General features: G+C 34.9%; 1 pseudogene; it reads left to right on the top strand.

Moving 5' to 3' along the window:
- The first annotated feature begins 29,724 nt into the window (after positions 1-29,724).
- Positions 29,725-57,561, top strand: LOC124887095 (annotated as a pseudogene).
- The last annotated feature ends 14,528 nt before the right edge of the window (positions 57,562-72,089 follow it).

The following is a 72,089-nucleotide window of genomic DNA, read 5'->3' as shown; positions in this document are numbered from 1 at the left end:
TTGGATCTACTATAGTATCAACATAACCTAGAGTAATATGAAAAGTTATCACCGACTCCTCCTCAGTAGGCACGATCCATGGATGCACAACCTATAAAAAAGGGAAAAAATACTGATGCATTTAAATCATATAATATAATAATTTTAACAATTGGACTACGTTTTAAAAAAAAGACCCATCTGTTACATAGTTTGCAATATATGGTTAAAATCCGTTTGAGTCTGGTTTAGAGAAATAGAGCAACACATGGATAATCTGATGCAAAATATCAATCTATTGCCACAGTTGCACAAGATGGGTAATCTGTTATACAACAGATAATTTGTACGTTGCAATAAATGAACAATATGTTATTAGATTAAAAATCTATTGTATAATTTGCAGTAGATGGTTAATCTTCTAGGAGTCGGGTTCAGAGAACTAAAGCAACAGATGGGTAATCTGATGAAAGATATACTCTGTCGCAATAGATATCCCATCTGGTGCATCAGATATAACATTTGTTGCACTAGATATAACATCTGTTCAATATCTTTCTTATCTTTTATCAAAATTATTTTTCTTAAAGAAGATGTACTGCATCATCCAGAGGGTTAAAGAGATCAGCCTCCTTAATATTGGTGTTGCTTTTTGCAGCCAACTACCTAAACATCCTTAGATGAGAAACCTCACTCGGGTAATCCATTAACTGCTTTCAGAGGAGAGGAATGGCTTCAAATGCCCAAGCCCAAAAAAATGTAAACAGGAAGCAAGCAAAAAAAAATCATAATAACTATATTCAATATAAATTAATGGATGAGTAAAATTAGTGATTAATTTTACTATGAAATCCCAAGGAAAGTCGTATAATGTGGTCATCCCTGAGGATAGCTTTGTCAGTAAATATTGGACAGTTAAGTAGAAGCTGTCATATCCCCAGGGATAATTGTTGAATTTATCAAAATACTCAACACGCGCCAATAAATCATCTTCTATGACCTTATTGACGTCTCTTGCCAATATAACCGAATGGGCAAACTAAACTAAGAAAAATTGCTCCCTGTACTACTCTGGTATGGTTTTATCCTCGAGATCTGTCAACAAATCCAATGCTTTATAGCCGCGTTGAGCAATGTCAAACAACTCATTTATTTTTTCTTTGTATTTTCTTGCCTTGGATCTTTTGCGGGGTGGTGGTCCTTCTGGACGATGGCATCTCAAGCCCGTCACTATGGCAAACTCTTGCAAGCTAAAACAAATAGGCATGCCACAGTAGTTGATCCAGATTTCTTCCATCTTCTTTTTTCCCCTTCGTCCGGATCTTTATCATCCCCCACGTACTTGATCCTGCACTTGAGAAGAACATATACCATCATCATAAGGAAACGGATACAGGCAGAGGGGTCCTCAGGCAGCTTGAGAAAGCATCCGAAGCAGCTCTTCTTAAAAGTCCACCTATGTTTTCGTTCTTCATAATTTTCATAAAATGTTCAAAAAAAATTCCCATCTGACATTTAAGTACAATTTGACCAGTTAGTTGTTTTCTTTCTGGGTCATTTATCGGCATCACAAATTGAAACTTGTCAATACTAAAAGTTTGACAGAATCATGTTGGGATGTCGATATTAACTGACGCCCCATCGGTGATCCATTATCATTATATTGATGATCATCCTCTTTCTCTTTCTCACTCTTCAATTCCTCTTATTTCTCACTTTTATTTTCTTCATCACCATCTATGGACCCTTGTCCACCTCCCTCAATATTGTTTTCATATCTCTCCTCAGCTTTACTTTTCCCTGACTGAGATTGTTTAGGAAACTCCTCTGAATCCTTCTGTACTGTAGCCTTTTTTTTAGTGGTTAGACGTTGATCTAATTTCACTTTTTTTCTTTTGGGAGACATGTTTTACCTACAGACAAAGAAAAACAAAAATTACATTACAATTGATGTACACATAGATTTTAAAAAATGCATTACAAATACCACGAATACCAACACACCAATAGCCACCACAACAAACACCACCAACCAATGCAACCAAACAAACAAACACTATAAATACCAACACCACCGACAACCACAACAAACACCACATACCAATGTCATCACCAGTGCCACCACGACGACCACAAACAGCAACACCACCAACACTACAAACACCATCCAATAATACCACGACAGTCAACGGAATACTACGATGGAAACTAGGGAATTCTCGAGTTCTTCCTACGATTTTACCATCAAAACTCAAAATTGTAAACCCATTCTCGAAGATAATACAACTAAAATTTTTATTTTTCATCATTAACTTAACAGATAATACATCGAAACACTCCTAAACTTGTAGCCAAAACTTACTTTAGACCCTAAACTAATCGAGCAATTATTTACCCCCATAACAACTTTCAAGTGAATTTTTTTCCACACTAAAAAAATTATACCACTCTCAATACGGAGAGTGAAGTGCACGCTCCCCACGTAATTGTCAAATCAGTGCCACATCAGTGTCATGTCATTGCCACGTAAGAAATTATAATTTTTTTGAAAAAAATAATCCAATAAACATATTATTTTTATATATTTTTTTAAAAAAATCAAAAAATATATTTGTACTTTATATGTATATATATATATTAATAATTGAGTACTCTACATGACCCGAGACCCCAAGTGACCCTATGAAAACTCACCCCTAGTCCTAGATTAATCAATTTAGGTACTAATAGTCTAACATATGAACTCAATTGAAGTTGTAACAAATAAATGTTCAACATGTTGCATCAGATTTATCATCTGTTTTAAATTATCAATTAGATTAAGTAACAACAGATTACGAAGTTGTTGTAAATTATCAAACAGATTAAGTCATCTGTTGCGACAGATTACCCATCTGTTGTAAATTATCAAATGGATTGTCATATGTAGCAACAGATTATCCATATGTTGTAAATTATCAAATAGGCGCTGCCATCTGTTGTGGCTGACCATATGAGAACTCACCCCTAGTCCTAGATTAATCTAAGTTTACCCTATGAGAACTCACCCCTAGTCCTAGATTATTCAATTAAGGTATTGGTACCCTAGTCCTAGATTAATCAATTAAGGTATTAGTCTAACATATGATGTAGTAAGAATCGGTTTGGCTCAGAGTGATCGATTGATGACTTTGGTCGGGAGGAACGCAGTACCGTTTTATCATGCAATTGCCAAAAGACTCAATTGAAGTTTTAGTTGACCCTATGAGAACTCACCCCTAGTCCTAGAATATTTAATTAAGGTATTAGTACCTTATTCCTAGATTAATCAATTAAGGTAATAGTCTAACATATGAGGTAGTAAGAATCGGTTCAGCTCAGAGTGATCGATCGCCAACTCTGGTCAGGAAGAATGCAGTACGATCTCATTATGCAATTGCCAAAAGACTAAATTGAAGTTGTAGTTGACTCTATGAGAACTCACATTCAATTAAGGTATTAGTCTAACATATGAACTCAATTGAATTATATATAAACAAATATTCAACCTATTGCAACAAATGTCTTTTCTATTGGATCAAATCAAACAGATTATGTAATCTGTTACAATATATTACTCATATGTTGTAAAATATCAAAAATATTACGTCCTTTGTTGTGACAAATCACGAATCTGTTGTAAACTATCAAACAGTTTATGTCTTCTGTTGCGACAGATTACCCATATGTTGTAAATTATCAAATAGGTGTTGTCATCTATTGTAGTTGACATTATGAGAACTCACCCCTAGTCCTAGACTAATCAATTAAGGCATTAGTTGAACATATGAGGTAGTAAGAATCGGTTCGGCTCAGAGTGATTGACCGACGACTCTTGTCGGGAGGAACACAGTTCGTCTCATCATGCATTTTCTAAAAGACTCAATTAAAATTATAGTTGACCCTATGAGAACTCATCCCTAGTCCCAGATTATTCAATTAAGGTATTATTTGAACATATGAGGTAGTAAGAATTGGTTCATCTTAAAGTGATCAATCAATGACTCTTGTCGGGAAGAATGTAGTACCATCTCATCCTGCAATTGCCAAAAAACTCAATTGAAGTTGTAACTGACCCTTTGAGCTTATTCATCCATCCCTATTTCTGCCTATATCAATGTAGTTACTATTATTAATCTTAACATTAAGTTAAATGGAACTCATTTCAACTCAAAGTGATCATCGACAACTCGGGTCGGGATGAACGTAATACTAACACCATGAAAATGCAATGACTCATTTGGATTTGTAGTTGATCCTATGAAATCATTCATTCATCCCTCGTTCCACCTAGATCGATGTAGGTACTATTATTAATCTTAACATTAAGTTAATGAGGAGCTCATTCTTTCATCCCTAGTTCCTCCTAAATCAATTGTAATGAAATCTATTGCAACAAACAACTGAGTTGTTAGAGAATTTCAAGCAGATAACAATATCTGTTGCAATAGATGACATTTTTTATTTAATTATCAAATAGACATTTGCATCTATTATGACGGATGACTGAGCTGTTGGAAATTTTCAAACAGATATTGATATCTGTTATAACAGATGATATTTTTTATTTAGCTATCAAATAGTCATTTCCATCTATTGTCATAGATAACTGAGCTATTGGGATATTTCAAATAGATATTTAAATCCATTGCAACAGACGATATATTATTTGAAAAAAAAATTCTTTTAATTTTAAAGCAAGTACTGTCCGAGTAGATAAAGTAGTAGTACTACTAAAGGCGGTAAAAAATGTATCTTGGATAACTCAAAAATCTCATTGAGTAGTCTTGTCCTGTCTTTTCAATGTCACCCATTTTTTCCCTCGTGCCCCTCAAATTATTAGTGAATATTAATTAATGAATATTAAAACCCCTAATACTTCTTCCGTTTCATATTGACTTGGCACACCCATTAAGAAATTAATTAGGGTTTATTTTACTACCAAATTAGCCTTATTAATTATACTTTGAAAATATAAATTTTAATAAATACACTTTGTTTAGTCATTTAATATTAAGGGTAATACATCTAGAAATTAGAATTATCTCATGTCTCTTCTCCTCTCCTTTAGCCCTAAATCTCTCATCTTTTTTATTTCTATCTTATTTAGGGTTATCACAGCCTTTTTTTCTCCTCTTTCTTATAAATTTTTGTTCATATCTAAACTGATCGATATCCATATCTTAGATTCCTCGATTGAGATAGTTGTTTTGGCCCCCTTTTGACATTAAGGTATGATATGATTCACTATTACTCTTTCATTCTCGTCTTCTTCTTGCAAGTTATTTATATCTTTTTTTATTTAATTACCATTTTCCCATATCATATTTATTTAAAAAAATTTGAAAGAACTTGTAATTGTTAATAAACGAACCAATAATTTTTAATGCAAGATGCAAAAAAAAGTCATCTGTTGGGAGAAGTTTAAAGCCTTGTTGGCAGTATCATTTTTTATGTATTTTATTTGTTTCTTTGTTGTTGATGCTGCTAGTCATGTTGTTGGTGGGGTTGGCATTGTTGAAATTTGTGATGTGGTGTTATTGACAGTGGCGGATCCAGGTTTTTTAGACGGTTGGTGCTTCTTAGCTTAAAAATAGTGTAGTACGAACAATCAACACAAGGAGTAAGGAAGAAAAAAACAAAAGAAAGTTTAAAGTAAATAAGGAGAGAAGAGTTGGTTACCAAAATTAAAAAAATATGTGCTGAGTGGGAATTGAACTCAATACCTAAAGAAATAAATAGCCTTAAGCAACCATAAACAACAACTAGGCTAACCAAACAACTCTTACTATGGGTGCTCACTGATTAGATTATATACGTTTTTACTTAATTTCCATATACATATATAAAGTTCGATATGAGTTCAATCTATGCTCGCGCACCCAGAGGACTCCATGTGGGTCCGTCCCTGGTTATTGATGGTGTTGGAACATAGGATGTATGCTTCTTTGTTGTTGATGATGTTGTTGGAACAAATGTTATTGTTTTTTTTATTGTTGATATTTTTTATTTGTTGTTTGTAATTTATGTTGTTGTTGATGTTGCAACATACGGAGCAACAGTTGGAACAAATCAAACCACTTGCAAGGCTGCTATGTATTCCAACAGACTCTATATCTATTGCATTAGACTCCATATCTGACGCAACAGACTCCACATCTGATACAATAGACTCCTCATCTGATGCAACAAACTCTACATCTGTTGCAACAGAAGGATAATTTTCTTTTTATGAAACAAATTTTTTCCTTCTTCTTTATAGATATAAAAGGAACTAAAAGTCGATCAACTTTTGTCTGACCATCACAAGAGGCTGCAGTAAAGATAGGTTCGGAGAAATAAGTTGCATGCAGATGGAACCACTTCATATGTGGGAGGTATGTATTACTGATAATGTTATCTTGGAAACACACATAGAGTATACTGATTTTGTGAATATTGTTTTTACCGATTAGTCATAGATCATTCAAATAAAATATTTGTAATTTTACAGTTAAGTTTGGTAGGTCTAAACTGATAGGGCTGAGAGATCATGAATATGGTTCTGATACCGTGTTAAGATTTAATGTCGGATATTGCTCATGTTTATTTGTCATGCCTTCTACAGACTTTCGTTGAGGCAAGAATTTCTAGCGACGTGTAGACTTTTACATGACGGATATATTGTCCTCTATATGGTAGAAGAATTATCAATCTTGCCCCTCCTTAATTATCTTGTGCATGCAAATGTGAAGAGTGTAAGGAAAAACATAATGGTGTGATTAATACTGTTAATGCATTAACTGCTGATGTAAAGGAATTGATATCTAACAGTAGTGTTATTCGATCAAAGAGGATTTCAGTTTCATTCACTCTATTAGAGATTAAGGCTAATAGGAGAAAGAAAGCAATTTCCAAGGAATTATCAAGTATTCGAAAAAAAATTGGATCTAACAAAGGTGAGAAGAGAAAAAGAGGAAGGGAATAGGAAGAAAAAATTGAATGCTAGATTTAGTTCATCTTGTTTCGTTATATAGAGATACTCCATCTAATTTTGAGTGATTTTTCTTTTTAGTATGGTGAGAAAGGCAGAACCTCCCCATCATTAGCTAATACCAGAAATAAGACATCTGATGTTATTGAACCACCAGACTGTCTTATAAAGTTTGACAATCCAGAAGATGTCTTTGCTTGAGTTAGTCAATAGATTAAATGATCTCAATCACTTAATTTTTTTGTTGATCAGCCTTCTCCGTAAAAGACAAGATATCAATAGAACTGCTTGACACGGCGAAAGTTGATATTGATAGATTACTGATTATGTTTTCTCAAGACTTATTTCTACCAAAAAACTATTCTGCATTGAGTGTTGCACTATCCATATATGCTACAACACAGGATTTATCAGTCGAGAGAGAGTTTGCCTTGCAAAAACTCAAAATAAACCTTCCATACTTCTCCTTGACCTTCCATAGAGCTAAGAAGAACCAAGAGGAGTATTATAAGAAAGATGCCAAGAAAGAAAGTGAGTGGTCCTTGTTGACAAACTCAGAAAAGATCAAGAGCTCTATACTGAGCTTAACGACCACAATGACAAAATGATTGAATTGAAAGTGGTGGTGACTTGACTTAGTCAAACAAAAAGTCATGACTGTTCATATCCCTTAATTAAATAAAAGTGGTGACTTTTTGAATATGTAAATTAAAAAAATGGATCTAACTACAATATTTTATCTTTTTATTACATTTCGGAAAGATACAGATTAGTAATCTGTTGCAAAATATATTCCACCTGTCAGATAACTTACAACATATGGACAATCTGTTGTAACAAATGGATATATCAGTTTGCTTTTCCATCAGTTGTGGCATCTGCTGCAACTTTCTAGTCATCTATTTATTCAATTTTATCGAGAGCAATAGATTTTTCTAAACACTTCTTGGCCAAACTCAATTTTTGCTCTTGGATTGCTTCTCTTTTTTTCTTTGCATCCTTCAAGCAGTCCTCCAAATTTTATTTTTGCCACCAATCCAATATAAAAAATTTAGTTTGGTTGAAGGATGCAAATAAAAAAAAAGAGAAGCAATCCAAGAGCAAAAATTGAGTTTGGCAAAGAAGTGTTTAGAAAAATCGATTGCACTCGATGAAATTGAATAAACAGATGACTAGCAAGTGCAACAGATGCTACAGCTAATGGAAAAGCAAATTGATATATCCATCTATTGTAATAGATTGTCCATATATTGTAAATTATCTAAAAGGTAGAATATATTTTGCAACAGATTACCAATCTCTCTTTCTGAAATATGAGAAAAAAGATAAAATATTGTATTTAGATCTTTTTTTTTTTAATTTACATATTCAAAAAGGCACCAGTTTTATTTAATTAAGGGATATGAACAGTCGTGGCATTTTGTTTGACTAAGTCCAGTCCCTTCCAATTCAATCATGTTATAAATAGGTCCCTCCAGCCTCCTCTCACTCCTCACTCACTCGTTCATTCTACTATACTTACAAACAATACTAATATGCTGATCTAGATTCATGCATGAAGGTTCATATAGAGTCCTTACAGGAACTTCAAAGGTAGTTTGATGAACTCCAGAGGGATTTGGCCTACTTCGGAGCAATGCTGAGGAGGGCCCAGCTGCTGCCGGATGAAAATTGTCAGTTTGACAATAATAATAGTAATAATAATAATAATAATAATAATTAGGTTATGTTTTTTCTTCCTTTTGGCGTATGTATTTTCCTTTTTTATATCTGATCTACCTATAAGGGATTCAAAAAAATCCATGTATATGTATATGTTTGGTTTGGTTTGGTCGACTTTGAATTTTTAATTCTTATTCAATATTTAATTATCATTCTATTTATTCCCTATTCTCAATATGTCGGCGGTTGGAGGTAGGGATTGAGCACTTATGGCAACAAATGGTGGTGAAAGTCATGATGAGAAATTCTCCTAAAAATGGCTCGTTAATACATAATAAATAACTAAATGATATTATAATCGTAAAAGAAATATTATTTAATTTAAAAAAGTCACAACATTGGATTAATTTAATTAAGATATATGATGATATGATTTTTAAGAAAGAAAGTTAATAAATAGTCGTGACTGTGACTTTTGTCTAAACACATTCAACAACAACAAACCCAGTGTATTCCCACCTAGTGGGGTCTGGGGGGGTAAGATGTACGCAGTCCATACCGCTACCTCTGATGAAGTAGAAAGGCTATTTCCGATAGACCCTCGGCTCAAGACACGAGATACCACACAAACACATAGTAAAGCACAGAAGCAGATTACATAACATAAATACGGCACCCATAAGTAATATAAAATAGAGGAAAGCACACAGATTCGTAATAAAACATGGAACACGGAAGACGGAATCATAACAGGAATAAAACCCCCACCAAGTAATTTCCTACACTAGCGACCCAAACTGGCCCTAATCCTCTGCCGAAATTCGCGCCCTCCAGACCTTCCTATCTAGGGTCATGTCCTCGGTGAGCTGTAACTGTTCCATGTCCCGCCTGATCACCTCGCCCCAGTACTTCTTCGGCCTACCCCTACCCCGCCTAAAACCATCCAACGCTAGCCTCTCACACCTACGGACCGGGGCATCCATGCCCCTCCTCTTCACGTGTCTGAACCATCTCAATCGTGCTTCCCGCATCTTGCACTCCACTGAAGTCACACCAACCTTCTCCCGGATAGTCTCATTACGAACTCTATCCCCTCTAGTCAGTCCACACATCCAGCGCACCATCCACATTTCTGCCACCTTTATTTTTTGGATGTGGGAGTTCTTAACTGGCCAACACTCCGCTCCATACAACAAGGCCGGAGGGACTACCACCCTGTAGAATTTGCGTTTAAGCTTGGGCGGCACCTTCTTATCACACAGCACTCCCGACGCGAGTTTCCACTTCATCCATCCCGCCCCAATACGGTGCGAGACATCCTTGTCAATCTCACCGTTACTCTGGATCACGGACCCAAGATACTTGAACTTATCCCTCTTACATACCTCCTGTGCTTCCAGCTTCACTACCACCTCATTTTCCCGCCTCACGTCATTAAACTTGCATTCCACATACTTTGTCTTGCTTCTACTCACCCTGAACCCTTTAGACTCAAGAGTTTGCCTCCACACCTCTAATTTGTCATTCACACCCCCTCGAGTCTAAACATATTCAACAAACAAAAATAAAAAATACTCCTGATGCATCAGATTCCTCATCTGTTTCGACTGATGAATCAGTTAGAAGAAATCAAAAAAGCTCCTTAAACAGATGGTCGTTTTATTGCAACAGATGGTATATCTGTTGAAATAGATGGGTTATCTAATGCAACAGATATACAATTTGTTGTCATAACTCAATTAATAAAAATGGTTATTAAAGAAACCAACGGTTATTGAAACCAGGTGTATTCGATTTTTAAATTGAGAAAAAGGTTATTTAAATTTAATAAGATGAAAGTCATGACTTGTCACAATAATAAAAAATTCACCACCAACTTGATTTAATTAAATCATTTCTTTTCACAGAAAAGAATAAGGAAATAAATGATAAACATAATTTAAACCGTAAAAAACTCACCAGAAATATTCTTGTTTATAAATCTTCTTTATTAATTTATATAATTAAAAAGTCTGAAAATTTGGATGTCATGAAGATAATTTATTTTTAAAAATATATATATATTATATGTTGCAACAGATATATTATATTATACAATAGTTAACTATTTCTTGCAACGGATGATATATCTGTTGTAACAGATGATTTATCTAATGCAACAGATATATAATTTGTTGTCCAACTCAGTGTAAAAAACCACAGTTGATGAAAAGAACTAATTATTATAATAATTATAAAGCTAAAAAAGTCATGACATAATCAGAATATTTCTTAATTTAATTAAGTCATAACTTTTTACAATAATCAAGAATGTCATTAATAAATGGAGGTGAACAGTTGTGTCTTTAAATCTATTTTATTAATTTATATAATTAAAAAGTTAAAAAATTGAATGTCATGAAGAAAATTTATTTTTAAAAAAAATAAAAAAATATTATACGTTGCAACAGATATATTATCTTATGCAACAGGTTATCTATTTGTTGTAAATGATGATATATCTGTTGTAATAAATATATTATCTGTTGTCCAACTCAGTGTAAAAAAAATAATTCCTAGAAAGAATTAATTATTAATAATAATAAAGCGGAAAAGTCATGACTTATCATAATATTGATTAATTTAATTAACTCATAACTTTTTTATGTATCATCTTTTGTATAGCCTCTAACCTGTGTCAAATATCACAACATTTACTATTTATAACATTTTTATGTATGGTCAAATACTAATTTTTAATTAAAATGAGAAATTATTCAAAAAAAAAAAGAATAATTTTTTTGAGCAAACTGGTCCTTAGTTAAGAAAACAAAATTCAATTGTTTCATCAAACCACTCCACGGCGAGGTACATACCCCCACTTTCCATTTTAACTCACTTTAGGAATTGACGAGCAAAGTTGAAAATTGTTTTTAATTATATGCTGGACATTAAAGTAGTCCTTTTAAAAATGGTAAATTTCACAGATTGTCACTTAACTATAAGTTTTTTCATCAAAGTCATTTAACTATATTTTCTACCACAAAAATCACATATGCCGAAAAATTTAAATTTTGATGCGTTTGTTGGACAATAAAATTTCAAGTCGGGAAAATAAATAATAATTTGAGACAAGAAAATATTACAACAATCAATTTTATTGATTTCAATGCGAGTGTTACAATCTCTATGAATCTTCTAATTCGCCTTTTCAAATATAAATTCAAGGGCTTAAAGCTTGATCTTGAATTTGAACTTGGTTTGTGGACTTGAGGGACTTAATCTTGACTTGTTCTTGAATTCAAGGTCTTTTGAACTTGTTCTTGAATATTGCGGTCTTGATCTTGAATCTTGATGAACTTGATTTGAATGCTTAAGCTTTTTAGAGAAATTGTGGCGTTTGATCCACGAGCTTTCTCTTGCTACTTGTTAGAGATCAGGTGGTCCCCTTTTCTAAATTATGAGACCCCTATTTATAGTTGTAGGAAAGAAAGAGTTATGATGAATATGGACTTCCTTTGACCAATCAAATTTAAGTAATGTGGCGCCTTTTTATGGACTTTTATTTTATGGGTCTGCTGTATCATTTTGACATGTGGCATGGTCCTATTGGCTCCTTCACTTGACTTGGCAGGCCACGTCATTTGACATATGGCACTTATTTGGGCCACTAGACTATGATAATATCTTGTGCTTATTAAAGTGGGTTCATCATTTGTAGCCCAAATCAATAGGCCAGCCCAAAAAAAATGGACTTTAATTAAATCCATATATGTTTGGACTTAAATAATTAATCCAATTATATTAATCCATAATATTTATTTGGGACTAATATATTTTAAATTTAATATAATCTGAATTTTGTACGGATTTAAATCTTCAAAATTGCATCGCCCACAAATGTCCCCCACTTCAAGACTTGTCGAGACATTTAATATTTTGGTGACTAGCCTTAAAGTATGATTATTTAAACATGTTTTCTTCGTGCTTCAACGATTTTCATACATATGAATACCCCATTCAAAAAAAAAATTAAAGTTGAACCATATTGATATTGCCTCTCAAAACTCTCTTATTTTTTTATGAATCTTTATACTTAAGACCCGTTGGTGAGGCATGATATCCAATTTCAAATAGATTTTGGAAGACTTTTTCAATGCCTTACTTAATCGGAATAAAACTCTTCTGATTTGAACTTAGATTGGAGAAATAAAAAACCTCCAATTTGAATTTATATGGGAGAAGGAAACAACCTCTAATTTGTATTTTATATGAGAAAAGAAAATCAACCTCCAATTTGAATTTGAATGGGAGAAGAAAATAACCTCTAATTTGATTTTCTATGGGAGAAGGAAACAATCTCAAATTTGAATTTGTATGGGAGAAGAAAATAACCTCTAATTTGAATTTGTTTGGGAGAAGCAAACAATCTCCAATTTGAATTTGGAGATAGAATTTATTCCAATCTAAACTTATATTGGAGAAGAAAACATCCATCCTACAACTCTATAAAAGGAGATAGTTTCTCCACTTTCTCAATATCAATTTTGGGGTTTTCAAGTCATCAACAATATTGAGGTAATTGCTTTCTCTCCTACTTTTCTCTTATTTTCGTCAATTTTTTTTCAGCACAACATGTTTGTGGTAGAAAATTCATATATAATTGTAAGAATATCAAAATCATGAACCATTTGATATTTCAAAAACTAGGTTTGAGATCTATAATATATCAAAAATTCAGCTTCAAATTCCTTCAATATAATTCTCGATAATTTTTTGAAGTTAGCCCTAAATTGTATCATGCTGAAAATTTCAGATCTGTGCGTCTTTACTAAAACTTGCATATCTTAAAGTAAGAAGGATGAAATCACAAGCCGCTTGATTGTTGTGAAACTAAACACAAAGATATATAATATATCCAACATTCATAATTTAATATAGTAGAGATATTTTCAGGTATTATCCCAAAATCAACATTGAGTTTTGATGCATCAACAATTTTAGATTTACGTGACATCACTAAAAACTATACCTCAATTTTAGGGTATCTAAATTATGACCCGCTTGATCTTATAGATGCCGGAAACACGCATGTATAAAATATCCAAATTTGGATTTCAACACTTTTTGAATTGTTCTAGATGATTTTTTGAAGTCAATCTTATATGCTGGTCGACAGAGGATTCCAGATTTGCATCGCCTCACCAAATAATTCATTTCTTAATGTGGGACCATCACCACCAAAGGCATTTTGATTGCCTCAAACTAGATTTTGAGGGATTTATTCTCATCAAGGAATCTTGTCTCAATCCAAGTTGGTGATATACAATTTTCAAAGTCGCAACGCTCTGACAGGTAACATCCTTTTTATTTGTGTTTTTACTTTCTTTCTTGTTTCCTCCTTTTTTTGTAGGGTTGAAAAAAATGCAACAATCAGCTTAAGGTGCAAGAGTTTAAATTCGCCTCCATACACCTTAAGACCGACCAATTTGTCTTCAAGATGGTGACTATTCAACAATCGGCTTAGGGTGCGAGAGTTTAACTTCACCTCCGTACACTCTAAGACCGACCAATTTGACTTCAAGATGCTAACTTTGCAACAATCGGCTTAGGTTACAAAAGTTTAACTTCGCCTCCGTGCACTCTAAGACCGACCAATTTGACTTCAAGATGCTAACTTTGCAACAATCGGCTTAGGGTGCGAGAGTTTAACTTCGCCTCCGTATACTCTAAGACCGACCAATTTAACTTCAAGATGCTGACTTTGCAACAATCGGCTTAGGGTGCAAGATTTTAAATTTTCCTCCGTACACTCTAAGACCAACGAATTTGACTTCAAGATGCTGACTTTGCAATAATCGACTTAGGGTGCGAGAGTTTAACTTCACCTCCGTACACTCTAAGACCGACCAATTTGACTTCAAGATGCTGACTTTGCAATAATCGACATAGGGTGAGAAAGTTTAACTTTGTCTCCGTACACTCTAAGACCGACCAATTTGACTTCAAGACGGTCCCTTTACATAATAAATCCATCAGAATGCCAGCTTAAGGTGCAAAAGGACAAATCTAGTCCACCTTAAGGCATGGAAATTTTTATATCCTTTTAAGGATAAACACGTAGGAGGCCAGCTTAAGGTGCAAAGGGACAAATTTTGTCCACCTTAAGGCATGAAAATTTTGAGATCCTTTTAAGGATAAACCCGCGAGAGGCCAGCTTAAGGTGCAAAGGGAAAAATCTTGTCCACCTTAAGGCATGAAAATTTTTATATCCTTTTAAGGATAAACACGTAAGAGGCCAACTTAAGGTGCAAAGGGATAAATCTTGTCCACCTTAAGGCATATAAATTTTTAATCCTTTTAAGGATAAACACATAAGAGACCAGCTTAAGGTGCAAAGGGATAAATTTTGTCCACCTTAAGGCATGCAAATTTTGAGATCCTTGTAAGGATAAACCCGCGAGAGGCCAGCTTAAGGTCCAAAGGGACAAATCTTATCCACCTTGAGTCATGGAAATTTTTATTCCTTTTAAGGATAAACACGTAAGAGGCCAGCTTAAGGTGCAAAAGGACAAATCTTGTCTACCTTAAGGCATGAAAATTTTTATATCCTTTTAAGGATAAACATGTAAGAGGCCAGCTTAAGGTGCAAAGAGACAAATCTTGTCCATCTTAAGGCATGGAAATTTTTATATCCTTTTAAGGATAAACACGTAAGAGGCCAGCTTAAGGTAAAAAGGGAAAAATTTTGTCCACTTTAAGGCATGAAACTTTTGAGATCCTTGTAAGGATAAACCCGTGAGAGGCCAGCTTAAGGCGCAAAAGGACAAATTTTATCCACCTTAAGGCATGGAACTTTTGAGATCCTTTTAAGGATAACCCCGCGAGAGGCCCGGTTAAGGAGAAAATGAACAAATCTTGTCCACCTTAAGGCATGTAAATTTTGAGATACTTCTAGTTGTAGGCTTGGAGTACTTTGACATTCCAAATTCCATTGAAGGAACTCTCTTTCTTTTCAACGGGTTGCCCTTATTGAGTCACAAAAATTTAGAGTAAGTTCAAAATTTAATTAGAATAGTTTCATACTTGGTATCCATTGGTAGATACTACAGGAACATATTTTTTTTTACACTCATGCAACTGAACTCAAAATGAAATTTCAAGTGCCTACGTACCTCAGTAAAGAGGATCAAGTCACAACGTAGTTCTGGGTGAATGTTTTTTTTTGTCCTAAATTTTTCCTAGGCCACCTCTTTCAAGGTGTTCAACCTAGTAGAATTTCATTTTTTTAGCCATACACAGTTTATACTCTTGCGGGCCAGGAGTGGACATGCAGTTTATACTCGTGCCTTAAGGAGTGTACATGCAGTTTATACTCGTGCCTTGAAGAGTGTACATGCAGTTTATACTCATGCCTTAAGGAGTGTACATGCAGTTTATACTCGTGCCTTAAGGAGTGTCATCTTTCTTTAAGGATAGTACTTCTTCAAAAACTTGGCATTGATGGGGCCAACCCTCACACCATCTGCATCGACAAGCTTATAAGCACTACATGAATATACCTCTTGTACGACATATGGTCCATCCCACTTCGAGGTGAATTTGCCCCTAGGCTTATGAGAAGTGATAATGGGCTTTCTTACTGCAAGGACTTGATCTCCAACTTGGAAGCACCTCAAGCGAACCCTTTTGTTGAAAGAATGAGATAGCCGGTCTTGATAGCATTCAAGATTTTGTTGAGCCTCCAGCCTCGTCTCATCAAGAGCTTCTAACTCTGCAAGATGAAACTTAGCATTTTCTTTATCAGTGAGCCCTTTTTGAATAGCCAGTCTCAAAGAAGGTATTTAACGCTCAAGTGGCAGGATTGCTTTAACTCCAAAAGCAAGTGAGTATAGGGTTGCTTGCGTCAATGTACGGTAAGTTGTCCTATACACCCACAAAGCTTCTTCCATTTAATTATGCCAATCTCGTTTGGATTTAGAGACAACTTTCTTCAATAAGTTGCACAAAGTTTTATTGAAGGCTTCAGCTAGACTGTTAGAGGCAGCATGGTACATAGAAGACTTGCACTGCTTGAAGCCAAGGAGATCACAGATTTTGTTCATTAGTTTGTTATCAAATGACTTTCCATTGTCAGTTATTATGTACTATGGAATTCCAAAGTGGTTGACGATATTCACTTAGATAAAGTTTGCAATATTTTTTTTCTTTACTTTCTTGAGAGCAATAGCTTCGGCCCACTTTGAGAAGTAATCTATCGTGGACAAGATGTATAAGTATCCACCAGAAAATTTTAGTAGTGGACCAACAACATCCATTCCCCAAGCATTGAATGGCCAAGATACTATAGTTGGGTGTAGTACTTCTGGAGGTTGATGTATGAAGTTTGCATGGAATTGAAAATCTTTGCATCTTCTAGAATAGTCCAAGCAACCTTTCACCATCGTTGGCCAATAATATCCCATCCTTTTAATGTGAAAATGAAGCTTCGGTCTAGACTGATGCGATCCACAAACTCCTGAGTGCATTTCTTATAAAGCTTGAATGGCTTTTTCCTCTCCGAAACACCTAAGAGTACTTCTTTAAATGATCTTTGGTACAGTGTGTCTTTGTAATAAAGAAAGCGAGATGCATGATGATGGATGCCAGTCCTTCTCCTTGGATCTTCTAGAAGTATCCCATAACATGAGTAGTCAATGATAGGTTGTCTGCAATCCTTCTTTACAATTTCGAACACAGCGATGAGGTATTCCACCTTACCTTTTATGTCCCCATCCTTATTTGATGATGGTACTACCCATTCTTGTAGGATACTAACTCGTGTCTGATTTGGAAGAGTTAGAGTTGAAGCCAAAGCAGCTAGAGCATCAACTTGCTTATTTTATTTTCTTGTCAAATGCTGGAGGGTTACTTCTCCAAGCCATCCTATCAACTTCTGTGCATAATCATGATATGGTATTAAATCAGGCTTTCAAACTTCATAGCTCCTAAAAGCTACTTGATCACCAATTAGGAGTCATAAAAAACTTGTAACTGAAGTTGTTTCATGTCGACAGCCATCTCAAATCTAAGTATAAGCGCTTGATATTCAGCAACATTATTGGAGCAACAATTCATCAAGGTAAATGAGTAGGGGATGACCTATTCTTGTAGAGTGACAAACACTATGCCAGCACCAGCTCCATATCGATGTGCGGCCCCATCAAAGTACATTTTTCATGGGGATCTAACATCAACAGACATTGCATCTTCTTCAGAAAGTTCATCGCTCAGTTCCCAATCATCAGGTATTGGGTGATCTGCCAAGAAGTCAACCAATGTTTGTCCTTTTATAGCCTTTTGGGGGATGTACACGATCTCAAACTGCTAAAATTGGCGGTAACACCTTGTAAGTCGGTCACTGAGGACTGGTTTCAACATTACAAACTTAATAGGATTTTCCTTGGACACAAGACAAATAATATGAGATTGAAAGTAGTGTTTCATATTTTTGGATTGAGAAAGCCAATGCCAAACATAACTTTTCGATTGGAGAATACTTCAGCTCATTCGGTGTCATCATTCTGCTCAAATAGTAAAGAAAGTTTTCTATGCCTTTACTATTTTCTTGAACTAGTAGTGCTCTGTAAGAGCCTGCCAAATTCTCTCATAGTCTGAGCCTTAGAGCGTGTTTAGTAAAGTGTTAATTCGGCCCAAAAAGGTTGAGAAGTGTCTTCCCAAGTAAGAGTTAGAGCCATTTTAGTAAGACAGTGTGCCACCTGGCACTTTAGCGTGTCGCGAAGCTAACAAAAATGGCAATCATCAAAATCTAGTGAACCTCTACAATTTTGGCACGTCGTGCCAAGGCTTAATTTCAAAATTGTCAATTTCCAGTGCACTAATGAGATTCCACCACATTGTGGTGCCTTTTTAATTTGCAACTAAGGTGGCAACGCAATTTCTGCCGCGTTCCGCCGTCAAATAGTTTCCCAATTGTCCAATTTCCAGTAAGCTGGCACGATTATGGCGCGTCACGCTAGCATGAAAAATCAGGATTCTTGCAGTTTTGGATTTTAATTCTAAGGGATTTTTGGTCCTTTTCCATTCTTTTTCAGCCCCTATATATACCCGATAAAAGGCTCTCAGCCTCATTTCCTATCTTCAACATCAAAACTAGGGTTTTAAAAAATCAAAACCCTTATTTCTTCTTCTATAAAATCAATAGAGATCAAGAGAAATCAAGAAATCAAGAATCTCTCCAAGGGCTTTCAAGAAAAGAATTTCCCCAAGGTATGTAGATGTTGATTTTTGGATCCCTTTCATCCAAGAAGCTCAAGAACCCTTTTTCTAAAATTCAAAGATCTTGTGTGGGTCTTAATGATTCATGTGAGTTGAAATTGATGTTCCTTATATGATTGAGTTGTGATTCATGTTTTTTACAAGGTTATCAAACTTTGACCTCAGTATGTGATACTCATGTGATGTTCATGATAAATCCTTTTCAAGCTGCTTGTTAGATGATGTGTTCATATTAATTAAGTGTAGAAATAGTTGAATAAGCAAAGAATGCTCCCCATATGTTTGGTAAAATGCTTATGTGAAGAAATTAGGGCCATTATAGCATGTTGATTAGGAAACCCCCAATTGTGTGCAAGTCCATGCATGCCTAGTGTTTGTTGAAAAGTCTTAGTGAACGAGTTGATACATGATAGTATGAAATTCCCCAATTTTGTGCTCTTTGACATATACTAAGCCTCTAATATATGCCAAGTGCTTGACGAGTAAATTGTGACATGATAGTATGAAGTTTTCCCAATAATGTGTTATCCGATACATGCCAAGACTAACCTATGTGCGAAGTACTTAATGCAAGACCTTGTTGAATGGAGTATGATCCAATAGCATGTTCCCCTACGCTATTACATGTTTATGATTCCTAAATGCTTGAAGAAATACTTTAGTGATTGTGATGGTGAATGAATGACCGTGGTTATGACTAGTCAAGAACGGTTATGTTTTACTTTTATGTTATCGAGTCCTGGGGGTATTTATACCTGATAATTTACCCATTATCTAGAACCTATGTCAGTTTTTACGATAATTCCAGTCGGGCCATGATTCTCAGAAATCAATGAATTGTAGAACTCTGTATCCTCAGACAGATACAGGACTTAAGAAATCTTAGTAATCTTCATGATCTCAGTATAGCTAGTAATCTAGCCTCTGTTTTGTACACAGCTCAGATCTAGTAGTAGTCAATTGTTCAGTTCTAATCCCTGTAGTAAATGAGTACTTTGTTAAAACTTTGTATCATCAGTAAGATACCGTGATTCAGTAGTATTCTATAAGATACAGAACCAAGTGAATTTATCTTAACTCAGTCAGATCATTTGAGAAATGTGATCAGTATCAGATTTAGTTCAGTTTGTGTTTCGTTGAGAATTTAGTTCAGAGTCTTTTAGTTGGGTGTAGGAGCTATCACCAAGTGAGGAAAGAGATGGTGGCTTTTGTCAAAGAGAGAGACCAAGTCGTTAGGAGCAATCCCTGAACTCCAGAACTGCGTAGCCAGTGCAGGATGTAGGAGTCACCATCAGTAGAGGTTGTCACCCGTAGAGAGAGATTTGACTATAATATTGCCTTAGGCTGACTTCTGATGAGGGTCAACCACCAGAGAGGCTTGACCAGAGAGGTCTTTACCTGTGGCATGATATTGACACCCTTCCAGCTAGGGTTACAGGTTGGACCCCACCAGTGGGAAGTTGGGGCATGTCGATTAAGTAACTACTTCCCACAATTGCAGTTTTAGTATCAATTTTCAAAAATTAGGACTGTCAGATACAGTCATCTATCTCAGTAAGGAACTTAGATATTCCATTGATTCATGGACTACCCATCAGATAGGCTGGGTTTCATATATAGTTATTCAATATCATATTCAGAGATCACCCGATAGATAGGCTTGATCTCAGTCTTAGATTCGGTTGAGTATTCTTGTGGTCATGTTCGGATATGATCATTTTCTTATCATTAATAATAGATTCCAGAATCATCTGTTAGAGAATTCAGTCATTGATGTGAGTATATTTAGTTAATCAGTTCCAGTATTCTTAGATTTTGAGATCACTCACTAGATAAAACTGATCTCAACTTCAGTACTCAGTTATCAGTATTACATGATTTGGTAATTCAGTATCTCAGCGTTAGTAGTGAGTTCATATAATAGCAAAGCGGTACCCGAGTTTCAGTATTTAGAGTTGTGATGATTGTGATTATGGTTTGTGCATTCACGTATGTGTTCTCGTTGGGTACTCTCATGATTATTCAGTTAAGTAATTATTCATGCATGAACCCTTGCATTTAGCCTTACCTTGTCTGCATACTCGATACATTCCCGTACTGATGCATTTGTGCTATGGTGTTTTATTTGACACCATAGGTTCAGAGGCACGAGATCCAGAGTACCCTTAGCAGTTCAGTCCCTGTCAGCAGCAGTAGATATAGTAGTGAGTCCTTTTTATTCGAGGATGATCCTTTTATCATTTTTGTATTATATTTTGTTTATTTTTAGTAGTCGGAGTTAGTTGGGGACATATCCCATCAAATCACAGCTCAGACAGTTTAGAGGCTTTTTGGACAGATGTATCTGTATTCAGTTTTTAATTTTTAAGTATTTTTAGATGCTTTGAACCTTATGGCCAGTTTTTACATTTATTATCTATATTATGCAGTGTTCAGGTACAAATATCAGTAGAGGGTTGGCTTGTGGTCCTTCGGGATCATGAGTACTATGTGACATTTTAGTTCCAGAAAATCGGGTCGTTATATGTCCAACTGACCACTCTTATACCACGATGTAAAGTATCAATAGTTTCCTAGGTATGGGTGCCACAAGAACTGGTGGCTTCATTAAGTATGATTTGATACTCTCAAAAGAATTACTACAAGCTTGGTCCCATTCGAAGGGAGTATCCTTCTTCATGAGTTGACTAAATGGTTGAAATTTCCCGGTGAGGTTTGAGATGAACCTCTTTAAATATGTTAGCCTTCCTTGAAGGCTTTTTAACTCATGAATATTTCAAGGCTCGAGCATCTTCAAAATCATATCAACCTTGTCTTGGTCAATTTCAATTCCTTAGTGTCACATAATGAAGCCAAGAAACTTTCCAAAAGTAACACCAAAGGCACACTTCAATGGATTCATCCTAAGCTGATATCTTTGAAGTAATTCAAATACCATTCTTAGGTCTTTTAAGTGGTCGTCTCTCTTTCTTGACTTCACCACTAGATCATCCACGTAGTATTTAATATTTTTATGGAGCAGGCCATCAAAGATGTTCTGCATAGCCCTTTGATAAGTGGCACCAGCGTTCTTTAAACCAAAAGGCATCACCTTGTAGCAATAAATACCTTTGGGCATACAAAATGCAATGAGTTCTTCATCCTTTGGCGCCATACGGATTTGGTTATAGCCGGATAAACCATCCATGAAGGACATTGCCTTATAAAAAGTGGTGGCATCAATCATCAACTCTGGTATGGGGATTGGAAAGTCATCCTTAGGGCAGGCTTTGTTGAGATCCCAAAAGTCGAAACAAACTCAAATTTAGCCACTCTTCTTTCGTACTGGAACAATACTTGAAATCCATGTGGGATATTTGACTTCATGAATAAATCCCACTTCAATGAGTTTGTTAACTTTATTTTCAACCAAAGAAACCAACTCCGGCCTAAAGCGTCTTTAGGCTTGCTTAACAAGACGGGAACCATTCTTGACTGCCAACTGATGAACTGCTACTTTTGGATCTAAACTAGGCATTTCCTTATAGCTCCAAGCAAAGACATCCATATATTCTTTGAGTATGTCCATATAAGCGATTTTCTTCTCTATTTCTAGAAACGCGCTCAGGTAAGTTGGTCTTGGTTCTTCATCAGTTCCAAGATTAACTTCCTTTAAAGGATCTATTGTACCCTTTACTCCTTCTTCAAGTTGCGATGGAGCATCTCTAGCATATTCTTCCTCTTGAGGATAATTGTCATTGATGGATATATGATAACACCAAAAGACATCTTCTATCTCTTCATTAACCTTTATTTAAGATGAGACATCTTTCTCATTCTGGGTTGTAATATGATATGAGCAGCCAACACTCTCTTTATCTTCTTTGCATTGCTTGGTATAAACCATAGTATGCACCTTTACTTTTAGCACCTCATTGCATGAAACTACCAGTTTCGTCTGTCACTTCATTCTAGAAAGAATCAAACTTTGGAAATCTTTTTGTCTTTTAAGTGAAGAGTGTATCATCGTACTTTGACAAATCCTCTTACACTTGTTGCTTTTTCTCTTATATAGAATTCCATAGAAGTTCTTGCAGTTGATTCTCCAAGTTGGTCAAAGACAGAAGACCTTTTGTTGGATGCAGTAGATTCTTCTTCTACAGTGATGTAGTTTCTAACTGCTCTTCTTATGGAGATGCAAATTAGAGGTAACTGTGTATATCGTAGTCCTTCATGTGTCTACCTAGTCGTACCTTTCGATGGAAGTTTGCCCAACCTTGATGGCTCATTTAGATTATATCCAGCTTTTACAAATAGCTTGTATACAATTGGATTGAAACCATCCTTAGAACTTTTCGTAGGGAGTGTCATATCTTATGGCAAATTTTGAGCCACAAACTCTTCAAGAAGTCTTGAGGATGGATTTTTTGCATCAATCTTCTTGATAGGTAAAGTTAGCCCCTTTAGCACATTATCTTGGGAATCCAATGAATGATCTTTCTCTTTCCTTCCCTTCGGTGCGTAACAAAGAATGGGAGTTGCCTTTTTTTGTAGAAGTGACACTTTCTTTATTTGAAGTAGAGAGAGGATCCTTAGAGGCAAATTTTTTGACAGTCACCATAACCTTCTTAGATACAAGATCGTCACACTTGGTCTTGGTGACATCTTCAACCCTTTTCTCATCTCTAACATATTTTTAAGTAGAATTTTACATCAGCAAAATGTGACTCAGCTTCAGTGAATGGCTTGTCATTGGCAACTATCTTTTTTTCTACTTTGCCTTTGAGGTACTTTAAGCATTGATAGTAAAAGGACGAGATAATTTTGTTCCCGTGCACCCAAGGTCTACCAAGCAATATATTGTATGAAGTTTTGGCATCGATCACATGCATCAATGGGTTTCATTGAATATCATCCATACGAATCTCCAACTTGATACATTTCATTGACCTTTGGCCCCCTTGATTGAAGCCTTAGATCATTATACGGCTTTTTTCTGGTTTGCTAGTAGCGATGCCAAGTTCCTTCATCATGCGGATAGACAAGATTTTAACTCTAAATCCCTCATCTATCAATATTCTATTGATCTTCTTTCCTATAATTTGACCCACCATGTATAAGGAAGGGTTATGTAGCGCCTCACCAAGCAGAAGATCGTTATTTATGAATGTGATTTTTGTATCACACACATGTGCCTCTTCGCCAAGAGTTTCAGCAAGCTTTTCGGAAGGTAAAAAAACTTCTATGGGTTGATTCTCACCCTTTTCCCCCTCTTTGGCGGTATTAAAATAAGATGCCTTAAAGTTGACTTGGGCAGTTTTTACATGGAACCAACTCGGTCAAAATTCCTCTAAAGTCACCGGACGTCAAGGTTTCTGGGAGTGAAGCTTCATCACCCTCATCTTCTTTAGGAATTCAACCAACTTCTATTTTCTTGGTTTCTTTACCATTTTCCTCCTAGTTGGTTGCTCGACTGGCTCCTTTCATAGACTCATCTTCTTGTGTCTGCGTCTGGTTACTAGAGTCCAACATTCATTATCACCTTTGTCAACTGAAAAACTGTGAGGCTCTAATATTTTCTCATTATGCTCTTAGATACATATTTGGATAGGATGGAGTGAGCCAAATATGATGAAGATTTGATGAGAACTAGCCGTCTCATCATCGAAGAAGATCTTCTTCTCTTTTTCTAGTTGCATGACTTTATCTTTAAAGACAAAGCATTTCTCCAGAGGGTGACTTACGAGCCTATGATATTTGTAATAATTAGGGTCATTGATCCTCCCAGCTTCATTGGGATGCTTCAGCTCTAGGAGTTCAATAAGCTTATACTCAAGGAGTTCATAAAAAATCTCAGCAACATCAGAATCAAGGAAAGGATATTCTTTTTCTTGCATCTCCTTCAAAGTTTTCTGATTTGGACGTGCTCCAGAAGTTTTCTTTACACTTTTCTTCTTGATCACCTTTGTGGTGACCTTCACAGGAGACACATCAATATTCATGACTCCTTGTTGTTATTTTTGGGGATAAACTTTCCCTATCTTTTGGGTTCCCACATATCCTTTCCCCTTTGAGGGTCATAGATAGGCGTTGGTCCTTTTCCAGCAGAAAACATACTCAACTTCATATCATGATAATGGGTAGCTAGCTCTTCAAAGGATTCAGGCTTAATACCTTGCAAGATGTAGAAAAGTTCCCAGTGCATTCCTTCGATACACATCTCTATTACAGAAGTTTTACTGAGCCTATCTTTGCAGTTTAGGCTAGCATTTCTCCATCGATTGATGAAGTCAATAATTGGTTCATCCTTTCTTTTTCGAGTATTCATGAGCTCTACTATGCTCACTGTACGCCTTGTGCTATAAAAGGGATTTAGGAACTTGTGCTCCAATTACTCCCAGCTATCGATGGAATTAGGCTTAAGGTCCATATACCAATAAAAGGTGTTTCCCTTTAGTGAACGAACAAACTATTTGACAATATAGTCATCGTAAGTTTCAGCATTGTTACAGTCTCAACAAAGTGTACGACATGCTGTTTTGGGTTCCCTTTGCCCTCAAATTGTTGAAATTTGGGGGGTTGCTAGCTGGAAGGCATTTTGAGGCTATAAATCCTTGTTGTGTAAGGCTTGGAATAAGCAATGGAAGACTTAGCAACAACATCATACTTGTCTTTGAGGGTTCCTTCAATGAATTCCCTCAATTGCCCAATCAGGATCATTCCCTCAGAAGAAACTTACGCCTCTTTAATTGGTGGTGTTTGTTTTATAGGATTTTTTATCTCATGAACTTCTGGAGATTTTCTAGGTACATGGATAGACTCTCCATCTATCATACCTTTTACCCTATCTACTATCTTATCAATTTGAGCATCTTGATTTTGAACATATTTGGTTAGGCTATCAATTGCCTTTGCCAGATTCGCAAACTGCTCCTCCATAGATGAGGCACCAGTTACTATCACTTGCATAATCACTGGAGATGTTAGAGAGTAGCATGGATTATCACACAAGTTGATTATTAAAGTGCTCAACTTATGCGATGTAGTCGGAGATAATGAGTTGCTTGAACGATCATCACTCTTTGTGCCAGAGTTTTTAGAACCGGAATACTCAAGTAGAGCTAGAGTCTTCTTAAGTGATTCTACCATACTGTTTCCTTCTTCCGAAGCACTTGTATTGGATTTTGTTCCTTTTGGGGTTGAAGATCCAAAAACTAGAGTTGGCGCGGATGACACTGGAAGTGTTTGTTGTCCTAGGAAGCCTACCTTTCTCCTCATGACGGATCCTAGGCTTCCAAAAGTAACACCAAGGATGCTTTCTACTTCAGCAGAGAACTTTGAATCAGCAGCCTTGGAAGTAGTTGATCGATCGTTGACATTTTTGGAACTCATTTTAGTATTGTTGAACTTTGCAGTTGGAAAAGATGAGATGAGAGGTAAAGACTGTCTTATGGGCATGCCAGAATTTGTTGGACAATAAAATTTTGAGCCGGGAAAATAAATAATAATTCAAGACAAGAAAATATGCAACAATCAATTTTGTTGATTTCAATGCGAGTGTTACAATCTCTATGAATCCTCTGATTCGCCTTTTCAAATATAAATTAAAGGGCTTAAAGCTTGATCTTGAATTTGAACTTGGTTTGTGGAATTGAGGGACTTGATCTTGACTTGTGCTTGAATTCAATGGCTTTTGAACTTGTTCTTGAATATTGCGGTCTTGATCTTGAATCTTGATGAACTTGATTTGAATACTTGAGCTTTTTAGAGAAATTGCTGCATTTGATCCACAAGCTTTCTCTTGCTACTTGTGAGAGATCTGGTGGTCTTCTTTTCTAAATTATGAGACCCCTATTTATAGTTGTAGGAAAGGAAGAGTCATGATGAATATGGACTTCCTTTGACCAATCAAATTTAAGTGATGTGGCGCTTTTTATGGGCTTTTATTCCATAGGCCTGCTGTATCATTTTGACATGTGGCATGGTCCTATTGGTTCCTTCACTTGACTTGGCATGCCACATCATTTGACACATGACGCTTATTTGGGCCTCTAGAATATGAAAATATCTTAGGCTTATTAAAGTGGGCTGATCATTTGTAGCCCCAAAAAAAATGGACTTTAATTAAATCCATATATGTTTGGACTTAAATAATTAATCTAATTATATTAATTCGTAATATTTATTTGGGACTAGTATATTTTAAATTTAATATAATCTGAAGTTTGTACGGATTTGAATCTTCAAAATTGCATCACCCAGAGCATTTTTTTTACTAATTTTTACAATTTAATTACCAATCTAAGCTAACTTAATCCAAAACTCAAATTCAGTGGTTTACTTTTTCTTTTTTGGAAACTCCAGGAAAACCCACAGCCTCTACATCCTCTGTCACAGCCTCTGCCCTTCGGGTGAGCACTCTGTGGTGAGAACTTTGTGCGCACCGGGTAAACCCCTCACTATGCAATCGCTCGTAAACTACACAAAAGATGTAAACCGCACTAGGTAAACCCTGTGCGACGAGCTAGATTAAGGAGGCATTAAGGGGGATTGATACCGCCACCTCCACTTTGGAAGTCACCCCTCAAACCGGCTCAACCACACCCAAAGGTATGGTTTACTTTTTATTTTACTTTAGTTGAACAACATATAAACTCAATTGAAAAATAACTTATCAAGTCCGACCTAATCTAAACCCGTACGTAGAATTTAAAATACTAAATACGTAAATGAACTTGAAAACTATTATTACAAAAATATTACTTTCATTACAAGTATAAAAATCCAATTTCTTACTATTCAAATTCAAAGAGTAGGCAGAGAAAAATAGATTTTGGAAGGTTTTGAATGTGGTGGTGAGTAGGGTACCAAACTTCGACAAGCTTTTCATAGGGAGACATTTCAATGAGTGCAGGGGCATCCCTCGAGTGGCTATGATGGTGTTCATAGAGGCGTTGGTTCGGAGATAGGAACGAAGGATGATCCTTTCTTTCGGATTTCATAAGAACCTTTGTATTGATGGTATAAATTCGACGTTTACGAAGAAGGAGAATCACTTGGTTAGCTTTCGTAGTGCAATAGCCTAGACTCAAATAAATGTTTTGATCCGTAGAAAGGGTGATAAATATCTTTTTAGGACTGTAAGGTTATTCTCAGTGAGAAACTTTAAACCCCAACATAAGATCTTGGATATCAAAAAGGATAGGAAGAAAAGGGTGGTAGATAATTGACCACGAATTAAATGAGATAGCTAGACTATGTCTAGTGCACCAAAGAATGGGAAGAAATTCTGGGATATAAGGGCTTGGAAGAGTAATAGAGATGCAGATAGTATGTGAGATATGACTGTCAGTTGCATCAAGTAGATGACTAACTTGTTGTTGGGTGTCTCGATAGGCCGATCTGGCAAGCATCGAGGGGATTAGTGGTTGAATAGAGACATAAAATAGAATGTGGAGTCAAAGAAGATGGCTTATGCAAAATGGTAGAGTGTAAGGATGATAAGGAGAAGTGAAAGAATAGAGCTTGTATAGGATAGATAGAAAACTAAGCTTGCGATTACAATGGCTAAAATAGTAGCTTTTGAAAGCTAATAGGCAAAACTAGAGGATAAAAGTAGGGAGAAAAATTTATACAGGCTAGCCAAGCCTAGAGAGATAAGTTTTATGACGTCACCCAAGATATACCTTTAAAGAAAGCACAACCCAATTATCATCAAATATAGTAACCCAACAGGGGTTGGGGTTGAACCCATAGGGAATAGGCCGAATATATTTCACGAATTTGTTGAAGTAGCCAAAACATCACAGGAAAGTAAAAGGGTGAATTTGGTGAGAACAGTACCAATTAGTAACAAATCTTGGTTGCTTTAGTTGAAATCAATCTGAGATGAATACTAGAACTTTGTTACCCTGGCTTCCTGTCATTTTGAATTTTGCTTTTCTTTTCTTTTCTAAGTTACTAACTTTAGTATATGTGTAGGAAAAATGCCTCCAAAGACTGAATCTTCATCTAAAACTATGGCAAAGAAAGGAAATAACTAAAGCTAGTGGTAAGTGAAGAAACCAGCGTATCCATAAGCAAGACTAAAAGTAGCGGGGAAGAATATACTGGGACCACTTCCAAGAAACTGCACAAAAAAAGCAATAGTTAAAGCTAAGGGAAGAAAATAGTTCCCCAAGATTCTGATACTCCACCACCTAAGGGTCCCAGATGAAAGAACGCAGCTGTCTCCCCACCGTACACACTACATCCTAAGGATGATAAGGATGAGGATGATAATAAGAAAGATGAATTCAGTTCAGCTGAAAAGAGTTCAGATAAGGGTCAAGGTCCCGAGGTGGAGGCTACCCTGATATCCAAATAAGACCCCACACTCGCACTACCCCTGCTCCAGTGCCTATTATAGAATGATAGGGTTACCTCGACATACAGGCAATATTTAACACAGGGTTCTCTCAACTACCGAGTGGAAAGATTAAGAGAGTTTTATAAGAGAAGAGATGGATGACTACTATGGGCATGGATGAACTGCTAGAGTTTGCTGAATGATTTAGAACTTATGGGTTTGAATGGATGACAAAAGCTCTAAGACGATATAGTTAGGTCCTCGTCCATGAGTTCTATGTCTCCAATAAGGGCGAGTTGATGAGGTAATATCCATAAGAAAGGCTGTAGAAGGAAGGTGACCCTATTACTTCTCTGATGATTCGTAGAAGTTTGGGTTGATATATCGAGGTTGTTACTTCCCTGATGATTCATAGAGTTTGGGTTGATATATCACCTCGAACTATTAGAAGAATTTATGTGGCCCGACATATCAGTCCCCATCTAACATAGCAGAAATAGATTATCGAATGGCCGAAATAAGGAAGATCACCAACCAGACATTGGGTACTAATGACAAGATGGTAATGTTCTGGTAGATTGTAGAGCGGATAGTTGCATATGGCTAGCATGCCACTAGGGTTGTAGGTGGTATAAGAGAGTCACATAAAATCAAGAAGAGTACCCTCAACTTTGAGAGTAAGAGATGATAACAGGTTTTACACTCAGGTATGATTTTGATATTGGTGAGTTCTTAGCCTGAGAATTAAGAGACAAGGCTGTTGCAGAGCAGAAGGCGTTGCTAGCATACCCCTGCATGATCATGTAGATATGTTTAACTGCAGGGGTATTGGAGATCCCAGGTGTCAATAATATGTTAGAGGCCCATCAAATATTTGATGTCGAGCTTATTCGTGATGTATCTGATGTGTGAGCAGATGCTAACATATTTGAGGCTTTTAACTGAGAATAATTGCAATGTCTTAAGCAACTTCTGTCATTTTTGATTGTTTTATCTTTGATTTTGCAGTGGAATTCAAGAGGCAAGAGAACCAACAATAATAGAAGTAAAAGAGTTGAAATCTGAAGCACATAGAAGAGAAGTGTGGCTGACGATATTCCTGATAAGTCGTCAGCACTCTAATAGGTTATCATCTCCATTGTCATCCTTAAACAGAGAATGGGATTTAGTTGGAAGAAGTGATGACGACGTGTGATAAGCCGTCAGCCTTGTGATAAGCCGTCAGAGTCGTCGTTAGCCTTAGACAGAACATGGGAGCTGAGATGCAGAAGTGACGACATTGTCTGATATGTCTTCATAGTTTTGATAAGCCTTCAGGATTACCAATCATCTTTAAGCCTAAATTGTCAAAATTGAAGAGGAGCTGACGACATTCGTGATAAGTCGTCATCCTCCTGATAAGGCGTCATGCATGTCGTCATCTAATTCGAGAAGAACACTGAGCTCTGTGATTTTGTTTCCATAATTAGGATAAAGTATTTAAAGCATAGTTTAGGGTTTTCTAAGGAGGATTCTAAAACTATTTTGGAGCGCACGTATTTTGTTATTTTCTCTCTAGTTTCTTGGCTTGAACAAAACAATTAACTTTGAAGAGATTATCATCAATATTTTGGGATTTCTACTTTGATCTATTTTGAGAAACACTCATTGCTATTCATCTTGCTGTAAGTTCATCTTTCAAATTATGAATTCAACTTGTTGTATTGATTATTACATTATGAGTGGCTAAATCCCTTTAACCAAATTATGGGATCTATGGGTTACCTTTTGGTAAGTTATTAAGTTTTCAAGATTCTAAAGGTAATAGGACTCTTTGATAATTCTGAGGTTTTAATTATTGTGTATTAGTTGTGAACGATAGATAGCACCTGCTTTGATTTGATTGAGATAAGAAATCAACTATAGTAGGAAGTGAATTATTGACAGGGACTTGGAAGCTACCTACCTTTCGTTTAATAATTGACGCTGTAACAAGGTTAATTAACCTGAGGTAAAGTCTGTCAGTGAATATAAATTCCCTATGTCCGAGAGGATTAGGTAATTAAATGCTTAAGTAGGTCGAGAAATATTTAGGCATAACTTCGATAAAGACAATCTGTTGTTCCTACCTATCGTGAGAATCTTGAATCACTATTAGCATCTGTTAAGTACCAAAACCTATAGTGAACATAATTCTAGTTTTCCATAAACTCTTGATTACAAACACTGAAACTAAAGTGACCAACAACTATTTGCTAAATTCTCATAACCCCCAATTTATCGGAAACTACTAACTATCAGTTGATTAACTCGCATACAACTCAGATTCACACCATATTCCCTGTGGGATTCGACCCCAGCCTAGTTGGGTTATATATTGAACATGATCACTTACATTCTCACATGAGAGGTATAGTTTGATCGTTATCAAAAATGGTGCCATTACTGAGGAATACGGTTGTAAATTAAAGTTTGTGTGCGCTAATTGACTGTTAGTCAATTTTCCTAGTTTTACATTTATTTGTTGTTTTTGTTTATTGCAGGATCTTTGTAGTTTATGCCAAGAAATAAAAGTTCCAGATAACCATTATTACCATTTAATCCGGAACCACAACGAATTGGAAGAATGGCAGACCAGCAGAAGGCTAACAGGTTAGCAGCCTTAGCTAGAGCTCAGGTGAATGTGCAGAATGTCGATCAGCAAGTACGGTATCTAAATATTGAGGATGAAGATTTAGGAGACGAGGAGTTGCTAAACCCTGGTAACCCAAGGCGTGCAGAGCAAGTAGCTGCACCAGTACAGTGTAATGCTTACAGGAATCGTCCATTCTGAGGAAGGCAAGATTACCAGCCAGTCCAGTATGACCTCAATAATGATGATAATAGAATGGATGGAGCAAGTGAAATGGGTGCAATTATTCCTCCACCATTGGCACCTGGGGCAAAATTCAACATTACAAGTACTATGATTCACCTCCTCAATCTGAAGGGGTTGTTTGGTGGCCTTCCTGGGGATGACTCAAACTTGCATCTGGTGAACTTTGTCACCATTTGTAAATCTTTTGATAACCTAGGATTGGGTTAGAATTCTATCCATTTGAGATTGTTTCCGTTGTATCTGTCTGGGGAGGCAACATTGTGGCTTAACGAGCTAACACCCGATTCTATAACCAATCGGAGGTAGTTGAAAGGAGATTTCCTAGAAAGGTTCTTTCCACTTCCAGGAGGGTACATTTGAGGGATGAGATCAACAACTTTAGACATCTCCCAACTAAGCCTTGCATGAAACCTGGGAGAGATTTTAAAAAAAATTGACGCAGTATCTGAACCACAATATGATGGACATACACTTGATGGAGACTTTATATAAGGCTCTTAACTCTGTGATAAAATTAATTGTAGATAATTCTAATTGTGGTTTGTTTGTTGATCGTACATTCCCAGAGGCTTTAGAAATGCTAGAAACAATGACCAAACAAAGTCGGGCATGGTATACCAGAGACTCTATGTTAGTAAGCCCCACTATTTTTGTGGGTATGACTGTGGAACAATGCAGAAGAGACGAGGAGCGTGATCAAGACATGGCGCACCTAAAAACGAAGATGGACTTGCTAACCAAGAACTTGCTATTAGGTAAAATTGAGAAGGTGAAAGCTATGGGATCTCAAGATAGAGTTGATTCTAATCCAGAAGAAAAGGCGAACTATGTTAATAATCAGGGGGGTTTCTGAGGCAATAACCAAGGGAACCAAGGTCAAAATTATTATGATAAGCCTGGTTATAAAGATAGAAAGCAGGGAAATTAAAGGACCAATAATGATAGGAGCGGGCTATATGTCCCTCCTGGAAATCGTGAGGCTACTACAACAAGTTCTGAAAAGATATCCATGGAGGACATAATGGCTAAATTGTTAAAGGGAGCGGAGGCTACCAACTCAGGACTGACTACCATGAAGACTGATCTATCATCTATTAGTCGGTTGGTAAGCTCGCACTCTGCTTCGATCAAGCAGCTGGAACAGCAAATGAACCAACTCTCCGCAGTGCTAAATTAGAGAAAGAGTGGAACATTACCTTGTGATACAGTCCAGAATCTACGAAATAATGGCTCATGTATCGCAATTACCATTAGAAGTGGTAAGATATTACCTGGACCTTCTGTGGGAAAAAATATAGTTGATGAGGTAGTTGATGATGAACTGGAAGAAGATGTTCTAGTAGAGTCTGAGAACCTGGATGGTTTTGATAATGCTCTAAAAAAAGGAAAGAGAAATAGAAAGAGGTAGTGATAAAAACACTCCCAAGACCTTTACCTCTCTTTCCTCAATGATTGTAGAAAAAAGCTGATGATACAAAGTTTAGCAAATTTATGACGATATTGAAGCAGTTAACAATAAATGTGCCTTTGATGGAGGCACTTGAGCAAATGCCAGGATATGTTAAGTTTATGAAAGACCTTGTCACGAAGAAACAGAAGGTTAACCATGAGCCAAAGGACAATCTCCATCATTATGGTGCTATCTCCACATGGTATTTAGTGCAGAAAAAGGCTGAACCGAGAGCATTTACCATCCCATGCATTATTGGGTCCCAAAATTTTACAAAAGCTCTATGCAATTTAGGAGCCAGTATAAACCTAATGCCACTTGTTGTGTACAAGAAGCTGGGTTTGGGTCATCCTACCCCAACAAACATTCGGTTGGTGATGGTGGATAGGTCTGTAAAGTGGTCAGTGGGCATATTACATGATATATTGGTAAAGGTGGCTGACTTTATACTGCCTACTAATTTTGTAGACCTAGACTATGAGGTGGACTTCGAAGTACCCATTATCCTGGGTAGACCATTCCTTGCAACTGGGAGAGTGATAGTGGACATGGAGCTGAATAAGCTAAAGTTCAGGCTTAATGACAAAGAAGAAAGATTCAAAATACACTCATCCATGACCCATCAAAAGAATATGAGTGTTTGCTCAATCGTGGATATATTCTATGAAGATAGTAAAGAGATATTAGCAGGTTATCTTGAAAAAGTCTGAGTAGTCAAGATAACCAAGTCGTGTTGTGACATTAAATCAGGCGTTATTGGGAGGCAACCCAAAATTTTTATGTTCCAGCAAAGTATTTATTTTTGTAGTTAGGTTCTAGTTCAAAGAAGGTGGAATCGATGTATCCATCTAAGTATTCCTGATGACATATTTGACAAGCTATCATAATTGAGATAAGCCATCAGATTTGTCGTCAGAGAAATCAAACCTGAGGCATGTTCTATTAAGGCTGATGACATTCATGATAGGCTATCACAAGTATGATAAGCCGTCAGCCTTTGTGAGAAATCCTAAAAGAGTAGCTAAAATTTTGGGCCAAATTAAAAAGATCCAACCCGTCCCACAGCTTTGTCTTTTCACCTTCCCGCTTATTTTCTTTCTTTTCTTTAAGTTTTATTTGCTTCCATATTTAGTTTATTTTCTTCCCTTTCTAAAGCATTTCAAAGTAAAACAACAGAAAACTTCCTTCCTTGTGAGGGTGGGTTGAATTCAAAATCAAGAGTTCTTTTTTTCATTTACTTTCTCTTACTCGTGTAACCAAGTTGAAGGCACTTATCAGGTATGCCCAAAAACTAACTCTTATCTTGAGTTGGTAAGTAATAAACTGATGTGAACCAAGGTTCCCAAGAAGATTGAGTCAAGTTTAGCTTGCCAATATGACAAAATCGAGAACTAGGATTTGTTGTACATGCTTGGGACTTAAAGCTCGGCTCAAAAATGTGAATCGATGGGATTTTAAGAATAAATTGGATTAAAAATCAAGTTAACATCAAGTTGGGGTTATGTCCTGAGCTGATAACATGGTTGATAAGTTATCACATTTGTGACTGCTTATCAGACATGTCATCAGAAGTTGATAAAATTTTGTGGGTTCTGTTTAGAGCTGATGACATCCATGATAAGCTATCACAACTATGATGACTTATCTGACATGTCATCACACCTTTGACCTGAAGCATTAATAAACCATTTCAAGGGGTGTGGAACTTCAATGACGGATGTATTTGTGTATATACTCTGGAGTGTCAACTAATGGTTTTCCTCTTACTACAGGCCTTATAATGGCACCCAAATGAAAGAACCCAAAATCTACAAAGAAAGGAACAAAGGGAAGTGTACCTCAGAGACTCTTCAATGAGGGCTCCGATTATGAGGAGGAGGAGGAGCCACTACTCAGAAAGCAAAACAAAATAAAAAGCTAGAAAAAACCTTCACCACCTCCACCAGTTGAGGTAGAGGAAAGTGGAGAGAGTGATAATGAGCCAACAATATCTGAACATATAGCTTCTGAGCAAACAACCTCTGAGCAACAAAATTCTGAACATGCTGAATCTGAAGAGCATAATTCAGATCATCCTGATTCTGAGGAACATTAGTTGACAACATGAATCTGAGGGACCATCATCTGAGTCCCCTTCTGTTGAGCAACAAGATGATAAAGATTCTCCGATTCAGGGAACTATGGTTAAATGCAAAAACCCTAAGGTTCGAGACAGTGCTAGGTGGATGATTTCCAAGGCACAAAAAATCTTCCATGATGGGCTTCGCAGAACAAAATGAAGGCCCATTAAAAGGACAATCTTTGAAGAAAAAAAATTTATCAGTATCGGGTTGAACAGATATCCTGAAGTGGAGCAGAAATTTTGAGACTATGACTTGGGATGGATCGCGAAAGTAGGAAGCTCATTTTGCCCTACACTAGTTAGGGAGTTATATGTGAAATATCAGGTTCAATTGGAAAATATATGTAAAGAAGGAGAAAAATCAGTAGATCAACCCTTGTTAGATAGAGTTCCAGTACGGGGTGTGATGGTGGATCTCTCATAAATGACAATCAATAGATTTCTTCATGGCCCCGGATTCACTCCTCAGTCCACTTCACCTACTTTCTATGCACGGTTTAAGAATCATAAGAATTAACAATTTTGGTTAGCAACCCTCATAGCTGAAAGAAAACCTGAATGGACGACCAACCCTAATGAGAGGATTTTTAAGCTTCCCTGACTCAAGAGGTAAAGTTCTGGTGGGGTGTAGTGCGCACCCATTTGATGCATACTGAGGGAGATAATATCCTTAGAGATGATATATCAACACTAGTTGCAAGTCTTGTGGCTAAACTCAAGTTGAACTTCGGGGAGATCATTAATGAGGAGATAAAAATTTGAGTCTCAAGGCCCGATACGGTATATCCTTTCCCTTGTCTAATTATAAGGTTATGTAAGGAAGCCTATGTACCTGAGGTTATGGGATTAGATGAAGAACTGCTTCCCAAGAAGACCCACAATCCCATCTGATATAATGAAAATCAGTCGAAACTGACACTTGACAGAGGAGCAGGGGTTGAAATAGACCAACCAGTTACAGGTACCATCTCAGCACCTAATGTAGAGGTGTAGGATTTTTAGGCTACAGCACTGACCTCCACAGCAATAGCAGAATCAGTTCCTAGAAATAAAACAAATCCATCAATTGTTGTGTCTACCACAAAATTTGCCTTTAACCCGGTGAATTTCAGAAGAGAGGCTAAATAAGCCAAGTGGTGTGAGTCTCAGCTGCAACTTTTTTCCAAGAAATTTGCCTCTGTGGTGGAAAAGAGGATTAAGGTTGCATTGGAGCCCTTTCGAGCCTTTCCCAATCAAATTAATGAATTAGAAAATCATTTTAATACATGGGTAATAGAAATTTTGGGCTCAAACCTTACACAATTCAGAGCAACCCTAGATAAGGTGAAGGCAGATATTGGAGTATTACAGTAACACCAACTTATGGTGTCGGCAGATCTGGCTGTTGATGAGTCTGAGGTTAAAATACCATTTCTTGATCTCACAGAGAAACAAGTGAAGAAAAAAAAAAGAAGGGTAAGAACAAAGGCAAGGGTAAGAGAGAAAGGCCTGATAGTGATAAAGAAAGAAAAGCAGAGAAGGGGACAAGAAAGAAAGATAAAAAAAAGAGACAAAGAATACAATGATTGAGTACTTTGTGGACAAGGAGAAATGGGAGGCAGCCATCTGAGCGAGAGTTGTAGGTGCCTCAATGAGTAGGCCCTCAACAACTGCTGGGCCAGATACATCAGAAAAGAGGGAGACTCCCTATGGAGAAAAGGCAGCTAAGGATGCAGTAGCAGGTTCAGGGATCCATGATTCCTGTGCTTGATCTACTCCAGTATACCCTAACCCTTACTTCAGTTTTCCTTTGATTTTAAGTTGAGTGTGAGGGTGAGTTTTTGTTGTAACATTTTGTAGTTGACTAGGAGAAATACAAGTACTTGAGGCAGTTAACATAGTTTTGTTATTTTGTGAACACCTCTCAAGTGGTCTAATTCTTTAACTGTGTGATTTACATCTAATTGTGACCATTGTTCATCTTTATATGGTATTAGTTCTAGTAAATTGATAACCATTGCTAAACAATTGCATGAATCGGATAAGTAGTAACTTGTGATATACTTGTGTGCCATGTGTGTGTGAGATTTTACTTAATTCCCTTTGTATGTTAGATTCAGAACTTGCCCGGATAGTCTTACCTAGGTTGAACAATAGGGGTTAGGAAAGGATCATAGGTCGTTTTGATATTAGCCCACTTTAGCCTAAATGACCTTCCCTGTATGCATAATATCCCTTGATCCCTATTTTGAGCCTAAATAACCTATATCTTTTTATGATACCTATCACCGTCCCATTTTTATATCATAATGAATCTGTTTTGGCCCTTGTCCTCCTTGGACACTGTGCACCTTGACTTAGGCAAATAGCCTAAGTTGAGGGTGGCTATCATAGGGGTACGTGATGCAAAATGAGTATGAATAAAGGTAGAGTAAAGAAAAAGAATAAAAAGTTGGGTGCGGTGGAAAAGAGCAAGAAAAGAAAAGTTATGAAAAAAAAGAAGTGATTGTAGAAAAGAACCGCACCCATCCTGAATAAGTGTGACCAAAAAAAGAGAAGAGTAGAAAAAGGTAAATGAGTGAGACCCTTAAAGCTAGTGTAGTGTCAAGAAGGCTTAGTCACTTTAAATATCATCGAGTATCATAAAAGCCCCTAGCCTACATTACAAGCAAAAGAGAAGACCTATAGTGATCCTAGTTGACCTGTCTGAAGATCTTGGTAATGAAAATAAGGGCAAGCCTATGCTATTTGGCATACATTGATTGGAACTTCATTCTGAGAGTGAGTGTCTTGTGATTGTCCCTATGGTTACATATGTAATGTTTGATGAGTGCAATGGGACTTCTTTGTAGTGAGGGCACACTGGTTATGTTGCTAGTTGCTAACTTGCTTGGATAGTGTAAGATTGATACATACATGGTTGTTGTTGCTGATTTGATATCATATCTTGATTCCTATGTGTCATATTGTTGCTCTTCAATAACATACACAGTTGTTTGTAAATTGATTGACCTCAGAGATGGTGAGGATGTTTTGAGACAATATGGATGATTGACTGCTGAATGTACTTTGTATTCGCTTGGTTGTGTTTTAGTTGCTTGAGGACAAGCAATTGTTTTAAGTTGAGGGTGTTGATGTGTGAGCAGATGCTAACACATTTGTGGCTTTTAACTGAGAATAATTGCAAAGTCTTAAGGAACTTTTGTCATTTTTGATTGTTTTATCTTTGATTTTGTAGTGGAAGTCAAGAGGCAAGAGAACCAACAATGATGGAAGTAAAAGAGTTAAAATCTGAAGCAAATAGAAGAGAAGTGTGGCTGACGACATTCATGATAAGTTATCAGCACTCTGATAAGTTATCAGCTTCATCGTCAGCCTAAAATAGAGAATGGAATTTAGTTGGAAGAAGTGACGACGACATGTGATAAGCCGTCAGCCTTGTGATAAGCCGTCAGAGCCGCCGTCAGCCTTAGACAGAACATGGGAGCTGAGGTAAAGAAGTGATTACATTGTCTGATATCTCATCACAATTTTGATAAGCCGTCAGGATTTACCGTCAGCATTAAGCATAAATTGTCAAAATTAAAGAGGAGCTGACGACATCCGTGATAAGTCGTCAGCCTCTCGATAAGGCGTCACGCATGTCGTCACCTAATCTAAGAAGAACGCTGAACTCTGTGATTTTGTTTCCATAATTAAGCTAAAGTATTTAAAGCATAGTTTAGGGTTTTCTAAGGAGGATTCTGAACCTATTTTGGAGCGGACATATTTTGTTATTTTCTTTCTAGTTTATTGGCTTGAACAAAACAATTAACTTTGAAGAGATTATCATCAATATTTTAGGATTTCTACTTTGATCTAATCTGAGAAACACTCTTTGCTATTCATCTTGTTGTAAGTTCATCTTTCAAATTATGAATTCAACTTGTTGTATCGATTATTACATTATGAGTGGATAAATCCTTTTAACCTGAATTATGGGATCTATGGGTTAGGTCTTGGTAAGTTGCTAAGTGTTCAAGATTCTAAAGGTAATAGGACTCCTTGATAATTTCGAGGTTTTAATTATTGTCTGTTGGTTGCAAACAATAGATAGCACCTACTTTGATTTGCTTGAGATAAGAAATCAACTATAGTAGGAAGTGAATTATTGACAGGGACTTGGAAGCTACCAACCTTCTGTTTAATAATTGATGTTGTAATAAGGTTAATTAACCTGAGGTGAAGTCTGGTCAGTGAATATAAATTCCCTAAGTATGAGAGACTTAGGTAATTAAATGCTTAAGTAGGTTGAGAGACATTTAGGCATAACTTTGATAAAGACAATCTGTTGTTCCAACCTATCATGAGAATCTTGAATCACTATTAGCATCTGTCAAGTACCAAACCCCGTAGTGAACATAATTCTAGTTTTCCACAAACTCTTGATTACAAACACTGAAACTAAAGTGACCAACAATTATTTGCTAAATTCTTATAACCCCCAATTTATCGTAAACTACTAACTATCAATTGATTAACTCGCATACAACTCAGATTCACACCATATTCCCTGTGGGATTCGACCCCAACCTAGTTGGGTTATACATTGACAACGATCGCTTACATTCTCACATGAGAGGTGTAGTTTGAGTATTATCAGTATCCAACCTACAGGCCAGACCTATGAGGCAGGCAACAGATGCTATGGTTGGAGCCTTTCCGCAAGATAATCCTACAGATATTGCTGCTACTACTGAGGTTGCTAAGGTATGTGCAGGGACTGAGACAGCACCCTCAGATGTAGTGGATACGTCTAGTGCCCCACCGTCAATCTAGTCTATGCCACCTAGGCCACGAGGGATGCCTCACGGTGTGATGATGATTTCTCAGGATGTGTGGACAAATATAGTAACCCAGTTGGCTACACTCACTGCAAAAGTTAACAACATGGAGGAAGGAGTACAAAGTTTGATGAAACAACATCTGGATGTCCAGGATAGGCACGTACAAAAGTGCCTTGATACATTTAAGTCAAGCATCACTCGATAGCTAGGTAGTGGGTAGGTACGCGATGTTGTTGATATCCGAGCTAAGATTGCTGAAATAAAGGTAATGGTTGTCGAGTTGTCCAAGAGGCCAGTGGTTCCATAGCCTATTATAGATACTATGATCCCCATAGTTGAGGTACCAAATATTTGGGCAGTCTTGGTAGATAAGCAAGCTGAGCAAACCGAGGAAGACAGGAGAGAAAATAAGATAAAGAAGAAAGAAGATAAAGAAAAAAAAGGCAAGAGCTGCTAAGAAGTCCAGACCTAATGGTAACTATGATGGTCAGTACCACGATATGACTAGCGGATCTAGCGGATCGAGAGATATAGTTGCTGATGAAGAGGGGGTCGATGTTGTTCCCCCACCTGTTAATGATCCAGTCCCGGTTGGGATAATTGCTGAGGAAAGTGGGACCCTATCTGAGGGCCCACATATTGATGTTAATGCTCCGACGCCTTAAGCGCCAAGGTATGATTTTCATCCCTACTCTTTTTATGATTTTTTTTGCACTGAGGACAACACAATGTTCTTAAGTTGGGGGTGGGGTACTGAAAATTTAGGAGCAGTTTGAAAATTTTCAGATGTAGTTAAAACTGAAAGTCTGTTATGACTTACAGGTTTGATGCAGGCAGTTGAGATAGGGAGTACATCAGCGCACCTATGGCAGGAGATGTTTTTTATTTTAACTATGATTATCATGAATTCTGAAAATTTGGGATGTACTTAAGATTTTGATTTTGATTTCTTTTTGTGATTGATGAAACACTGCTGATTATTGTGGATTTTTGTACTGATCTTGTGAAAAGTAGTGTTAACTATGCTAAAGAGTTACAAATATTATGCCCCCTCAAAAATTTTTGTTTTAGAAATTGCATGAGTTTTATATATAGTTGATACTGTTAAGTATCTGATAATGGCATATGGATTAGGGATAGTATAGTAGGGACAAAACAAGTGCAAATTCGGATAACTAGCACTTAGTAATGTAGCCCTATGCAAGTGTGTGTAAGGATTACTGAGTTCTTGGTTGTGTTGGAATCTAAAACTTACCCGATTACTTTTACCGAGGTTTAGGATGGTTAGGTAGGATGTGATCATAGGCTTTTTTTGTATGAGTTCACTTGAGCCTAAAATGCCTATACCAAATGAGTAAATCCCTTTGATCTAAATATTTGAGCGTTAATATAAAAAAATTTCTTGATACACCTATCACCTTCCCGTTTAGCTTACAATGAACCTAGTCCTTCAGTGGATACTGTGCACCTCAACTCAGGTAAATAGCCTAAGTTGAGGGTGGCTATTATAGGGGTACGTGAGAGAAAAACATGTATGAAGAAAGTGGATATAAAAAAATAGTTGAATCATGTGCAGGTTTGATGAAGAGAAAGTTAAGAAAAGTGTAAAGTAGAGAAAAAGGAAAACAATGAGAAAAATAAGCACTATAAAACCCAAGCTTGGCCCAAATTAGCATATGCTTAAAAAAAAGATACAAGGGAGGAAATAAATAAAAAAGTGGAAAATTTATGAACCCCATGAAGATCGTAGTGTCCGGGAGGATTAGACACTAAAACAATCACAAAAGATATCCTACCAGCCCCTAACATACATTAATAGCCAAATAAAGTCCTAGAGAGATCTTACCACGACTATCAGATAACTTAGGAAAAGAGCATAAGGGTAAACCTATGGTATTCCATGCACACCGATGATACTTTTTTGTGTGAGAGAGAGTTGTTCGTCACATCCCAAAAATAGATGAGTCTATATATCTGTAGAGTGAATGGGATTTCTTTGACTGTGAGTTCACATGGGTTATATTGCTAAGTTGCTAGATTATTTAAAGAATTTAAAATAGGTTTATTCCCGAGTATCTATTGCTAATGTATTGCCATCATTGGATCCCATCGTGTTTTTACATGTGTTGAATTGTTATACGCAAGTTTGAGTTGAAAATTTTAAAATTAAGAGGGGAACAACAAAATAAAATTTTAATTCAAAATCACTGCCATGGGTTATTTGAGATCTTCCAATTTTAAACATCGCCTCGAGGTTAGAAATGGTATGTGGTTTTGTCTGCCTGGGGACATGCAAAAGTCTAAATTAAAGGTGTTGATGTGGCATAGAAACACCACACTTTCGATGCTTAAAACCATGAATTTATGCATGAACTTAGGGTGTTTTGCTAGATATGATGCACTTTGGTGTGAATTGCAGGTAAAATAGGCTTATAACATTATTTAAACGAAAAGAGGAGAAAATCCTAAAAAGGACCAACTCTGATCAGTATACGAGTCTTGCTCTTGAATCGTAACCATTTGTTATGATGCGTATGCTGAATCGTACGAGGAACATAATCAAAAGTCAAATCAAGAAACCAAGTATGAAGAAGATACGACTCAAGTAGCCCAGTTTTAAGCTAGGGTACAATCGTATACTGAAACCATGAGCATAATAGAATCCAAGCCACTATTCAGGAATTGAAGTATCAGAAGCATACAAATCAAAAGTTTGAGTACGATTCATATAGAGAAGTCGTATTAAAAACCAGTGATCAATACCTATAAAGACTGAAGTCCTAGGTAGATACAAATCAAGGACACGAGTCGTACATATAGTTATGACTCATAAGCCAAAGTTGTAAGTTGAACAGAGAATTGAATCCATAGGAAGATTAGATACTGGAATGGTTACAAAAAGGCAGGGTACGAATCGTAAGTTGAGGATCAAGTGACGATTGAGTCGTACCGACTGCCGACTTAACTTTACCTTTCCCATTTTTAATAGTATTTTTATGTTATTTTGAGATACTATAAATACCCTAGGGTTTATATTTTATTAGCTTACACGTTGTGACATTATTTTGCACGTAATTACTCTCTGCTACATTATTTATTGAGATTTTAAGGGCTTATTCAATCAAAGACTTTGGAGTTTATTCATGTTATTCTTGTGAAATTGATTTTATGTGTTCTTCATTGATAATCATGGTTTATTACATAAACATGAGCGTCTAATCTCCTCAGCTAGGGTTGTGGGAACCCTGGCGGATTAGCTACGTAGAGGAAGTGTGAGATTAAATTGTTCTAGGGTTTCTACATGTATCTTCTTAATTCTCCTTTGTATTAATTAGCCTTAAGTAGATGTAGACACCTGAGATACTCTATATTTGCATCCATTCAATAACCAAGAAGCTTGTGATTGGGTAGCAAGGATTAAGATAGTTGTACAACAACCAAATATGATTAGGGCTATAATAAAGGATAACAAGGCGATACTCTAAGATGATAACCAAGTCAACAGGTGAAATTTATCTTCTATATAATACCTAACTTGTAGGCTTTTTATGTAGAACAATAGAATAATTAGGTTGAACACGAGAAATTTACATAGTTGAGAAGCCAGGGGAACACATTCCTAGCGTTCGTCTTATATTGATTTCAACTTAACAATACTCAAGTGTTGGTTACCATTTGCTGTTGATAACAAAATCCCCCCATTTACTTTCATGTACTACTTGTGGATTAAATTAAGGCTAGCAAATATTCGCGTTTTCCCTGTGGGATCGACCCCAAACTTGTTGGGTTACTATATTTGTAATCGATCATATTATACTTCTAGTAGAGGTGTAGTTTTGGGAGACTTCAGTAACCATCAAAGGATGTGGTCTAGTGGATGACGTTCCTTCTCCCTTAATCACAGACTTCTATTTTAAGACCCGAGTATAAAATATCCTTGAGAGTGTTGGGTGGCAATACAGGTACCGAACAAGAGATGAAATTAAAAAAAAAAAGGCTGAGACAAATATTTCTCTTTAAGATAAAAGTTTATTGAAAATGTTGGTATCTTTATCAAATTGAGAAGTCTACTATTCACGGGTTTAGGATTAGTTCATCAACTTCCTAAATGCATTACTTTGAAAAAAGAATTAGAAATTCCATTTCCTTTAAAAAAAAAAGATTCCATTGCCGGTTGTTGGGAAACATGATTGTATACGATTTTGAGAACTAATTCAGGGTTTCTCTTGTAGATCTTGGAAATATCACCCGAATATTTATGCTAACATTTGAAGTGGTTCAGAAAAAACATTCTTTAAATTACAATTTAGACGGCCTATATAGCCTTCTAGAAAGAATGGAATTATTGGCAAGCGGCCATCAATGAACTGGAGATGAAAGTAAAGGTACTTCCTAAACTCCTTATGGAAATACATTGACAACTTTGTACATGTCTTAGTGATTATCGATGTATTCTCAAAATAAATGCATGTTTGATATTCTCAAAAATTCAAATTATGAAATAGGAGCACTCCCAGCTCTCTCGTGAGGTGCATAAATATGCAGATTCAATGCCTGATCTGAATAAAATGGTCTTCGTAGTTTAGTCATTAGGTTAGTTTGGATTATTCTCAAATCATATATCTTGACACTGATCATGAACTGAATAAATTTTTCTTTATAATCTACACTTGAGAAATATGAAGATCTTAAGATGAAGTATAATGAAGAGCAAGCAAAGAGAACAATGTTCTTCAATGAAGTTCAGGAGGCAAAAGGTGCAACATTTTTTCCATTAGACAATTCATTAAATTGTCGATGGAAGTAAATAGAATGATCTCTTTTTTGTTGACTTATTCATGGTAAGCCATCTTTTTCTAGGGAATATCAGAGTATTTTGATACTGCCATCCACTAATAAAAGATGAAGTCTCAGATAGATGCTCAATAATCATAGACTTTGATGATGCCAAGGATGGAGAACTTGGAATCTTAAATGGAAGCTCTACCAAAAAGATATTTAAATTTGAAATGATGGTTATTTCAGGTTTATACGGTTACAATATGTGTAAATTTTCTTATGGACAAATGGGAACAGGCAAAACATTCACCATGGAGGGTACAAAAAGGAACGGGGGAGTCAACTACAGGACTCTCAAAGAATTATTTAAAATCACACAAGGAGAGGAGTGAAACTTTTACCTAGAAAATATTTGACAGTGTTCTTGAAGTCTACAATGAGCAGATCAGGAACCTATTAGCTCCACCGACAACATCAAAAAGGTAAAGTTCTTCTCTTATATTGGAGCATGTAGCTTTTGTGTTACGAGTGAAATGTTGTTATGATTTGACGCAATAAGATTTCTTCTCTCTAATTTATTGAAGTTTTAAATTTTTTGTATCATTTTAGGTTGGATATAAACCGAGCTTTGGAACGGCTTCAACACGTTCCAAGACTTGTGCCAATCATGTGTTGCCTCATTTTAATTTCTAAAAGTCCTCTACCTCCTTTGCTTCCCTTTTGTTACATTACATTCACATACTAAAATGTATTACTTAAGTACTCACTTAAGGATTTACAGAGCATTTTTCTTTTATTTATTTTATTTATTTATTTTTTACTTTTCACATTTCGCTTGTCGAGGGTTAAACTGTATGAATTTTAACCTACATTTTAAGATGTTTTTTAAATATATTAATATGAAAAAATTTGAAACTTATAACATTTATCAGAAAAAAGGTGCGAAGAATACCTATACTTTGGCGAAATTTGTAGTTACGCATCCTAAACTTTGTGGGGGTCCTATGACCCCTTTGAACTATTTTTCATCGTATTTAACCAGCATATATTTGGCACTTGAACCACTACGTGTATTTCATGCACATTGAGCATGTACAAAAAAAATTTTGATAAGGGGCAAATATATTCGAGTTAAATACGGTAAAAGATAGTCTAGGGGGTCATAGGACCCCCGCAAAGTTCAGGGTGCCACAACTGTAAATTTCACCTAATTACAGGTATTTTTTTCATATTTTTCTCATAATTTTCTTATAATTAAATTTGTATTATCAAAATTTTTGCATTGCCTTTATTTTATTTTTCAGTATTCAAGAATTTTTTAAAAAATTTTATTTTCGTTAAAGAGGGATAATTTCCAAATAATATGTAGTACATAAATTAAATAAATTAAAGATATGAATATGAAAGAGCAAAAATCAATAACCCACATAGTTGCTCCCAAGTAGTTGTATCTTCTTCTCCTCTACAGAATATACCTATGAAAGATGCATATATGAATTTGAACTATTCTTCTACCAAGGTTTGTAATGAATTGTCTCTCTTCTCAATCATTTTTATCTTCAATTGATTTTAATTCATATTAATATCTGAATAACCTGCATCTAATTAATTCTTCAGCCTTTTTATGTTCTTTTTATGTACTATATATAGATAAAGAACTCAATCTTTTTCATGTTATTGCTTGCTTAGTCCATTTTGATTTTAATATTTTAGTATGATGTATTCTCTTCTTTTAGAGTTGATTACTGATAGATATGATTTGATGATAAGGGTTAGGATTTATAAAATATGAGATGCCATTAATTCAAAGAAAAATGGGGAATTGATCAATTTGGGTATGATATTTGTCGATGAAAAGGTACCTCATCAACACAATTCTTACTCTTTCTTATACACACTTTTAAAAACTCTTGATTATAAATTCATATGTTTGATATATCAGGCCAATTTTGTACATGCTAAGGTTAGCAAAAACCACGTCAGCAGGTTCAAGCACAAGTTAATTGAGGGTTCATTATTTATCATCAAGAACTTTAAAGTGGTTGAAAGTAGTAATTTATATAGACCAGTTGAAAACTCTTTGAAAATAATTTTCTTTCCCTCAACTACGATCAAGATTTTATCTGGAGATATTGTTGATATTCCTATAAACGGCTTTCACTTAATTAAGCCAGAATTGATTCAGTCAAGAGTGAACAACAACACGATCTTATCGGGTATATATATACTTATAATTTCCAAATTTTTAAAAATTATTTAACTATCAACGTTCTCAGTAAATACTTTTTCTTCTTCAGTTGTAGATGTGGTTGGTTGTTTATTTAGGGTTGGTGATATGGAGAATGCTGGAACGAAGTGGAGAAAAAGGGACATTCAAACTATTACTGATTAGTAAGCCACCCATCTCATATTAAGCAATTTTATTTTTTGTCTTCGTAAAAGAGCATTATTTTGAAACCATACATTGGTCCTTTTTTGGATTAGATTTAAATGAACTATCATATTATTATTTTTCTTTTCCTAGGCTGTTCGACAAAGTTAAAAGTAACCTTATGGGAAGATTTGGGAGAGAAGTTTGCTTCTTATTTTCACAAGAAAGATTTTGGGCCATATATAGTGATTGTGACTTCCACAACGCTTAAAGATTTTCATGGTATTATTTCAGATTTAATTATCGAATGTTATATATTTATGTGCTAACATTATGAAGAGATCTTTATCACAATTTTTATTACATTCATTGTTAATAACTGAAGTTAGCTTCTCCACCATATATGCTAGCAAAGTATATGTAAACCTTAATATAGATTACATAAGATCTTTGAGGCAAAAAATTTCCACCATGTCCACGTAAGTACAAGTTATTGAAATCTCTAATATTAATAGCATTCTAATAGAGGAAGAGATGTTTACGAACAGGATGACCATTAAGAATTTGTTGGAGTCTAATCGGGGTGCTAACATACAAGTTATCTTTTGCTTCTTACATTCTGATTTGCCATTTCAACACTTTAACAAGATAGATAATTGAAAATTTTCTTTTGAGAATTGTAGGAATGCATTGTTACTATGAGGAGCAAAATTACAGAGATAGTAAACTATTTTAGATGGTACTATATTTCATGCGATGTATGCTCAAAGAAGATTACACCTGCAAATGGAGTTTATTCATGCCTGAACGGCAACAAAGATTGCAAGTTTCCTTTGGAGAAGTACGGATACTGGAAGGACTATGAATTTGTTTTCTATTATGGATTAATGTCAACTTATTTTTACGAATATAGGTACAAGATACACATACAAGTAAAAGACAACACCGGGAAAACTACTTTTGTCTTATTCAATGATGTGGCTAAGCAACTCCATGATACATCAGCTTATAAGTTGTTCAACAAGCTATCATCGCCAGATAACAACGATGTTTCTTCCCACATTCAAAGTTTCAATGGTAAAGATTTTATTTTTAAGCTTAAATTAAATAGTACAATTTGAAAGAGAGGCTTGAAAATTTTACTGTATCAAAGTTGTGGATTCTAAATGAAAATTTGGAATTAGGGCATAAGTTAAAAAAAGAGAAAAAGGTATTGCAATACAGTATATTGAAATTTGTAATATACAATTTCATATAATTTGTACATCATCTTTTTTGTTGTTGGTTTTATATGTGAAGAATTTGATAGAGGATGAAAGTGAGCCAAAAAATCGTGTTCCCAAAAGAACTGTCCACAGAAAAGGTATTCAGATTTACTATTTTAGTTATGCATCTTCTATTTTTTCTTAAGATTAACATATTTAATGCACATGTTCATAAATGTACTTTTACAAAATAAACAGGTATCTCTTGACGTCTTATTAGATAGATTGAAAGATCAGGAGGAAGAACTGTATGTAATTGATGGGGATAACAGTAGGAAAAGAAGAAATCTAATCATAGATGAAGATGAATTAATTGATGAATACAAAAATAAGTGCAAGAAGTAGACAGTATGTTGTTTGTTCTAACTTTTACACTTTTTAAGCTTAGACCAAATAGTTTGGTCCTTTTATTTTTTTTTATTGGTGTCACCAGTAGATGTGTTTTGACGAAAAATTTTCTTTCTCAAAGTTATTTAACTTTTGTATCAAGTATGAAATCCATACTTGTATGGTTTATCCCGATACTAATTTTCTTCATCATTTAGCTACATAACAGTTTCGTAGTTTGCATCTGTGTTATAGTGTTTCTTTTTATGGTTACTACTATTATTGGCCTATTCTTTTCTGCATACAATGTGGATTCGAGTACAAAAATGGATGATATAGTAATATTGGTTATCCTTCCCTTGCATTTCTATCTTCTCATTGTTGCCATAAGAGGATCATCAGGTATTTGTACAACTAGCCAACTGTAGCTGTTAGAAACTCTAAGCTAGAAATGGATGAGTTAATTCTGATAGATCCTACTGTGGGTGGATATGATACAGATTTACTATTCTCTAAAGCTATTTGGATTTGAATGAATCCATTTCTTAGTAAAGGATACCAATCCACTTTAAAGTTAAATGAAGTCAGCAATGAGCAAAATAGTGATCAAGATGGAAATGCTAATAAATAGGTTCCTAATGATCAAAATTTATGAGCTAATAAATAAAATGTTGATCAAGATAGAGGCGGTTATGAACAGATTTCTTGTGAACAAGATTTAGGTGCTAATGAGAAAAATGCTAATCAGGATGGAGAAGCTAATGAACAGGTTCCTAATGAATAAGAAAGAGGCACTAAGGAACAAGATAGAGGTGCTAATGAACAAGATTAAGGCGTTAATGAACAAGATCCTAATCAAGATGTAGATACCACTGAGGTATTAGGAAATACTCATCTAAATTAGAATATTTGAACCATCTATTGATAAAAATACAGACATGGATAGCCTACTGATGCTGCAAAACCAGCTCATGATGATTTACGAAGAATACACTTCCATTGAGTACAGTCACTAGAGTTCATGCATACAAGTATAGTTCATAATTGTATGATATTTTTTTAGTTTTGGGGATTATAGTACATATTATTACTTTATTTTTTAGAAAAGCAATTGACAATGAACTTTTACATGTTTGAGCTTTGGCACTTCTGTTCTCTATATACTAACATTGATCTGATGTTTCTGAAAAGATGTTGTAATACTTTATTTCCTTGCAATAGTGCAATTTTTTGTTATGTATGTCGGTCCAACTCTAATGCAAAGTTTTGTTACTTTTTCTTCTAGGATAGAACAAAACCTTGAGCCTGATTCAAATTATGTGATCTTTTCATTACTACGTCCTTATTTTTAATATAGTCTATGCAATGTAAATTTACAAATTGAAAATAGTGGTGATTAACTATTTTATTTTTTCTTATGACAAGGGAATCCGCGGCGGAAGTACCACCCTCTAAAAGTAATTTCTGTTTCTGCGTAATAGTTGCCAAAGCATAAGACAGGCATAGTTAACTATATTGGGCGACATACTATGCATAAATCAATTTCTTTTAGAATGATATACAATCAAAGAAGACGTGAACAAAATTGATCTTGGGATGATACAAATATTGGAGAAAACTTAAGATCTAAAAGCACAAGTGGAGACATACTACAAATCCTTAAAATTCACTCCCTCTCGTGAGTTCCCCACTGTTGGTGGATTGAGCTTTCTTGATTCGCTCCTTAGGAAATTTGAAATAGGTTTAAATTTAATGATGAAGCCTCATATTGGCATTTTAGAGAAAGACATTTCATCTTTAACATTTGTTTTCGGAGATATTGCAAAGGTGCAATGCGAACATAAAATTCTTGAAGATCTATGAAAGTGTGTTATCAATTTGGTATATGAATTTAAAGTTGCTATTGACTCTACTCTTTCTCTATATAATACTCTTTGGCATGCTTTTTTCTCACTTTCTGCAATCATAAAAGATATTAATCATATTAATGTGAAGGTGACAGAGATGTGGTTCATGAACCTTGCTTGAAAGGCATGCTCTATTGTTAAATCTCTGCCTTGGTGGGAGTATACTAGGCATGTTATTGTTGTTGTTGTTGTTGTATAACCAGAGAGAGATATTACTAGAGATTTTCAATCAAGTTACCAATTTCAATAACAAAGAAGATAAGGATGGTGTCCTTGCTGACATTTTGAAGAAAAATCTAACCAAAAAAAGATTTTTCATCATCCTAGATGATATGTGGGATAGAGTGGAATGGGATGACTTATCCCATTATTTCCCTGATGTTGTAAATAGAATTAGAATTGTAGTAACAACTCCACTTCAGAAAGTGGGTGAACATGTCAAGCGCTATATTGATCTTTATTTCTTTCCATTTCTCACACTAGATGAGAGTTGCAAATTATTCCAGAAAAAGTGTTTCAAAAGAAATATTGCCCTTCTAAACTAAAAGATGTATGTCTAGTGGTCACAAAATTAAGTAATGCTGATAGTGCGGACATGCTATTATGGAGTTTCCTAATCTTCGAGAACTTGACATCCATACTGATAGTGTGGATATTGATATTGTAGGATTTTCCCCGCAATAGAGCATTTTAACCAACTTCAAATACTTTGCCTTTCCATTGAATCATCCATAATTGTATCCAAGTTATATTTGCCTTCAAGTTTAAGTTGGAACTACAGAGAAATGATAATTTAACAGGGATTAATAGTTTTGAAAAAATGGTTTCTGCCATTGAGGAGAGCTCAATATTTGTCATTGTAGGACTACCAAGCCTGGAGTATCTCAAATTAGTTGATTTAGTTTATAAGTCGAAAAAGTGGTGCCACAAAGAGATCACGTTCCATAAACTTAAGTTCTTGAATAGTTAACTATATTGGTTGGTTTCTTAAATGCTCATCCCATGACACTTCAAGTTTATTTAAGGATAAGTTATGTTATCGTGTTTCTTTTCATGGTTACCGCTATTACTGATATATTCTTTTCTTCATACAATGTGAATTTGAGTATGAAAATGGATGATGCAGTAATATTGGTTAGCCTTCCCTTCTAAGTGCTCAAGAATTATGTCTACTCATGAAATAGGTACCCTTGTACTACAATATCAATTTCACCTTATTTTAATAACTTTCCTAATCTTTTTATCACCACATCCTCATTTTTTATATATTCTATGCAATGTAAACATACAAATTGAAAATAGTGGCAATTAATTATTTTATATTTTCTTATGATGAGAATCCGCTGCTGCACCCCCAGCCTAGGGTAAATCCCATTCCAACTTAATAATTCACAAACCACAAGACAATTATAGTTAACGGTATTTGTTGGTTTCTTGAATGCAGAAAAGAATACAAATGCAGGCAGGTGATGCTTTGGGTCAGAAGGCTGAAAAGGATTCTCTCACTGATGTTACCAAACAAGATATACAAAGCTCCTCACCCCCTAAAATAGTGATATCTACTGTCAAATCTCAAGCACTCAATACAACTTTAGCAACACATAGTAATGTTATTGATGCCCATGAGTTCATTCTTGACAAAGACAATAAGCATCCTAATCCACCTGTTATGTTATTCGACACTTCTATACGGTCCAACTAGAAATAGGCATCCTATAACCATAGATTTTTCTATCGAAGCAACAGGAGAATAAGGTATTTTTCTATCATGGAAAAGATATTTGTCAGTCAAGTAATAGGAGTGTCATCAAGCATAAGCGTAGTAGCTACAACCAAAGTCCAAATATGACACCTAAGAATATAAATGAAAAGTCAGTCTCTAGTAGTGCTACTGAGGTATCTAAGGGTCTTAATGATGTAATTGTTAATAATGTTCCATCAACTGAGGCTCATAAAGCTGGCTTAAATGCTAAATCAGACATGGTCAATAATTTTAAGTTTGCGGTTAAGTCTTCCTCGCAGCCGAGAATGTAATAGGACCAACAAGAACAAGCCGAAGCTTGATCCTGTCATGGTTGATTTATTAACCACTGGAAACCTATACCATGATATGGATGGTCCTCTAGAAACAAACTTTTTATCTCAGTAGGGTAAGGTCTACTTACACTCCACCCTCATTTCACGGGGTATGTTGTTCTTTTTATTGTTGTTATTATTATTGTTATTAGTAGTTGCTAAATTTTTTCATGGCGTGTTTCCTTTTCATATCTAATTTGCTTTTTTGGTACTCAAATCGAGGATTAAAACCTCTCTACCTTTAAAGGTAGGGGTAATGTTTGCGTATATTTCACTTGTGGGATTTTATTCTTATTGTTTTTATTATTGTTGTTTGATTCATTGATTTGGGTTTTCTTTAGAGATTCATTCTTGATGTTTATTTACTGATTTTTCTATTGTCAGGCAATTTTTCAAGTCCATATGGGACAACCAATAGGGCAGAATCTAGGCTTGAAAACTCTGGGTGTTCCACACTTACTAGATCTGCAACTGAGAGTTTTCTCATAAGTCCAGGGATGGTTACAAAAAAACAAAATAAAAAGAATCAAGTAGAAGTGAATGACGTGTGTAGTCAAAGGATTTCAATCGAATTAACATAGTATACTGCCATTACTGGGCCCTTTCAAATGATGTTGCTTTAGTTGGGGATAGTTGTTTTCAGAACACATAGGTATTTTCCTGTTTGTTCATCTTGATTAAACTTTTATTAGTTAGACAGAATTCTTGGGTCCTTTTTCCATTCTTAGTTTAGTTTCATCGGTAGATGTATTTTGACAACAAATTTGTTTTATCTATATGATTTATCTTTTGTTTGATTTGATGACTGTCCATTTTTCTATGGTTTATCTCATCTCTGATTTTTAGGCTGCATTGAACTGAAACATTGGCAAGAATATATGAAATGCAAGGTGTAAATGCTATCTTTGTGTTCAGGCTCATAACCCACTTTGGAGTGGACTATTCTACTGGGTTTTCTTTTAAGTGCGCTCTATTGAGAATGCAAAGAAGTATTGGCCAAAGTATATACTGATCATGAGTGAATTGGAGACTAAGGCGGAGAAGTCTATAAATCAAATGAAGGAGCAAAATAAAAAAACATTGTTCCTTATGATTTGTTGTTTTGGTCCTATATATTTTTTTAGTCATAATCTTCTTTGGATATATCTTGTATTTATGAAAGTGATTTCTCAATTTATATCCATGCTTGCATGGTTTATCCCGACTCTGATTTTCTTCATTATTTAGTTCTATAATAGTTTGGTTGTTTACATCTGTAATAATAGAGATTTAATTGACCAAAGTTTAATATTTATTTTTGCGTTGGTTCATCATTTAGGCTATAAATATTAATCAGCAATTGAAGTTTAAGCTTCTTTACTGTCAACGAGCCTATTCTTTACACAACATTGATAAATTGGTGGAGAAGTTTTCCCTCTACTCCACTTACGAATTACATAACTAGCTGCCTAGATGTGTGGCTAAATATGACAAGATCAATCATAATATTGACAGAACGTTGAGTCTGATTCAAATTCTATGAAGTGGATCGAACCTCCCCTTCATTTTGTGAAATTAAAATATGATGGAAATGTAGAGGAGACTTGTGGAGGGGTGGGGCAATAAGGAACAACTCTGATTACATTATTTTGCCTTTCTAGTTGTCCTAGGGTCAGGTACTAGCAACTACAAAGACATTATAGCCCTCTCTTATATATGCTGTAAATTGGTCCATAACTAATGTCTTTTCTATTAGTCCTATGAGTATGAGGACCTATAAAGGATTTGTTCATTCCAAAATGCTAGCAAGCAACAAAAAGAATCAACTTAGTAAATGCATTACTTTGAAAATAAAAGAATCAGAAACTCTATTGCCTGTTATTGGAAACCGTGATTGTATATGATTTCGAGAACAAATCAAGGCTTCTCTTGTAGATCTTGAAAATATCACCCCGGATATATATGCTGCCATTTGAAGTGGTTCAACAAAAATATTTTTTAAATGCCAATTTAAATGGCCTATATAGCATTTCAGAAAGAGTGGTTTTGTCAATCTATGTATACTTTCTACATTAACATCAATCCTCATCTTTTATATAAATATGGTCTTTAATACTTCTTAGTCAAATTTTCTGTGTGGTGTATTGTAGAATCTTAAAGAATCAGTCCTACCTTCTCTTTGAACCAAATTAAGGGATGAAATTAAAGGTATAACCTTCAACATAAATTTGTGATGATAGAAAATGAAAGATAAAAAGGCTATTGAATGTTAATGTCCATAGATGGAATATTGGAGAAACTACTGATTTGAGTTAGCTAATTTATTTCAGTGCACAGACTCCAATTATAGGTGGTCAAGGAGAGTTATACTTTACTTTATTCGTGAGTTTATGACATTATCTTTAGTTTTTCAAGAATAATTTGAACCAATTTTAACCTTTAACAGATCCAAAATTTGAGAAGCCAACTAAGACTATTACGAAATCTCAACCCAGTGTGAGCGTGACAAGAAATCAATGAACTTGACATGAAAGTAAAGGTACTTCCAAAACTCCTCATGGAAATACATTCACAGCCTTGTACTTGTTTTAGTGGTTATCGATATATTCTCAAAATAAATACATGTCTGATATCCTAGAAAAATTAGATTATAAAACAAGAGCACTCCCAGCTCTCTCGTGAGGCGTATGAATGTGCAAACTCAATTCTCGATCTGAATAAATTAGTTTTCTCAGTTCAGTCATTGGGTTAGTTTGGATTATTCTCAAATCGTATAGCTTGACACTGATCATGGAATGAATAAATCTATTTTTATAATCTGTAATTGAGCAATATGAAGATCTTAAGATAAAGTAAATGAAAAGCAAGCAAAGAGAAGAAAGCTCTTTAATGAAGTTCAAGAGGCAAAAGGTGCAACTTTTTTTCATTAGACATTTCATTAAATCGTCAATGGAAGTAAATAGAATGATACTCCTTTTTGTTGACTTATTCACGGTAAGCCATCTCTTTTTAAGGAATATCAGAGTATTTTGATGTTGCCGTCCATTAAGCAAAGCTGAATTCTAAGATAAGCAACGATGGTTTGTAGAAAGCCTTTAAGAATTCTTTGTACTAAATTATACTCAATCAATTATTATAATCCTCTATTTTTTTTTGTTTTTTTTTGGGTTGCAGCTTGACAAGGAAAGGAAGGAAGCTAAATCTAAAGACGAATCCTTGAAGAAACTTGAGGAAAGCCTACATAACTTAACGAGTAAGGCTAATGGGCAAGAACATGTTAACAAAACTCAACAAGATAAGATTAAGGAACTCAAAATCTAGATCAATTTGAAGACCAAACATGGACAATTAGAGAAACAACTTTCAGAGAGATTGAACGGAAAGGAAGAAACTTGTGCTACTCTGCAACAGAAGGTTAGTTACATGTGATGATTGAGCTTTGTTCTATGACATATGGATAATGTCATAATGTTTTATATATCACTCTGATTTTACTTTTATATTGATAAAAAGGTCTTGGAGCTAGAGAACAAGATAAGGCAGAAATAATAATTTAAGTCTGAAAGCCTCAACAATAAGGTTCTTTCCATTGGTTGTTTTAATATACCAAATTCTCAAAAAGCACATTCGATATTCACAAGATTATTAACAGGTCAAGGATCTTGAGAACAAGCTGAAAGAGTGAGAGAAAGATTTTGAGTCTCAGTATGGCGTCCTTCAACATAAGGTTCTTATTCACAAGCATATTATTACCAGCTCAAAGTTTCTCATAGAATTTAGCAAAAACCTGAATTCGTGACTTTTCAGGTTGAGAAGCTTAAGAAAATCCTGAAAGCAAAAGAATAAAATTCAGAGGAGGGCATTCTACTCAGTTAGAAGGTTTGTTGTTTTTATCTTCTGTAATACTAACATTTCAAGCATGAAATATAACATATTTCAAGTGAATGATAAACTTAATATTTTCCACCTATAATGTCTAAACTCTGATGAAATGAGAAAACATCGTGTACGGATACACTTCCAAATTAAGAAACTTGAAGACAAGCTGAAGCAGCAAGAACAATAGTTTGCATGCATGGTTATGAATTCTGATGCCAAGTCTATAACATCAAGCCCTCTTATAACCAGATGTTCTAGAAGAGATGATTTAACAAGTGACATCGAGCAATGTATTTGGAAGATCTCAAATGCTTTCAATCAGCAGGAAATTTAGGATCTAATTTCCCAAACGGAAAGGACTTTGTCCAATAAGTTAGTCAAATGCGGTTGAATAGTAAAATAGAGAACAATGGTGTTTTTCCAATTTTGATACATAACAGGACTAAACAGGATTACCTTCAAGAGGCCAATTCTCGTTGCATTTGTTTTGCGACAGATTTCAAATTTTGGATGTCCTCTGTATTCTGACTGTTATGTACGCATACATGGAACACATATATTCATCCTCTATGATAAATCTTATATGATGTTTTTATTGAGGTTCTTTAGAAATTAATGATGTATATTTGCATATATTCATTTTGTCATTTTGCTTCTCTTAATTATATATTCAATATTGAAACAAATTAGCAACGGATATTCCTATTAAAGAACTGGACAAATCCCAAATTTTCCTCCCAATCTTATTCAGTTACACTTTTTTCAAAAGACAATAACATTTTATTCCTATTAAATGCGAAGGCAAATTCCATGTTATCCTTCTATTCATATTCAAATTCATTATACGCAAATCATATAACCTTCCATTCATATTTCATCCTCAAATTCAACACAAACCACACTTAAGGAAGTTTATTTACTTATTTAGTAATTCAAAAACCCAAAGGCAAGAACAAATTTATACATTGCATTCCAATTTATATCTTTGACGTCATCACCGCTGACAATTTTGTCTTCAAGTGGTATGTATACTCGTTACTTATGTATTTCAACTTTGATGTTTATTTGGATATAACCAAAATATCTAATCTTCTAAAACATATGCAAGAAGCACAATGGAATTGCTATCTGCTATTGTTAAAGAATGAAGTGGCTCAGTGAATATTCCGTTGGAAATTGACCTCCTATAGCAGCTTCTACCAGAATTAGCTTGGTAGGAACGGATGCTAAAAATTAGATTTAATAGAAATAAATCAATAGTCGAATGTGGTCGAATGAACGAGGAAGACGTTTCTATAAAAAATAATAGATACAAGTAATCCAAATTGAAGAGAAAGGTTGCACTAATTAAAAAAAATACAAGCAACATCCAAGAAAAAAATCCAGCTTATACGCCTTGTGAATAGACTCACAAAGATGATGAAGCTAACAAACTTATTAGGCAGACATGATTGAATTCATCAAAATGGTATGTTAATCTGCATAACCATTCACCTCTTAACAAAATGCTAAAATACTACTTTTTATTCATTTGTGAAGCTTAATAAAACATTAACTACCTATAAAATCCTTATGTTTATATTTATAACTTTGAATTTGACAGGTCGTTACACAACAACTTAGAATTTTGGCCACCCAAAGTACACATGCCAATATTGTGGTGCACTTTTATGGTATGAAGAACGAAAAAATAAAATGGTACCGATAAAAAAACAATATTCTCATTTTGTTGTATGGAAAAAGGTTAGGTCCAACTACCATTATTGCATGAACCGCCACCATATCTCAAGTATCTTTTGTCAACAAAATTTGGAAAAGTAGGTACCAATTTTCGTAAAAATATCATGGCTTATAACTCCATATTTGCATTTAGATCTGTGGAAGGCCGAGTGGATGAATCTATTAATGGCTCAAAGGGGCCATACGTTTTTAGGATGAGTAGTCAGAATTACCATCATATAGGATCTTTATTGCATGAAATTGGTAAAATCCCACAATTTGCTCAGATATATATATATGATACTAAAAATGAGATAACCAACACAATGAATTATCTATTGCAAGGAGACGTTGATCCCAAAATTGTTCAGACCTTATCCAAAATACTGAACGAGCATAATATTTTGGTAAAAAAATTTCAAATGGCTAGGGATAGATATAAACAACATCCTAAATCTGTGTTTCACCTATGTTTTCTATCTAACAAGATAAAGGATGGTCGACAATACAATGTACCCACCACTTCTAAAGTAGAGAGATTAATTATTGTTGATCTTACAGATGAAAACTTCCAGCCAGATATTATTGTAGAGCATCAAAAAAATGAACTTCAAAGAATTACATATTTACACCCAAGTTTCTTGTCTATGACATATCCATTAATACACCCATTTGGTGAAGACAAATACAGACTTGGAATTAATTTGGCAGAGGTGAACAACAAGACTCACAAGTGGCAAAATTTATCGATGAGAGAGTTCTATTACTTTAGGATATAAAAAAGACTAAATGAGGGCCACACCTTCTTATTGGCGGGTAGACTATTATAACAATACATTGTTGATGCTTACATGAAAATAGAGCAAGAAATATTTTGTTATATATAGAATAAAAAAAAACTCAGAGTTGATTTATACTCTGGCTTAATAGATGCCATTTGTCGTGATGATTTAGATAGTTCACTGATAGGAAAAAGTATTATATTTCCCTTATCACACACTGGGGGACGTTGATATAGGGCATAAAATTATCAAGATGTAATGGCAATTTGTAGGTGGGCTGGTTATCCAGATTTGTTTTTCATTTTCTCATGCAATCCAAAATAGCCAGAAATAAATAAAATGCTACACTTAATTGGCCAACATGACAATGATAACCGAGTGGACATCATATGCAAATTCTTTCAAATTAAATTATTTCAATTAATGAAAGATCTGAAAAAGCAACAACCTTTTGGTAAAATGATCACCTGTAAGTTCTAAATTATACATACTCATGTCTGGCATCACTTATTCATTCAAGCAATTAAATTATGGTAACAAATATGAATATTTCTCCGGCATCCTACCAATCATATATATCATTAATTATGTAGGATTATATACAATTAAGTTTCAGAAAAGAGGACTACCTCATGCACATATATTGCTCTTCCTACATCCTACGTTAAAAAGTCCCTCCATCAATCATATCAGCACAATTATAATAGATGAAATACCTAATATAGAAGTTGATCCAGATGGTTATAATGCTTTCAACAACTACATGATGCATGGACCTTATGGAGGCCTCGATCCTCAATGCCTATGCATGAAGTAAGGGGAGTACAATAAGAAGTTCAACAATCAAACAACTTTTGATGTAGATGGATTTTCCATTTATAGGAGAAGGAATATAGGTACTCAAGTCAAGAAAAGCAATGTTCTCTTAGATAAGAAATATGTCTTCCCTTACAACAGGAATTTAATTGTCAAATTTGATACACACATAAATATACAACTATGTAATTACTCAAGGTACGTGAAGTATCTATTTAAATATATCAATAAGGGATATTATAAAGTAATTGCCACTATAGAATGTACTGATACTGCTGGAGTACATGATAAGATCAAAAGATATCTAGACTGCAGATACATATCAGTTATAGAAGCTTGCTGGAGGATCTTTAAATTTGATATACAACAAAGAGAGCCAGCAGTTGAGCATTTGCCATTCCATTTAGAGGGAGGAAATACCATACTATTTGAAGAGGAAGAACGACCTGAAAACATACTAAGAAGACCTGTTACAGTAAAAATAAAATTCACAAAATAGTTTATAGTGAACCAAAAAAATGATGATGCGCGAGAACTGACGTATTCAGAATTTCCTATGCATTAGGTCTGGGATGAATATGGGAAAAATAGACTAGAAGGAAAATGGGCAAGGCAGCTGGTAGAATTTACTTTGCACATCCTATAAGTAGAGAATGGTTTTACATGAGAATGCTACTTAATTTTTTCAAAGGAAGCACTTCTTTTAAAAGTATAAGAACAACAAATGGAGTATTGTACAAAACTTATAAGGAGGAATGCTACGCATTAGGGTTATTAGAGGATGACAAAAAGTGAAATGACTGCTTGGCTAAAACTGCATATTAGGCATCATGAAATGAACTTAGAGATCTCTTTATGATGATTCTAATTCACTGTCAAGTATCTGATTCTGCAAAATTTTGGAGGACCAACTACAAAATTTTATCATAAGATATAACCTCATTACAACAAAAGAGATTTCAATTGAAAGATTTACAGCTAACTTAAAAACAACTCGAAGCATATACATTATTTGAGATTGAAACCATACTTGTAAAGATGGGAAAAGTTTGAAAGATATAAATGGAATGCCACTTCCAGGATTTACAAAATGACAGGGAAACCGTCTAATTAATAAGAAACTAGACTATGATAAAGGATATTTAAAGGAAGTGTATGATAAATCATTTGCACTATTAAATGATTGCCAAAACTTAGCGTATGAAGCAATAATGGCATCAGTTTTAAATGAAGAAGGTCATTTATTTTTTATAACGGGGCATGGTGGTACTAGAAATATATTTCTATGGAACACAATAATTTCCAAGCTGAGATGACAATCCAAAATAGTTCTCCCAGTTTCAACTTTCAAAATAGCAGCTTTGTTGTTACCAAATGGTAGGACAGCTCATTTAGGACTTCATATTCCTTTGGACATAAGTGTAGAATCAACTTGTAAAATAAAACAAGGACGTCAGTTAGCTGAACTACTACTAAAAACTTCTTTGATCATTTGGGATGACGCAACAATGGCAAATAAATTTTGTTTTGAAGCCTTAGACAGGACAGTGAGAGATACCCTTCAAGTAAAATATGAAAACAATTTTGAAAAACCATTTGGAGGTCTTAAAGTCGTATTTAGTGGTTATTTTCATCAAATACTATGAATAATTCCGAAGGGAACACGAGATGATATTGTAGATGCTTCACTAAACTCCTCATACTTATGGCTATTTTTAATCGTGTATGAGTTGAAGCAAAATATGTGACTTTGTAGTGACAGAGTAACTGACTGTGAGGATGCTGAAATTACCACTTTTGACAAATGGTTGTTATAAATTAGAGATAGATCTTTTTATGATGATGTTTATAATGATCTCATTAAATTGCCTCCTAATATATGAATCACATCATTCAATAATCCAATTAACTCAATTATCGAGGCAGTTTACCCATGCTCTTATAGAATTATAATGACCTAGCATATCTGAAAGAAAGAGCAATACTAACGCCTAAAAATACAATAGTGCATGATTTGAATAATATAATTATGAAATACCAGGTGAAGGAAGAACATACTTTAGCCCGGATAATGTGTGTAAAGCAAGTGTGAACACTAATGATGAATATTTGTTATACCTACTAAAATTCTTAAACAGCCTAAGATTTCTCAGCATACCAAATCATGACATACACTTAAAAGTAGGCACTCAGTTATGCTTCTTAGAAATCTAAACCAAAGTGAAGGCCTTTGTAAGGGAACAAGATTGATTGTTACACATCTAGGTAATTGGTTCGCTAGCACAAATATCATCTCCAAAAATAACATCGGCTCAAGAGTAATAATACCAAGAATTATTATGTCTCCTAACAATTCTAAGTAGCCATTCAAGTTGAAGAGACGACAATTACCTTTAGCACTATGTTTCACTATGACAATTAATAAAAGTCAAGGACAGTCTCTTAACTATATTGGATTGTATCCTCCAAAATAAGTGTTCATCCATGGTCCAATTATATGTAGCAATATCTCGAGTAACAACAAGACAAGGATTAACTATACTAAATATTGAAGACGACATGAAATACCATGCATTCATTTAAAATTTTGTTTACAAAGAAGTATTCCAAAATATATCCCCACAAGTTAAAACAAGCATAAGGTATTTCTTTATTTCTCTTCGTAATATTATTTTATCATACAAATCATTAATTGATTATACTCATCTACCATTGGCTCTGTTTTAGGATAAATAGATATATAATTGATAAATGATGGTGTAGATAAAGTAACAGAAGCTCACCAAAATAATATACAACCAAAGGAATTTGAGATAAGCACCAAGTGACTATTTCATTTGAACTTATATTCTGCTTATTATAAATGTTTCACTCTTTCGATAAAACTTTGTGAAGAGTCGGTTATCAAATTATTTACTTCTATTTTTAATTTTTTTGCATTTCATTGTCTCTATCAAGATTAGTGGACATTCTAGATCAGCTCTGCAAGATGGATCGAAAGTTGTAAGTGACTAGAGATACTCATATTTACTAATTTAATTTGGTTATGGAATATTGAATGCTGGATTATTCTTACATTCTCTTATTCAATATATAAATCAGACACAAGAGGCCGATGAAACTACCACGTTTAAAGACCTCAATCTCAATTGTCTTTTTATTGCGTTGATCTTTGTATAAAGAGATTATAAGGTGATAAAATTGTTGTCCAATTTTTTTTATTGATGTCTTTATATTAATAGAATGACCTACTTTATTCTCGCAGTTCTTATACAAATTGATATACATTGTCAATTTTTGGAAGCTGAGAATATCATGGACAATAGTTTTTTAATTGGTCTACATATCTGTAATTATTGCATCCTTTTGGTAATAATTATGGAAATCATTGTACATCCATGTTACATTGTGTTAAAATGGATGTCGTGGATAAAGTTATCGTGGTTGTGTGAGGTAAACTTAGTTGTGTGGAAGACTCATTGTTTACCGATTAGCCGACTATTGTAAGTGTTTTGTCATTATTTTTAGTATTAGATCTCCTCGATTACAAAAATTTTTTAGTGTACATTGTGTTAAACTGGTTGGATATCAAAGGTATGTTTGAAATCCCTTTAGCGTTATTACATATCTGGTTCTGAAGAAGATCATCTATAGTTTCTTATGCAGTTATTTCTCTAGGATTTCTAAAATTCTCTTATTCAATGTATAAACCATACACAAGAGGCCGATGAAACTACCACGTTTAAAGACCTCAATCTAAACTTTGTCTTTCAATTGTGTCGATCTTGGTATAAAGAGATAATAAGGTGATAAAACCTTTGTCTAGTTCTTTTTATTGGTGTCTTTATATTTATAAAATGACCTACTTTAGCTCACGGTTCTCATATAGATTGATATACATTGTCAGTTTCTGGAAGCAGAGAATATCATGGACTACAGTTTTTTATTATCTATATATCTGCAATTATTGCATCCTTTTGGTAATAATTCTGGAAATCTTTGTACTTCTATGTTACATTATGTTAAACTGGTTGTCGTGGATAAAGTTTTTATGGTTGTGTAAGGTAAAGTTAGCTATGTGGAAGCCTCAGTATTTGCCGATTAGCTAACTATTGTAAGTGTTTGGTTATTGTTTTCAATATCGAAGCTCTTCTGTTACAAAGTTTTTTGGTGTACATTGTGTTAAACTAGCTGGATGTCAAAGGTATGTTTGAAATACCTTTAGTGTTATAACATATCTAGTTCTAAAGAAGATAATATATAGTTCATTAGCTTGTGCAATTATCTCTGCAGGAGTACTTACATTCTCTTATTCAATGTATAAACCAGACACAAGAGGTCGATGAAACTATCACGTTTAAAGACCTCAATCTCTACTGTGTCTTTTAATTGCATCGATCTTGGTATAAAGATCTTATAAAGTGATAAAACCTTTGTCCAGTTCTTTTTATTAGTGTCTTTATATTCATAGAATGAACTAACTTTATTCTCACAGTTCATAGACAAATTGATATACATTGTCAATTTTTGGAAGCTGAGAATATCATGGACTACAGTTTTTAATTGGTCAACATATCTGCAATTATTCCATCCTTCTAGTAACAATTTTGGAAATCTTTGTACAATTATATTGTCATTATTATCTATTTTTTCTACTTAATAATATTCTTTATGCAACTTAGTCGCATGTCACTAATACATTGTCAGGCAAAGATGATGCTCAAGATTATTTCTTATGTGATATAAAAAGTCCTGATAAGGGACTAATCATGGTGAAAAGGCAGTGCATGTGTGCTCTTCTTCTTTGGTTCTGGCTTTGAAGGTGTTATCTCAATCTCTTACAATCAATAAAAGAAAATGAATAGTATGGAAATCTGAACGTTCGGTAGGCATACCCTCTTGTGATACCAAAGTGCACTTTATTTCCAAGAAGTGTTGAACTGTAGTTTAGCTATAAGAAAGGAAAAAATATAAAATATGTTTACAGAGACCACCTCAACTATGCGGAATTTTTATTAAACTTAGTTTGATTTCGTTCTCACTATGTGTTTTTTTTTGTTGTTCAGATTTCTAGTTTCACTATATGCTTGATAGTTGATACACAAATGTGTTCAAGCAAGCCCTTTTGGGCCACTGCAGTAGTCATTCATCGACTTCACTTGCTTGTGCATGCAAACATGCCTTTACTCGTAGTACTAGGATCCAATCTGTTAATTGCCTGACTAAGAATTCAATTTTGCTCCAATTTTGATCATTTAGCTTTGTAGGAAGCTAAATTATTTGTAAATTATGCCTTTGATTATTGTAACTATTTGGTTATTATTTTTAGGTTCGACACTCCATTTAGATAAAGTTGTCGTAGTCGTGCAAGGTGAAGTTACCCGTGTGAAGCCTTATTGTTTGTCGATTAGACTATTGTAAGTGTTTGGTTATTATTTTCAGGTTTCACTTGTATTTTTGGAGTATATTCATTGTCTTTAGGTCATGACTAGGTTGTCAGGTAATTGCAAAACGTTAACTTGATGGAATTTTGTTAGCTCTGCCTGTTGCACGTAAAACTTTGTTGTTGATGTCTATAAACAAAAATCACATTAAAAAATTTAATCTACCGTGGATGAAGGATTTTATGGTTTATTCTAACAAATTTTGAAGAGTCGAGTAATGAATTTGTTGCATCTGTTGTTCCTATTTTAGGATGCATTTTAGGAATCATGATACTCATTTGATTGTTTCTATTTGGTCGTTGTAGGGGAAATTACTTGGTGTGTATATGAGAGCTTGATGAGGGAAGCAGTTTCTCTTAGAATCCAGACAAATGTGGGTATGATATTGCTAGGAATGCTTACAAAGAGTTGTGGTCCTCTGTTGTTTCAATTCTGACAAGATTGCGTGGGATGGATTCGCGCAATAAGCTTCGATTCAGAAGGTAAACAAAAGCAACAATCAATATTCAGGTAAGCGTTTAATATCTAAGGGATAAATCTGCCTTCTCTTTTTATTGTTCTTGGAGAATAGTAAGCCTAAGGATATGGACAACTGGGGTTTAATTTCATGACTTTCAGGTTTATGGTTAGACACTAAATGCTTGAACCAACACTTTGGGTTAAATTAGTGTACTGATGTAAAAAAAATTATATTTTTGTGATCAGATATTTTTGTTGCTTGAAGACAAGGAATTTCTGCATCACTTTTTGCACATTTTATGAGTTATAAGAAGAAAATTTCATTTAAGGTGTCAATGTATCAAGATTCAAGGAGTGTTGTATGAATCGATAAAGAATTTTTTCATCATACATATTTGGGAGTTTGTAAATCAGTATGTGAAATTTGATATTTCATGAATTTTCATAGTCATATTCTTGGTATCAACCAATTGAAGAGTATATAATTGTAACTTGTAAGCCTTAGTGATTCTCCTTCTTTTGTTTGTATCTAATTTAATTCATGGCCAAACCCATCGGCATACCCCTTAAGTACGCAAAATTTTTCACTTAGGAACCTCAAGTGAATGGGTTACATTTTAAACACCTAAAGTAGCCTAAAAGTTGGTCACTTTGGCACGTTTTGCCTTGTTGGCAAAACGTGTGCAGAACACTCTGCAAAGGCGCGTGGAAGCCTGTTTTTTTGTTGATATGGCATATAAATGACCCCCCAATGGTAATATACCCATATTTCATTTTCTTCTTCATTCCCAAATCAAATTTTAACCCTAATTTATCACTTTTCTTGTAATTTTGTTTTATAAAAAACTTGTCTCTTCTTCTTCTCTCTTCTTCATCTTCTTCTTCAATTTTTCAAAAGTTTGAACTTTTTCTTATTTTATTCGAATTGAATTGGATAATGTCGAGCTCATCGTTCATGGGTTTCTACGAAAAAGATTATCGCTATTGTAAATGTGGTAATGAAGCATTACTAAAGACTTCTTGGACTCAACAAAATCCCAGCCGTAGATTTTTTACATGTAAAAATTCAAAGGTAATGTTTATTACTTCTTAACTTAAAGTCGATTAATTATTGATTTTGTAATCATTTTGTTATTAATTTTGTAGAAATTGAATGGGAGTGATTACTTTGATTGGTATGAAGAACGACACTCTTCACAAGCAAATAGGGTAATTTGGGGTTTATTGAAGAAAGTTAAGTCCTTTGAAGATAAATAAAATCGAGCTAGAAGATATAATATTATTGGTGTCGTTGCTACTTGTTTATTGTAGTAGGGAATATGGACATTGAAGCCAAATTGCTGAAGTTTGGCCCTGAAGTTTTGATGGCCTTGAAGTTATGATTGCCTACAAGTGTTAAAGTTGCAAAATGACTTAAATTCCTTCTTGTTGTCATGAAGTTTAGGTGTATTTTTCTGGTTAGTATTAAGCGTTGTTAGATTTTGTTTGTTGATGTAATGTTGGTCTTGTAAGAATGTTACATTTTGATGAATGAAATGTTTATTTTGATTCTAAATACTATCAATGTTTTGATTCTAAATAATGACAATGTTGGTCTTGTAAAATGAAGTATCCAAATAGAAAAGCAACAACACCAACAATGTTTTAATATATGCTCCATATTGAGTTGATATCAACACCAACAACAACTAACTATATGCTCCTATTGAGCTGAAAACAACACCACCAACAACTTCATCTATACACTCCATATTGAGCTGAACGCAACAGCAACAACTTCATCAATTCGCTCCAAATTGAGCTAAAAAAACACTAACAACAAGTTCATAAATATGTTCCATATTGAGCTCAAAGAAACACCAACAAAAAGTTAATAAATATGCTCCATATTGAGCTTCAGTTAACACTAATTAATAATCCAAAAAACATGCTCTATATTGGATCTCACATTTGCATGATACTACTTAAAGAACCTGAATTTACAGGTTTTAAAAACTAAAGACCCAGAATGTTTACTTCAAAAACTAAATTGATTGTTTGGTACTGCACATTACACAATAGAATCACAACACACCATCAGACTAAAATACTTCTTCTTGACTACTTCTTCTTCTTTTTGTTGGCCATCTGCTGCAATTGATTAGTGGTGACAGCATCTTTGTTTTTCCATTTAAAGCCTTTAGGCTTATAACCAACATCAACCCCTGTAGAACTTGCATACTTGTAAGTTGTACCACTTTGTAGGATCCTCTGAGTTGATGTCCCAGGCTATTTGTTGAAGAAAAAAGAAGGATCAATAAACATTATAAATATGCCCTTTATTTTTAAAGAAATAATGTGAGTTAACTTACATTCAGTATTTGGGTTCCCCTTGCACTAATGTAGATCCCAAATCCAGCATTTTTTGACCTTTTTGATCCACCTTCATCAACATCCTTTGTGGTTCTAACTCTTCTCCTCTTCTGCCCAATAGCTACTCTACTTCTAGGATGTAGTTGACTCTTGATTCCTTCTGTAACAGGAATTCTTGTATCACTACAAAAGGTAGATTTTGTAGCTTCTTTCAAGCTTCTAACTCTGCTTGTATCACCATAAATTGTAGTTGAGATACAGGTTGACTTGAGCTACATGATGCTGATTTTTTTGAGGTTGAAGGTACAGATTGACTTGAGCTACAGATGCAGATTTTTTTGAGGTTGAAGGTGCAGGTTGGCTTGAGCATTTAGGCTGGCAGCTTCCTTGTGAACTTTGACCACTAAACTGAAATCCTTGGCTATGTACTTGTGTATTGGGATTAGGAATATATAAAATCATAGCACACCAGTTAATAAGTTATAAAATTAACATAAAAAATTAAACTTCTAAAATCAAATAAAAGTAATTGTTTTACCTTTCAAAATCTTTTGTTATGGCCTTGTTGATGACACTTGGAGCATGTTATTGTCCCACCTTTTGGACATCTTTCTAGATTTCTTTACTAGTTCCCCTTTGTCTCTCTTTCTATTTTTTGTAAGTCCGCCAGGCATTTTTTTTAGGTTCAGGGGGCTCAATCTTTGGATTGTTTGTCTTAGGCCACATCTTCATATTGGAGATTGGTTGGATAAAGTGATTATAAGCCTTCATGAAGGGTTCCTTCTTATACCAATGTTCCACATAAGGTTCAGGATCTTTTTCAACATAATAGAAAGCACAAATGGCATGTTGTCAAGGAATGCCTCTCGACTACCAAGTTCTACAACTACATGACCTATTACTCAAGTTCATTGTATGCCTATACTCCCCTTCTCCAACCTTAAATCCAACATCAGCATTCTAAATCACCTTGCAAGCCCTAGCCCTGCCCTTATTCTCCTCCAAAATAAGTCTAGCCATAGGTGGAAATCACATATCCAAGTATTGACAAACTTAATCATATCTACAGTTCTAGTCATGATTTTTCTCCTAATTTCCTCCAACATGGTAATGATAGATTTATGTCTAGGGACTAAGATCCATGAATTAAAGGTCTCACACATGTTATTCTCAATAGTATCATACTTACAATGCTCTTTAAAGAATGCCCTAACCCATGACTCCCTAGGATAATACAATAAATCACCAATGTTATCATTACCTTGCCTATCAAGTTGGTTCATGTAATAAAGTTCTTCTTTGAACTTCACTTCAAAACTTGCCTTTGAGAATTTCCAAAACTGTTTTTTCCTCTCTTCTCCTTTCTACTCTTGACTCCAGTTAGCCCAGATGTGTCTAGCACATCTTCTAATTTCAGCATTTGGTAACAACTCAAGAACAGCAGCATGAAAACCCTATATACAAAAAAATAGTTAAAGTGCTTGACAAAGAAATTCTATTTTTTAATTAATTGCCAGTTAAAAAATTATCAAATATTACCTTTTGTATATCAGCCATCACAGTAAGACCTGCTCCAGTACCCAACTGCAGATTGTCTTTCAAGTAGTTGACAAAAATACTCCAACTATGCTTGGTTTCCTTGTCCACAACAGCCCAGGCTATAGGAAATATCTGATTGTTTCCATTCTTCCCAACTGCATCTAGAAATTCACCCTTATAAGCACCCTTTAAGAAACATCCATCAAACCCTATAATTTTTCTACATCCTTTCATCCACCTTTTTTTCAATGCATCAAGAGACACATAGAAATACACAAACAGATTTTTACCTAGATTGTTTCACTGTCCATTCTTATCCAAACAGAACTGCCAGGATTTGTTTGTTTGATCATCTCAGCATAATCACATAATCTTATAAATTCCAAGTTCCAGTCCCCCATGGCCTCTCTTAGGATTTGTAACTTTGCCCTATAAAAGATTGTTTTACCCACATATAATCCCAATTTTTCTCTGTATAATTCCTGTATGTCCCAAATTTTCAAAGATGGTTGTTTACTTATATCATCCCTAAATCTGTCAGCAACAAACTTAGTTGTACACATCTTATTCTTGTTTGATGTTGTACACTTATGCACTGAATTATAATTCTTAATCATAAAATTACCAAAGTCTCTGTCAAGTGCACCATAACACAACCAGTTGTATTTTGTCTTGAATTTTCACTTAGCCCTCACTCTATTAGCTTCATTAGGTTTTAAGACAATCTAAACTCTATTTTCCACTACATACCTCCCCAAAGCTTTTTTAAATTCCATAGGACCATTAAAAATCATACCAAGTTCAAAAACAATAACACCACAATCATCATCAAATCTGATTTTATTACTTCTTCTTCTTGGAAAATCAATACCAACAACATCATCCTCATCTAACAAATCAGTGTTATTAATACTATCACAGTCTGAACTATCAATATACTCTTCATACCTCCTAATCTACCCACATATCTATCTTTCTTATTCTTGCTAATGTCTTGAAAACCTTTATCAATACTAGCTTTACCTACTGGTATTTCTTCTCTTGATTTGGATTTTTTTTCTTAGATTTTTTTTGCTTCTATTTTCAGCCCTAAAGGCTCTCAACTCTTCATCAATGTCTGAATCATCCTCATCAGGGATATCATCACCAATCAGATCTGATTCACTACTGGGAAGATCTGTTTCATCACCATTCAGATCTTCATTAAGACTTCTATTTTTATTCTCATCACTGCCTATATCAACTTTATCATTAGACTGTGGCCCTACTAAAAGAGGCACAACATTTTCCACAACATCAATATCTTCATCAATGTCATGAAAAACATACACATCAAGCTCATCACCATCTTTTAACTCCTTCACAAACTCCAGCAATTGACCATTAGAAGTGATTTGAACTAAACCCCCACTATCTATATATTGACAATAAAACCTCTTAACTTGTGAATACCCAAGATCTTTGGTGTAGGAAAGAAATTCAACAAGATTGAAATAGTCTTTAGCAATGGCAACAGCAAAGATATCTAGTCTTTAGCAATGGCAACAGCAAAGATATCCAACTCACATTTATAACTAAGATTAGGGTCGGATACAATTGTTCCCCTATGATGAAAATAGGTCAAAATATAGCTGTCCATTTTTGTAATAAATCCCCAAAGATTCTGCACAAAAGGAAATACCCAAAATACCCTTAAATTTAAAATTACCAAAATAACCCTATATTATCAGTGAAATCTCCAAAATAAACCCTAAATCTATGAAGTCCCTAAAAAGTCGACAAAAAACCCCTACTTTATAATTGAAATCACAAAAAAAAACTAGAAATATACATTCAACCCAACACTATAATTTCAAGCTGGAAACAGTCCAAATAGCACGATAAAATATAAACTTAAAAGAAAAAGTTTAGTTCAACCTTCAATTTCTTCAATTATAAACTAGAT

The sequence above is a fragment of the Capsicum annuum genome, chromosome 9 (genome assembly GCF_002878395.1).
Source record: "Capsicum annuum cultivar UCD-10X-F1 chromosome 9, UCD10Xv1.1, whole genome shotgun sequence".
Taxonomy (NCBI): domain Eukaryota; kingdom Viridiplantae; phylum Streptophyta; class Magnoliopsida; order Solanales; family Solanaceae; genus Capsicum; species Capsicum annuum.
Note: the sequence above shows the minus strand (reverse complement) of the source record. Positions and strands in the feature narration are given on the sequence as shown.